General features: G+C 44.0%; 2 protein-coding genes across 2 annotated transcripts; both read left to right on the forward strand.

The window, feature by feature from the left end:
* The first annotated feature begins 16,435 nt into the window (after positions 1 to 16,435).
* On the forward strand, positions 16,436 to 22,775 carry LOC106581292 (uncharacterized). Its single transcript, XM_014163253.3, has 5 exons — positions 16,436 to 17,557; positions 17,787 to 17,844; positions 18,138 to 18,203; positions 18,357 to 18,620; positions 21,378 to 22,775. The coding sequence occupies exons 1-5, from the start codon at positions 17,036 to 17,038 to the stop codon at positions 21,932 to 21,934; spliced, it is 1,467 nt and encodes a 488-aa protein (XP_014018728.1). The 5' UTR covers positions 16,436 to 17,035; the 3' UTR covers positions 21,935 to 22,775.
* Positions 22,776 to 28,196: 5,421 nt separating this feature from the next.
* LOC106581290 (chordin) lies at positions 28,197 to 56,379 on the forward strand. Its single transcript, XM_014163252.3, has 21 exons — positions 28,197 to 28,625; positions 30,029 to 30,132; positions 30,994 to 31,120; positions 32,994 to 33,140; positions 33,952 to 34,069; positions 34,317 to 34,404; positions 37,297 to 37,438; positions 37,920 to 38,057; positions 42,561 to 42,643; positions 45,086 to 45,233; positions 46,790 to 46,896; positions 47,043 to 47,322; positions 49,081 to 49,322; positions 49,478 to 49,591; positions 52,139 to 52,330; positions 52,608 to 52,701; positions 53,029 to 53,085; positions 53,889 to 53,992; positions 54,152 to 54,409; positions 54,865 to 54,958; positions 55,151 to 56,379. The coding sequence occupies exons 1-21, from the start codon at positions 28,484 to 28,486 to the stop codon at positions 55,213 to 55,215; spliced, it is 2,844 nt and encodes a 947-aa protein (XP_014018727.3). The 5' UTR covers positions 28,197 to 28,483; the 3' UTR covers positions 55,216 to 56,379.
* The last annotated feature ends 8,671 nt before the right edge of the window (positions 56,380 to 65,050 follow it).

A 65,050-nucleotide genomic window follows, 5' to 3' on the forward strand; every position in this document is an offset into this window, starting at 1 on the left:
CTAAGGGTTGGTAACAGACTGATTGATCAGCCATTTGAGCCAGTAAAGGGGGCTTTACTATTCTTGGGTAGCAGAATGACTTTAGCTTCCCTCCAGGCCTGAGGGCACACACTTTCTAGTAGGCTTATATTGAAGATATGGCAAATAGGAGGAGCAATATCATCCGCTATTATCCTCAGTCATTTTCCATCCAAGTTGTCAGACTCCGGTGAGTTGTCATTGTTGATAAACAACAATAATTTTTTCACCTCTTCCACACTCATTTTACGGAATTCAAAATTGCAATTCTTGTCTTAGATAATTTGGTCAGATATACTTGGATGTGTCATGTCAGCATTTTGTTGCTGGCATGTCATGCCTAAATTCGCTAGTCTTGCCATTGAAAAAAATCATTAAAGTAGTTGGCAATATCAGTCAGTTTTGTGATAAATGAGCCATCTGATTCAATGAATGATGAGTATGCCTTTTTCAAAAATGTCATTGAAGGTGATCCAAAGCTTTTTACTGTCATTATTTTTTATGTAATTTATCATTGTTTCATAGTGTAGTTGTAACGGCTGTCGGGAGAGAGAGTAGACCAAGGCGCAGCGGAGTTAGTGTTCATCATTGACGTAATTTAATGGACGAAAGAACACTATACAAAACAAGAAAACCGACAGCCAAACAGTACTGCCAGGTGCAATACAAAACAGAAACAATTACCCACAAAACCCCAACGGAAAAACAGGCACTTATGTGTGACTCCCAATCAGCAACAACACTCTTCAGCTGTGCCTGATTGGAAGCCACACGGCCAAAATCAATGAAACAAACCAACATAGAAAAATGCACATAGAACGCTCACCCAGTGTAACACCCTGGCCTAACCAAAATAAAGAACAAAAACCCCTCTCTATGGCCAGGGCGTTACAGTAGTTTCTTTTTTTCCAGTTTAGTCACATGAGTTCTCTATTTGCAGTACGTTTGCCAATCGGTTGTGCAGTAAGGCTTATTTACCATTCCTTTTCCCTCATCCCTCTCAACCATACACTTTTTCAATTCCTCATCAATTCACAAGGATTTAACAGTGTTTACAGTCATTTTCTTAATGGGTGCACACTTATTAGTTACTGGAATAAGCAATTTCGTAAATGTGTCAAGTGCAATGTCTGTTTGCTCCTTATTACACATCACAGACCGACAAATATTCTTTACATCAACAACATATGAATCACTACAAAACTTATTGTATGACCTCTTATACACTATATTAGGTCCAGCCTTTGGAACTTTGGTTTTCCTAGATATGGCTACTATATTGTGATCACAACATCCGATGAATCTGGATAGTGCTTTGAAGCACATTTCTGCAGCATTAGTAAAGATGTGATCAATACATGTTGATTTAATTCCTGTGCTGTTTGTAACTACCCTGGTAGGTTGACTGATAACCTGAACCAGGTTGCAGGCACTGGTTACAGTTTGAAGCTTTTCCTAAGTGGGCAAATTGATGAAAGCCAGTCAATATTTAAATCACCCAGAAAATATACCTCTCTGTCGATATCACATACATTATCAAGCATTTCACACATGTTATCCAGATACTGACTGTTAGCACTTGGTCTATAGCAGCTTCCCACAAGAATGGGCTTTAGGTGAGGCAGATGAACATGTAGCCATATTACAACAGTATTTAACATTAGATCCTCTCTAATCTTTACAGGAATGTGGTTCTGAATATAACCAGCAACACCTACACCACTGGCATTTGTCTTTTCTGTAAATGTTATAAAGTTGTTTTGCTACCACTGTAACATCAAAGGTATTGTCTAAGTAAGTTTCAGAGGTAGTCAAAATATGATTGTCATCCTCAAAAAGTTATACAGCTGCACCATTGAGAGAATCCTGACCGGTTTCATCGCCGCCTGGTATGGCAACTGCTCGGCATCTACAGGCGCTACAGAGGGTAGTGCGTAAGATCCAGTACATCACTGGGGCCAAGCAATTTTTTATATTTAGTAAATAGTTTCTTAACTCTATTTCTTTAACTGCATTGTTGGTTAAGGGATTGTAAATTAGCATTTCACGGAAAGGTCTACACGTGTTGTATTCGGCGCATGTGACAAATACAATTTGATTCTATTTTATATTACTAGTAAGTTATTAATTTCATGAACCTTGTTTCTTAAAACTTCTTCGGGATCGGTGTCCCTTCCACTTCCACTGTACGTGTTCTTGAGTATGGTGATATTATTTATCAAAGTGCAGCTGCTACTACTCTTATTTAAACCTTTGGGTGCCATCTACCATAGTACCCCTCTTTTTGTTACAGGTGACAGTTTTGATTCACACCACTGCATCCTGTATCAAAAGGTTGGCCGGACTTCGCTAAAGACCCGTCGATCTCTACATTCAAATCAAATCAACGTTTATTTGTCACGTGCTCCGAATACAACAGGTGTAGACCTTACAGTGAAATGCTTACTTACCGGCTCTAACCAATAGTGCAAAAAAGGTATTAGGTGAACAATAGGTAAGTAATGAAATAAAACCTACAGTAAAAAGACAGTTGAAAATAACAGTAGCAAGGCTATATACAGACACCAGTTAGTCAGGCTGATTGAGGTAGTATGTGCATGTAGATATGGTTAAAAAAGGTGACTATGCATATATGAGAGTAGCAGTAGCGTAAAAGAGGGGTTGGCGGGTGGTGGGTGGCGGGGCACAATGCAGATAGCCCGGTTAGCCAATGTGCGGGAGCACTGGTTGGTCGGGCCAATTGAGGTAGTATGTACATGAATGTATAGTTAAAGTGGGGGGGACACACACACAATGCAATAGTCCAGGTAGCCATTTGATTACCTGTTCAGGAGTCTTATGGCTTGGGGGTAAAAACTATTGAGAAGCGTTTTTGTGCTAGACTTGCCACTCCGGTACCGCTGGCCATGTGGTAGTAGAGAGAAAAGTCTATGACTGGGGTGGCTGGGGTCTTTGACAATTTTTAGGGCCTTCCTCTGACACCGACTGGTGTAGAGGTCCTGGATGGCAGGAAGCTTAGCCCCAGTGATATACTGGGCCGTACGCACTACCTTCTGTAGTGCCTTGCAGTCGGAGGCCGAACAATTGCCGTACCAGGCAGTGATGCAACCGGTCAGGATGCTCTCAATGTTGCAGCTGTAGAACCTTTGGAGGATCTCAGGACCCATGCCAAATATTTTTATTTTCCTGAGGGGGAATAGGCTTTGTCGTGCCCTCTTCACGACTGTCTTGGTGTGTTTGGACCATTCTAGTTTCTTGTTGATGTGGACACCAAGGAACTTGAAGCTCTCAACCTGCTCCACTACAGCCCCGTCGATGAGAATGGGGGCGTGCTCGGTCCTCCTTTTCCTGTAGTCCACAATCATCTCCTTAGTGTTGGTTACGTTGAGGGATATATTGTTATTCTGGCACCTCCCGGCCAGGTCTTTGACCTCCTCCCTATAGGCTGTCTCGTTGTTGTCGGTGATCAGGCCTACCACTGTTGTGTCATCTGCAAACGTAATGATGGTGTTGGAGTCGTGCCTGGCCATGCAGTCGTGGGTGAACAGGGAGTACAGGAGGGGACTGAGCACGCACCCCTGGGGAGCTCCAGCATTGAGGATCAGCGTGGCAGATGTGTTGCTACCTACTATCCTCACCTCCTGGGGGCGGCCCGTCAGGAAGTCCAGGATCCAGTTGCAGAGGGAGGTGTTTAGTCCTAGGATCCTTAGCTTTGTGATGAGCTTTGAGGGTACGATGGTATTGAACGCTGAGCTGTAGTCAATGAATTTCATTCTCACATAAATGTTCCTTATGTCCAGGTGGGAAAGGGCAGTGTGGAGTGCAATAGAGATTGCATCATCTGTGGATCTGTTTGGGCGGTATGCAAATTGGAGTGGGTCTAGGGTTTCTGGGATAATGGTGATGATGTGAGCCATTACCAGCCTTTCAAAGCACTTCATGGCTACGGACGTGAGTGCTACGGGTCTGTAGTCATTTAGGCAGGTTGCCTTTGTTCTTGGGCACAGGGACTATGGTGGTCTGCTTGAAACATGTTGTTATTACAGACTCAATCAGGGACAAGTTGAAAATGTCATTGAAGACACCTGCCAGTTGGTCAGCAAATGAGCACACGTCCTGGTAATCCATCTGGCCCCGCAGCCTTGTGTATGTTGACCTGTTTAACCTTTTATGGATAGGGGGCAGTATTTTCACGGCCGGATAAAAAACGTACCCGATTTAATCTGTTTATTACTCCTGCCCAGAAACTAGAATATGCATATAATTGTTTGATTTGGATAGAAAACACCCTAAAGTTTCTAAAACTGTTTGAATGGTGTCTGTGAGTATAACAGAAGTCATATGGCAGGCCAAAACCTGAGAAGATTCCAAACAGGAAGTGCCCTCTCTGACCATTTCTTGGCCTTCTTTAGCCTCTTTATTGAAAACAGAGGATCTCTGCTGTAACGTGACACTTTCTAAGGCTCCCATAGGCTCTCAGAAGGCGCCAGAACGTTGAATGATGACTCTGCAGTCCATGGCTGAAAAACAGTAGCGCATTTGGATAGTGGTCGATCTGAGAACAATGAGACGGGTGCGCGTGCACGTGAAGAGTCCATTTTACATTTTCAGTCTTTGAACGAAAACGACGTCTCCCGGTCGGAATATTATCGCTATTTTGCGAGAAAAATCGCATAAAAATTTATTTTAAACAGCGTTTGACATGCTTCGAAGTACGGTAATGGAATATTTTGAATTTTTTTGTCACGATACGCGTCGGCGCGTCACCCTTCATTACCCTTCGGATAGTGACTTGAACGCACGAACAAAACGCCGCTATTTGGATATAACTATGGATTATTTGGAACCAAACCAACATTTGTTGTTGAATTAGATGTTCTGGGAGTGCATTCTGATGAAGAACAGCAAAGGTAATCCAATTTTTCTTATAGTAAATCTGAGTTTGGTGAGTACCAAACTTGGTGGGTGTCAAAATAGCTAGCCTGTGATGGCCGGGCTATCTACTCAGAATATTGCAAAATGTGCTTTCACCGAAAAGCTATTTTAAAATCGGACACCGCGATTGCATAAAGGAGGTCTGTATCTATAATTCTTAAAATAATTGTTATGTTTTTTGTGAACGTTTATCGTGAGTAATTTAGTAAATTCACCGGAAGTTTTCGGTGGGAATGCTAGTTCTGAACATCACATGCTAATGCAAAAAGCTGTTTTTTGATATAAATATGAACTTGATTGAACAAAACATGCATGTATTGTATAACATAATGTCCTAGGAGTGTGTCATCTGATGAAGATCATCAAAGGTTAGTGCTGCATTTAGCTGTGGTTTTGGTTTTTGTGACATTATATGCTAGCTTGAAAAATGGGTGTCTGATTATTTCTGGCTGGATACTCTCCTGACATATTCTAATGTTTTGCTTTCGTTGTAAAGCCTTTTTGAATTCGGACAGTGTGGTTAGATAAAGGAGAGTCTTGTCTTTAAAATGGTGTAAAATAGTAATATGTTTGAAAAATGGAAGTTTTCGGATTTTCGAGGAATTTGTAATTCGCGCCACGCCCTATCATTGGATATTGGAGCGGTGTTCCGCTAGCGGAACATCTAGATGTAAGAGGTTAAAGGTCTTACTCACGTCGGCTACGGAGAGTGTGATCACACAGTCGTTCGGAACAGCTGATGCTCTCCTGCATGCCTCAGTGTTTCTTGCCAAGAAGCGCGCATAGAAGTGATTTAGCTCATCTGGTAGGCTCGTGTCACTGGGCAGCTCGCGGCTGTGCTTCCCTTTGTAGTCTGTAATAGTTTGCAAGCCCTGCCACATAAGACGAGCGTCAGAGCCAGTGTAGTATGATTCAATCTTAGCCCTGTATTGATGCTTTGCCTGTTTGATGGTTCGTCGCAGGGCATAGCAGGATTTATTGTAAGCTTCCTGGTTAGAGTCCTGCATCTTGAAAGTGGCAGCTCTACCCTTTAGCTCAGTGCGAATGTTGCCTGTAATCCATGGCTTCTGGTTGGGGTATGTACGTACAGTCACTGTGGGGACGATGTCCTCGATGCACTTATTGATAAAGCCAGTGACTGATGTGATGTACTCCTCAATGTCATCGGAAGAATCCCGGAACATGTTCCAGTCTGTGATAGCAAAAATGTCCTGTAGTTTAGCATCCGCTTCATCTGACCACTTTTTTATAGACCGAGTCACTGGTGCTTCCTGCGTACATTTTTGCTTGTAAGCAGGAATTAGGAGGATAGAGTTGTGGTCGGATTTACCAAATGGAGGGCCAGTGAGAGCTTGGTACGTGTCTCTGTGTGTGGAGTACAGGGGATCTAGAATTTTTTTCCCTCTGTTTGCACATTTAACATGTTGATAGAAATTTGGTAGAACTGATTTAAGTTTCCCTGCATTAAAGTCTCTGGCCACTAGGAGAGCCGCTACTGGGTGAGTGGTTTCCTGTTTGCTTATTTCCTTATACAGCTGACTGAGTGCGGTCTTAGTGCCAGCATCTGTCTGTGGTGGTAAATAAACAGCCACGAAAAGTATAGCTGAAAACTCTCTAGGCAAGTAGTGTGGCCTGCGATTTACCACAGTATACTCTACTTCAGGCGAGCAAAATCTAGAGACTTCCTTAGATTTCGTGCATCAGCTGTGTTTACAAATATGCCCAGACCGCCCCCCTCGTCTTACCGGAGTGTAATGTTCTATCTTGCCAGTGTAGCGTATATCCCACTAGCTGAATATCCATGTTGTCATTCAGCCACGATTTCGTGAAACATAGGATATTACAGTTTTTGATGTACCGTTGGTAGGATATTCGTGATCGTACCTCATCTAATTTATTGTCCAATGATTGCACGTTGGCGAGTAGTATTGACGGTAACGGCAGTTTTCCCACTTGCCTTCTGCGGGTCCTGACGAGGCTTCCGGGTCTTTGTCCTCTGTACCTGCATCGCTATCTCTTGCAAATAACGGGGATGTCAGCCCTGCCGGGTGTTTGGAGAATGTCCAGTGCGTCTTGCTTGTTGTAGAAAAATATTTGTCTAATCTGAGGTGAGCGATCGCTGTCCTGGTATCCAGAAGCTCTTTTTTGACGTACGATACGGTTGCAGAAACATTATGTACAAAATAAATTACAAATAACGCAGGAAAAACACATAATAGCACAATTGGTAGGGCGCCCGTAAAACTGCTGCCATTTCATCTGGCGCCATTTTAACACTACATTACACCAGTCTCAACGTCAACAGAGAAGAGGCGACTCCAGGATGCTAGCCTTCTAGGCAGAGTTCCTCTGTCCAGTGTCTGTATTCTTTAGCCCATCTAAATCTTTTCTTTTTATTGGCCATTCTGAGATATGACTTTTTCTTTGCAACTCTGCCTAGAAGGCCAGCATCCCGGAGTCACTTCTTCACTGTTGACATTGAGACTGGTGTTTTGCGGGTACTATTTAATGAAGCTGCCAGTTTAGGATTTGTGAGGCGTCTGTTTCTCAAACTAGACACTCTAATGTACTTGTCCTCTTGCTCAGTTGTGCACCAGGGCCTCCCACTCCTCTTTCTATTCTAGTTAGATTCTTGGCAATTTCTCACATGGAATAGACTTCATTTCTCAGAAAAATAATAAACTGACGAGTTTCAGAAGAAAGATCTTTGTTTCAGGCCATTTTGAGCCTGTACTTGAACACACAAATGCTGATGCTCCAGATACTCAACTAGTCTAAAGAAGGCTAGTTGTATTGCTTCTTATTGCTTCTTATTGCATCTAGATGTCTGGTTAGACTGTAAACTCTCCTTCCAGACTCACATTAAGCATCTCCAATCCAAAATTAAATCTAGAATTGGCTTCCTACTTCGCAACAAAGCCGCCTTCACTCATGCCGCCAAACATACCCTTGTATAACTGACTATCCTACCAATCCTTGACTTCGGCGATGTCATTTACAAAATAGCCCCCAACACTCTACTCAGAAAACTGGATGTAGTCTATCACAGTGCCATCTGTTTTATCACCAAAGCCCCATATACTTCCCACCACTGCGACTTGTATGCTCTCGTTGGCTGGCCCTCACTACATATCCGTCGCCAAACCCACTGGCTCCAGGTCATCTATAAGTCTTTGCTAGGTAAAGCCCCGCCTTATCTCAGCTCACTGGTCACCATAGCAACACCCACCCATTGCACGCGCTCCAGCAGGTATATTGCACTGGTCATCCCCAAATCCAACACTTCCTTTGGCCACCTTTCCTTCCAGTTCTTTGCTGCCAATGACTGGAACGAATTGCAAAAATCTCTTAAGCTGGAGTCTTATATCTCCCTCTCTAATTTTAAGCATCAGCTGTCAGAGCAGCTTACCGGTCACTATACCTGTACATAGCCAATCTGTAAATAGCACACCTAGCTACCTCATCCCCATATTATTACTTACCCTCTTGCTCTTTTGCACCCCAGTATCTCTACTTGCACATCATCATCTGCACATCTATTACTCAAGTATTAATGCTAAATTGTAAATATTTTCACATCTATGGCCTATTTATTGCCTCCCTCCTTAATCTTCTACATTTGCACACACTGTACATCGATTTTTCTATTGTGTTATTGACTGTACGTTTGTGTATGTGTATTTTTTTATTTTATTTTATTTCACCTTTATTTAACCAGGTAGTCTAGTTGAGAACAAGTTCTCATTTGTAACTGCGACCTGGCCAAGATAAAGCGTAGCAATTCGACACATACAACAACACAGAGTTACACATGGAATAAACAAAACATACAGTCAATAAAACAGTAGAACAAAAGAAAACAAAAAGTCTATATACAGTGAGTAATGAGGTAAGTTAAGGCAATAAATAGGCCATGGTGGCGAAGTAATTACAATATAGCAATTCAACACTGGAATGGTAGATGTGCAGAAGATGAATGTGCAAGTAGAGATACTGGGGTGCAAAGGAGCAAGATAAATAAATACAGTATGGGGATGAGGTAGGTAGATAGATGGGCTGTTTACAGATGGGCTATGTACAGGTGCAGTGATCTGTGAGCTGCTCTGACAGCTGGTGCTTAAAGCTAGTGAGGGAGATATGAGTCTCCAGCTTCAGAGATTTTTGCAGTTCGTTCCAACTCTGTGTTGTTGTTTTTGTCGCACTGCTTTGCTTTATCTTGGTCAGGTCGCAGTTGTAAATGAGAGAACTTGTTCTCAACTGGCCTACCTGGTTAAATTAAGGTGAAATTAAAAAAATATTTAATAATAATAATCAGAACAACAGTTTTCATCTGTGCTAACATAATTGCAAAATTGTTTTCTAATGATCAATTAGCCTTTTAAAATTATAAACTTGGATTAGCGAACACAACGTGTCATTGGAACACAGGCGTGATGGTTGCTGATAATGGGCCTCTGTACACCTATGTAGATATTCCATAAAAAATTTGCCGTTTCCAGCTACAATAGTCGTTTACAAAATGAACAATGTCGACACTGTATTTCTGATCAATTTGATGTTATTTTAATGGACCAAAAAATGTGCTTTTCTTTCAAAAACAAGGACATTTCTAAGTGACCCCAAACTTTTGAACGGTACTGTATATATTATATATATATACATATATATATAAACTCAGCAAAAAAAGAAATGTCCTCTCACTGTCAACTGCTTTTATTTTCATGTGTAAATATTTGTATGACCAAGATTCAACAACTGAGACATAAACTGAACAAGTTTCACAGACATGCGACTAACAGAAATTGAATAATGTGTCCCTGAACAAAGGGGGGGTCAAAATCAAAAGATATTTCCATATCTGTCCATGAAACCACTCACGTGTGATGCACATTTTAGAATGGTGTTTTCCCACAAATTGGAACATTTGCGCATAGGCCTACCGCCATGTGCACAATGCTGCAGTGAAAATGTGAAGAAATAATAGTTTAAGCTAAACATTCTTATCTGTTCCATCAGCCTTAGTTGATACAGTGTATACCTCCAATACACTACTTTGATACGCATCGTGATGATTAAGAAGTGAATATATGCAATTCCCACAAAAAAGTGAGTATATACCCTCCACTACACCACTGATTACTGCCACCTACTGTACTGTAGTGCCCCCACCTCCTGACTGTGTAGTGGAGTCCTAGCTTAAAAATGTACCAATAGAAGTATAAAGAGGGGTTCCTGCAGATGCAAGAATGCCCACATGCAGGAACACCCCGAATTGCTGGCCGCAATTGCACCCTTCTCCAACCTACTGATTAGAAGGTACTGTGTGGATTGCATTTTCAACCAGCAACTATCAGGAAATAATACTGATCACGTTTTTTTTACACTTTTACAGTGTTAGTTTCATCATCTGAATGATTACTGCACTGGGCCTTTAATGGAATGCACTTTATCAATGATTTCATTTTGTAATAAAACTTCATAATATAGACCATATCGTGCACATTTCAAATTTTAAGCAAATACAGAAATATGAGCAAATATTGTTCCAATATAAAATATCAATGTTTTGTTGACATGGGCCATTTAATATCAATCATATACCCAGAGAGAGATAGGCTACATATAGAATACAACATGCACACACTTTCTCCCTCTTGACATTTTCATTGTTTTTTGGCTCAACTTTTTCCAAACCAGTCATTCTTCAAAAGTATGGCTTTGATGAATATTCCTCTTCCAACCAGTGCAGTAATCGATTTTAACCAACCATATTTCCACCATGGATAACCAACCATATTTCCACCATGGTTTCTTTCCCTCCTATCATGGCTGTGAAAAACCATGCATATTAGGCTGCCTTTACTCTGTTGATATTCCCATTTGAGAAAATTATGTAGCACAGAGGCACTTTAAAGTTGGGCCAACAGTCTTAAGAATTGTCATATCTAATAAGAGCATAGGTCCAGTCTCTTTGGTCTGGGTATTGACAGTGCCTGCTTCTGATAGCAGCCAGTTGTAGCCTACTCAGATCCCACCTTCTCCTCAACAGGTACCACACCATGTCATGCTGTATGTATATCACCAGAAGACGGCTCTGTAACTCCAGCAATAAATCCAGGTGGCAGCAAAACACTGCAATGTAATACAGACAGCTTCCACCAGGGAGTGCTAGTGCAGTCTTCTGGTCACCCTAGATTCCTCATTCAGTTCAGCATTGATAAAAGATAGAAGAAATTCCAGGTTATTCTCTCTGGTCCACATAGGTGTCTCTGAGGTCCAGGGAGAGCCACTCCAGCTTCCCCCGGAGCACCCTGCCATACAGCTGCAGCACCTGGGTCAGACTCTGGCTCTGCTGGCTGGGACAGCCTGGGTCTGGATCTGGGTCTGTCAAGTCATCCTGTGGACCAACAGACACACAGTCAAGTATTTGTGAGGGGAGAATAGGAGAGAGGACAAGAGAGAGAGGGCTGGCAAGAATGAATGTGGGTGTGCGTGCGAGCTCCATCTCACCGTGATGTCCAGGTTGGTGACTATGTGCAGGTAGTTTGTGATTCCATGCTCCAGTCTCTCCAGCAAAGATAACTGACAGCTGAGTTTGGTCTGTGTCCTCATTCTCCCCACACTGTCCAACAATACCCCCAGAGCCCCTCTCACCTCAGCGCGCTTCTGCTGTAGCTAGAGACGCCACACGCACACACACACACACACACACAAAGACTGAGACAAATGCGCAATCAATTTAAAACTTTGAATTTATCAATTGGATTTTGGGATTTCTGATCCCAGGATGCCTTTAGAATCCTGACACAGGGTAGCTGAAGGTAGGAGTGGAGTTGGTCTGAACCACTACAGGCAGTCTGGATGGATCAAAGAAATGGTAAAGATACACTGAACCAAAATATAAATGCAACATGTTTCATAAGCTGAAATAAAAGATCCCAGAAAAGTTTCATACTCACAAAAAGCTTATTTCTCTCAAATTTTGTGCACAAATTTGAGTGAGCATTTCTCCTTTGCCAAAATAATCCATCCACCTGACAGGTGTGGCATATCAAGAAGCTGATTAAAGCATGATCATTACACATGTGCACCTTATGCTGGGGACAATAAAAGGCCACTCTAAAATGTGCAGTTTTGTCACAAAACACAATGCCATGTGTATGGCGTTGTGTGGGCGAGCAGTTTGCTGATGTCAACGTTGTGAACAGAGTGCCCCATGGTGGTGGTGGGGTTATGGTAAGGGCAGGCATAAGCTACTACAACGAACACAATTGTATTTTATTGATGGCAATTTGAATGCACAAAAATACTGTGACGAGATCCTGAGGCCAATTGTGAGGCCTATATTTTTAAGGTACAGTATCTGTGACCAACAGATGCATATCTGTATTCCCAGTCAAGTGAAATCCATAGATTAGGACCTAATGAATTTAATTCAATTGACTGATTTTCCCATATGAACTATATCTCTGTAAAATCTTTGAAATTGTTGCATGTTGCATTTATATTTGTGTTCAGTATATATAAAACAGATAAGATACACACAATGTGTAAGTCTGTCTCTCACCATGGCAACTTCCAGGTCCTTCATGTTGTTCATGTTTCTCCTGGCGTGTGTGTCTCACACAAAGTCGATTGATCTCGTCTGGACGTTGGGTACCTTAGAAGAAACCACGAGCAACAGCAGGAGTAGAAGTCCTAAAGGAGTGAAGAGCAGAGATTATTTAGGTTTAGGATTACAATGGTGAATGTGTCCCAGACTAAAACCAAGATGGCCTCTGTTTCGCCACCAGTTTAGTGGCTCTAAAAGAGGTAGATTTGACCACATTTACACAGTCTGTTTCTGTCTAATGTCTCTTACACAGGGTGTTTCTTGGAAACTTTTTTGCAACTCTTTTAACACAGGAGCCAAGCCAAGTGTTATCTCACACTGTATCTTGAGAAAAGGCATAGTTTTATTACTGTCCATAGATTACCCAACACTCTTCTGGTGAACTGAGCTGGTCTTCCTTGCTTCAACAAGTTATGCTCAATAACAAAAAGAATGCCAAGTTCCATTCTCTGATATCCCTGTGGTCCAACAAAAGACCATAACAGATATCTTATCTTCCATATATAAAATCAAAGTTCAAAATTCTATTGGGCAAGTCTAAACATGATATTTCTATGTATGATCTTAAAAGGATAGGCCCATAAGACAAATTGGACAAAAACAATTATACCAAATAGAATATTTACTATTAAACTGATGTGTATATTTCTCCTTAAAAATGTTTATTGTTTTTCACAAACGATAGATCATCAGTCAGATGCCTAAAATATGTATTTTGGTACATTTTAAAAGACACAAAATATATATACAAAAGTATGTAGACGCCCCTTCAAATTAGTAGCTATTTCATCCACACCCGTTGCTGACAGGTGTATAAAATCAAGCACGCAGCCATGCAATCTCCATAGACAAACACTGTCAGTAGATAGGCCTTACTGAACAGCTCAGTGACTTTCTACATGGCACAGTCATAAGATGCCACCTTTCCCACAAATACGTTTGTCAAATTTCTGCCTCGCTAGAGCTGCCCTGGTCAACTGTAAGTGCTGTTATTGTTAAGTGGAAATGTCCAGGAGCAACCTGTTCAGCTGTTAAGTGATAGGCCATCCAAGCCCACAGAACTGAACCACTGAGTGCTGAAACGCATAGCGCGTAAAAATCGTCTGTCTTTGGTTGCAACACTCACTACCGAGTTCCAAACTGCCTCTGGAAGCAACATCAACACAAGAACTGTTCACCTGGAGCTTTATTAAATGGATTTCCATGGCCGAGCAGCCACACACAAGCCTAAGATCACCATACGCAATGCCAAGCGTCAGCTGGAGTGGTGTAAAGCTCTCCACCATTGGACTCTGGAGCAGTGGAAACGTGTTCTCTGGAGTGATGAATCACGCTTCACCATCTGACAGTCCGAAGGACGAATCTGAGTTTGGCGGATGCCAGGAGAATGCTACCTGCCCGAATGCATAGTGCCAACTGTAAAGATTGGTGGAGGAAGAATAATGGTCTGGGGCTGTTTTTCATGGTTCAGGCTAGACCCCTTAGATCCAGTGAATGGAAATCTTAACGCTACAGCATACAATGACATTCAAGATGATTCTGTGGCAACAGTTGGGGGAAGGCCCTTTCCTGTTTCAGCATGACAATACCCCCGTGCACAAAGCAAGGTCCATACAGAAATGGTTTGTCGAGCTCGTTGTGGAAGGACTTGACTGGCCTGCACAGAGCCCTGACCTCAACCCCATTGAACAGCTTTGGGATGAATTGGAACACCGACTGCGATCCAGGCCTAATCGCCCAACATCAGTGCCTGACCTCACTAATGCTCTTGTGGCTGAATGGAAACAAGTCCCTGCAGCAATGTTCCAACATCTATTGGAAATCCTTCCCAGAAGAGTGGAGGCTGTTATAGCAGCAAAGGGGGGACCAACTCCATATTAATGCCCATGATCTTGGAATGAGACGTTCGACCAGCAAGTGTCCACATACTTTTGGTAATGTTGTGTATTCCAATAACATCTTAAAGAAATGCATGTCAATGAATAATGCACACAATTCGCCTTTGTATGTCACATGTTATGTTAGTGTGTCACATTTTCAGTAAAGGTCAAATTTTCACCATGCATTTACTTATTCTACTAATATATCATCACTTTAGGGGTCTGATAAACCACGCTGATAACAAAAACATAAATAATTCACATTGCATGTGTATTAGTATCTTATGACAATAGGCCTATTGCAAAGCGCAGTTGGATACCCACTGCTTAAAGCCATAACTCGCTCCTGTGCGCATGACGCCCCTCAATAGCAGCCTTTTATTCCATGGTGCTCGTTCCCATGTTCCATTTAATCCAGGAGGGAAATCATAGGAGTTTGTGACACCGTTATAAAGGATTAAAGTCTGTTATATTCCACGGCTGGCCGTCCCCTGTCTACGGTGCGCACATAACAACAACAATTGAACATGTCCCCCTGACAACTCTCCCAAAAGCGGTATGAAACGGGATGCAGGAAAACAAATCTGAACAGAACAAGACAAACCGGTTGTCTTTTAGCTCAAAGAAGATAAAATAATATGATTATCGTTTGATAATCTCTTATTTCCTACATTGTCATTATGCCTGTGAGTAGGCCTAGGCCAACTCAATTTCCTTTCATGGGTTAATAGATAATCTAATCCCTAGGATATTGATAATGTATCTGGATGTATAGAGGCTATAGCCTAATCTACCACACTGGATTTTGCTTGCTAAGAAATGGCCTTTGGACATGCATACTGCTGTCACGCCCTGACCATAGAGAGCCCTTGGTTCTCTATGGTGTTGTAGGTCAGGGCGTGACTAGGGGGTGTTCTAGTCTTTTCATTTCTATGTTGGTGCTCTTGGTATGGTTCCCAATTAGAGGCAGCTGATGTTCGTTGTCTCTAATTGGGGATCATACTTAAATTCTACATTGTTCCCACCTGGGTTGTTGGATATTGTTTGTGTTAGTGTGTTTAGCACTACGGCTTTCACGTTCGTTTTATGTTTGTTTATGGTTTTGGTAGTTTCACTATATAATAAAGTATGTGGAACTCAACTCACGCTGCGCCTTGGTCCGCTCTGTACGACGAACGTGACAACTGCGTGCAGGTTTGGTCAGCACTGAGCACTCTCATGCCGCCTACATTATCCACTACAACTCCTGCCACACACACTGTGAATTACGCTGATATCAAGATTGGATTAAAAGCAGTGCTTGGTGTTTAGAGTGAAAGACACTAGAAATAGTTCAGTGGAGAGATAAACCCTCTACCTCTCTGCCCAGCTGCAGTAGTCCTCCTATAATATACAGTATATATAATAATATATACCATTTTGCAAACACTTTTATCCAAATAGGGGCATATATTTTTACTTACAGGTGGTCCCAGAAATCAAATCCACTATACTGGTGTTGCAAGCGCCAATCTCTACCAACTGAGCTCCCTCTTTATCCTCCTGCTTCCCCTCTTTCCTCCTCCTACTTCCTACCCCTCCTCCATCCTGCACCCTTTCACCCCAGACGCCCACTTTTAGCTGACCCCAACCTGGCCCTGGTGTTGTGGAGTGGCCCGGGGAACAATGGCCCCACCAGCCCATATGGAGACATATCTTTAAATTCCCATCATGTAGCTAAACCCCTTTCAGATAATCCACATAGTACAGGAGGAGACACGGAGAGAGGGAAACAGAAAGGAAAATGTTTGCATGACAAATTAGTGTCTATGAGTGTCTGCGTGTGACCATTACATGAATCACTAGTGTGTGTGTGTGTGTGTGTGTGTGTGTGTGTGTGTGTGTGTGTGTGTGTGTGTGTGTGTGTGTGTCTTCATTCAGTGGGCCGGCTTTACTGACGTCTTTATGGAAGGCCATCCCCATGGCAACGGCAAGCAATGAGTGTCTAATAAAATGCTGCTCGCTTCTCTGGCTGTTGCTCTCTCTCTCTTTCTCCTATTTGCCTTTCTCTTTCTCTGTTTTATTTCTTTTCCTCTGTCTGTCTTGCCAACCTACGTAGCACAGCATGCTCAACATCAGCATAGGGAGATAGATAGAACAGCAAAAGTGAGGCAGAAGAAAAGGACAGAAATATGTCTAGCTCTAACATCTCACTCCGTGTGAATGCAGCCTGCTGTGTCATCCGTCATCCATCTGTGTGGGGGACATCTTTGATCTGTCAAAGAAGAGGATCTTTGATTTACCAGAGTTGGATATCTTTGTGACCTGTTGAGGAAACATCTCTTTTCAAATCTACTAGAAAAGGATATCATTGTACAGTGGGGGATCTCTCCTCATTGTGTATTTCTAAGGAGGATAGGAGAGCGTGTGTCCTTTGTGTTGGCCAAGGCAAGGCTCTCGGAATACTGTAATGGTTAAAGACTTCATTCAGGGATGGCCCCCTTACTACTGAATTGTCGACTTTTGCTTTGGTGAAGGCAAAAAAATGATGACAAATGTGATATGATATTGAGCTATAAATGCATTCAACTCAACTTTTCATCTGCCAATAATGCGTAGGACACCACCCCGTCTTGACGGAACACAACAAAAGAACGACAAGCAGCAGGGTGAGGAAGAAGAGGAGGGAAAAGAGGCGGAACAAGAAGAGGAAGAGAAGGGAGAAGAGGAGGGACATCATGATTTGGCTAAATCTTCTCTATGCCCGTCCTGTAGGCGTGGTTTTGATGTTGCCCTTCTCCTACCATGCTCCCATACCCTGTGCGGGCGCTGTGTAGGAGGTGGAGAGGGGGCAGGGCGATGTGGAGAGGGGGCAAGGCAATGTGTACTGGATGAGGAAGGGGACGGTGTGTGCCATGCTTCCCGTGGTGGCACCTGTTCTGCCCACCACCGCTCTACCAGTACACCTGTGTGTGCCGTGCTGTGCCCTTGCTGTCGCCACCCTGTGGAGCTGCCATGCTGGGAGTGGGCTTCTGCCACCTGTTGCCTGCCCCCTGACCCCACCCTGACCCCTGGGTGGACAGCCAGTAGTGCTGGGGACCAGGCGGAAGGAGGGATGAAGGCCTTCTCACAGGTAACTAAGCTTGTTCCTTTTTTTTTCATGTTGGATAGGTAGGCTTATTTCATCTTTGTTTTAGACAAGTGAGAGGCACACAAGCCTTATGGATGCACAATCTTCTCCCATTGCCCTATTAAATCTTTGGATGGATACAGGTCACACCTTCCAAGTGACCCAGTGACTAAGCCTCCCTAACACACCTTCCCATTCCTTCCCACCCCACCTCCACTAATCCCACATGCAGAGGAATCCATTCGGCAGAGACAAAGAGGACATCACGGACCAGATCACTGCTGCATATGGTGAGTGAAATGGCACCTTGGCAGTTAGTCTAGGTTAGACACATTTTGTGAGCTCATGGTTTAAACTGGGAGACATGCCAGGCAGTTGTTATTGTTGTTGCTGTTACTCTTCACGGTGTTGGGCTTCGAGTTCCTCTGAATACTGGCAGGCCTCATGGGAAAGGGAGAATGAAGTGGGTTAAGGAGAATCTGGCAGGCTTACTTCCCTACATGCTTTACTGAGTAAGGCTTTAAATGGCGCCAACTGTGTTGTGTCTGTTTTAACGGTCTCTTTTCTCTCTGCGTATCCATAGATGCAGGCTCACCACTGGAGGGTACTATAGACCTGCGAGAGGAGGAGATGGAACAGTCTGTCTCAGGTCAGTGAGTCCAATGCAAGACTCTTTATCCAAGGATGTCTTGATATACTGTGTAGAAGAAGAGTAAAAATACAAATGTTATTAATTGCAATGCCCCTGATTAGAGGAAATCAGGTTTCACCTGCTCTTTCGTCTTCATCTCTCCCTTCCCAGGTCTGACATTCACCCTGGACCCCTCTGCTGCTGCACCCTCCCTCCATCTCTCCACCTCTTCTCTCACTGTGACCTTCCACGGACCAAGCCCTCCACCACTCCCCTCTCGCCATCATGGAAACAGGGTGACAGGGTCAGTAACGAGCACTGAATCCCAGGAGTCTGCCCCTCAGCCCCTCCCTCAGGTGTGTGGGGATGTGGTCATCGTCAGGGGTCAGTTCTACTGGGAGGTGGACGTCTGCAACAGCACCCTCTACAGGATAGGTGAGGAAGTGCACCCTAATCCACCTGGCCATGATTTACTGGTAGTGGCAGAACAGGTACAAATCCCTGCTTTGATAATAATACTCTTAGCCTCTGGCATGCTGATAAATTCCTACTGATGGAGATAAATATGAATTTCCATGGGCTACATTTCTTACACAATCATGTTGCGGTTGTAGCCTACAAATACATACAGGCAGTCTTGTGCAAATGCTCCCGCACACAGGACGCAGGCTCTATCCTACATATAGTTTATTTACATCCTTCAACTCTGCTCTGTGGTGCCACCGAGTGGTGAACAGGATGTCAGCAGGGATATCCCAGCGCTTGGCTGAACCACTAAACAATTGCATTTTTTATTGAACAATTTAATTTTGGCTTAAAAGGCATATTGACATCTGCTCTCTGTAAACAACAGAAAACTCTAATAATTTAGCCCAGCAACAAACCATAAACAATCTGTTGATTTGCATTAAATATGACAGAAATGTGCAGCTTCATCATTAACTGTAGGGAGTCAGGCCAAATACCTATTAGTGGTCGTTGACCATGATGACTGGTACTGTCGACAGAGCTGTACTTAGGGAATAGGGATACTTAGCGAGGTAATATGGGATGTGAACCGCATTGGTATTTCACATATTATTGCTCACTCGTGCCTATCTCACATGAAAAAATACTACAGTTTACTATAGAATACTACAGTACTTTCTATAGAATTCAGTAGTAAACTGTACTATACTGTAGAATACTATATTACACACTGTAGTACACACTGTAGTATATCTCTATTATGTGTAGTACTTACTATAGAATGGTGTAGTATACTGTAAAATACTATAGTAAATACTACTGTATACTACAGACCACAAAAACTACAGTAAATACTACAGTAATTTTCGCAAAAACACTACTGTCTGCAAAAACACTACAGTAATTACTATAGTGTATATACTACCGTATTTAATTTGCATATACCCTTTTCATTCCCCTCCCCCATATCCTAATATGTTCCACCCATAAGTGAGAAACCTACATGCCAATTATAGACCATGTATTGTGTTCCTTACAGGATCCCTGAACTGTCTGTTCAGACCGTAGTCCTACCTACAGGTTATGGAAAATGTGCTCTTTGAGTATTTTGTCCTTCTCCATTCCTCAAGGACAAAGCCCCCACTGCTATGTCAAAGATAATAAACCAAAAACAGAGTTTTATTACAATACTGTCTGCAAAAACACTACAATATTTTTTACATTTTTTTATTTTTATTTAACCTTTATTTAAACAGAGAGTAACACTGAGATGAAAAATCTATTTTACCAGAGAGCCCTGTATACATTACAATAAAAATTGAATAATAAAACATACACATTCACTACCGTTCAAAAGTTTGGGGTCACTTAGAAATGTCCTTGTTTTTGAAATAAAAGCAAATGTTTTGTCCATAAGAATAACATCAAATTGATCAGAAATACAGTGTAGACATTGTTAATGTTGTAAATGACTATTGTAACTGGAAACGGCTGATTTGTTATGGAATATCTACATAGGCGTACTGGCAGCTTCATTAAATAGTACCCGCAAAACACCAGTCTCAACGTCAACAGTGAAGCGGTGACTCCAGGATGCTGGCCTTCTAGGCTGAGTTCCTCTGTCCAGTGTCTGTGTTCTTTTGCCCATCTTAATATTTTATTTTTATTGACCAGTCTGAGATATGGCTTTTTCTTTGCAACTCTACCTAGAAGGCCAGCATCCCGGAGTCGCCTCTTCACTGTTGACGTTGAGACTGGTGTTTTGCGGGTACTATTTAATGAAGCTGCCAGTTGAGGACTTGTGAGGCGTAAGTTTCTCAAACTAGACACTCTAATGTACTTGGCCTCCCACTCCTCTTTCTATTCTGGTTAGGGCCAGTTTGCGCTGTTCTGTGAAGGGAGTAGTACACAGCGTTGTACGAAATCTTCCATTTCTTGGCAATTTCTAGCCTTCATTTCTCAGGACAAGAATAGACTGACGAGTTTCAGAAGAAAGGTCTTTGTTTCTATCCATTTTGAGCCTGTAATTGAGCCCACAAATGCTCATGCTCCAGATACTCAACTAGTCTAAAGAAGGCCAGTTTTATTGCTTCTTTAATCACAACAACAGTTTTCAGCTGTGCTAACATAATTTCAAAAGGGTTTTCTAATGATCAATTAGCCTTTTAAAATGATAAACTTGGATTAGCTAACACAACGTGCCATTGGAACACAGGAGTGATGGTTGCTGATAATGGGCCTCTGTACGTCTATGTAGATATTCCATTAAAAATCAGCCGTTTCCAGCTACAATAGTCATTTACAACATTAACAATGTCTACACTGTATTTCTGATCAATGTTATGTTATTTTAATGGACAAAAAATGTGCTTTTCTTTCAAAAACAAGGACATTTCTAAGAACCCCAAACTTTTGAATGGTAGCGTATATATAACTATATGAAAAATAAAATAAATAGTGCCGGCCACGCACCGCTGCTGATAAATACATATAGGGGAAACACTGTGGGTGTGTGGGTGCCAGTCTGTTTCTACTCCAATCAACATGTTTTTATTCAGGCCAAATGAGGCAACAAATAAGTAGCGTTGTTGAGTGCAGAAACAGTCAGGCATACAGACTATCCTATTTCATGGTGACATTGCAAAGTTTACTTGAAGACATAATTTCGCATGATGTCTTTTTTGTGACACAGAAAGCAACCACCTTTCCTATTTTCACCTACAGGAGTGAGCTCATTGGACGATGCTTGCGGCTGGTGGCTGGAAAGGCGGGGCTTGTCCTTCTCCACTGTGTACGATAGCCGTCGGGAGCCCTTACATGCCGTGCCACCCCAGATCAAGACACTAGGGCTGTTCCTCAACATGGGTGGAGGGGCGCTGAGCTTCCACAACCCTCTGACCCAGGAGCACCTGGCCACCCTACCCACTCGCTTCAGCCATGCTGGGGTACGTCCCGCTCTGGGGCTGGGCCAGGGCAGGCTGAGGCTCCACTGTGGCCTACCCCCTCCACCTCACGTCTTTCTCAGCCGAGCATCCGACTATAGAGGGCCTACTGGAGCTGGTGGGGGTCGCTGGCGCAGAGACATGCCCTTCCGATCTGTACGGATGGTCATCCAGAAGTTTGAGGAGCTGGCGGTGTCAGATTCTGACTCAGGGCTGGTGTCCAGTTTTGGGTCATCCTGCTCCACTCTGGCCGAACCAGGCCCAGGCCTCAGCTTCAGCCTCAGCCCAGGAGCAGCTCTCCATTCTGGGAAAGAGGGGAAGGAGGCTGGGGCAGAGTGACATATGGAGGACAGAGTATAGTACCTTGTACAATGAAGGGCCTCTACCCTGCTGGTGATAGGAGCAAACTGCTACCACATCACACTGTCACATCATCACATTGCAAATAGGTTGTCACAAGGTTGGTCATGACAATGTGTGACAAATTTGGGATAAACGTGTGAGATGGAAGGACCATTCTTCTGCTGTATGATGGGAGAAAAGTGAATAACACACCAACTCTTTGGGATGAGTTTGATCTTTGGACGACCATTTCCATGTCTAATTTCCCATCTCTGAAGAACTCTCTGTGACTTCTCCCCAGGATGCTGGGCTTCCTCTCAGCTACATAACCCCTGGAGGTTTGGGGCTGGGCCAGCGCTGTTTGTGGGGGTGTTAGGAGGATGTCTCACTGGGGGTCCCACACTCTGGTGTGGGGGTTGATTGTAGGACAGTAGGGTTGATATGGATGGTGGAGGGGTGTGTGTGTGTGTGTGTGTGTGTGTGTGAGGATGTGAGGCGTGGGAGTCAGTGGCGGTAACACTACCCGTGTTGACTCAGGGTCACAAAGACAGGTGGTTACGTACGTTTATCCCGCAGGATGTGTGTGTGTGTGTGTGTGTGTGTGTGTGTGTGTGTGTGTGTGTGTGTGTGTGTGTGTGTGTGTGTGTGTGTGTGTGTGTGTGTGTGTGTGTGTGTGTGTGTGTGTGTGTGTGTATGTGTGAGATGGTTGGAGCATGAATAAGTCAGAAATGTTAGATTGTTTGTCCACTTGATTGTGATATTCCATCCTACTGCAACATTATTTGTCTGGTCATCTGAACCAGGAAGTAGTATTAAAGAGAGATTTCCCTCTGTCCCATCCTGTCTCTCCATGATCTCTCTTTTCTCTTGTTCTGATTTAGATTAGATTTTAGATTTTAGTCATTTAGCAGACGCTCTTATCCAGAGCGACTTACAGTAGTGAATGCATACATTTCATTTCATACATTTTTTTTTCTGTGCTGCTGTTTGCATGTTCTGGAACGGACACTGGTATCATTTGGTCAGACCACCCAGATTGTAAATCAGCTGTAAATCACATTGTAAAAAAAAAACTTTTTTACCGCAGGAATAAAAATGTGCAACCAACAAAATGTGTATATACTGTGGACAGTTATCACTGTGTCCTCGACTCTTGAGAAATATCAACTTTCTAAAGCCGGTTAAAATAAAGTGCGGAAGTAATTTCACTCTTTTAAACAAAATTAGATGCGGATGATGCAGAATTCAAAGGCGCTCAGTAATGGTGTTTCTGCCGGATTGGGGGGGGGGGGGTGATTCAAGCCTGGTGTTTGCTTATCGAGGGGGGAACAGATCTGTAAGCAACACGGGAACAGCTGTAGAAAAGAACAACCACAGACTTTTATGCTACCCTTTTGGCGCCAAAGTGTAGGCCGAGTTATAGTAGTATAACGGACACACCGGTCTGGTAACATGAAATAATGAAGCCTAGGCTTAAGCTACTGTACCACCTATAGCCTATACAGTAGGCTGCTACAGTGGCGACTTGGAGTGAGGCAATTCTACAAGCATGCAGTGAGAGAAATCACAGGTGGATCCGAGGGGTCATAGACAAGCTTTGTTTCCAGGCCTACTGTTTGGAGATGGCTTCTGGTCGCTAATTGCATGGAGGGCGATAATTAGACTCACACAATCTCTATCTAAGGAACCCTCGGAAATGGATTGTGAGAAAAATACAACAAGAGCAAGAATTCAATTCGCACATCCCCTGTCCGCTTTCATTTCGCCGTTTCGGCAGTGTCTGCAAATTGATTCCGAGCGATCATCACATGAATAAACATGAATTCTAACCAGACCGGCATTTACATTTTGAGTGGGTATTCTCTACTTTCCATTGCTAGAAGTAACACAAGAATTAGCCTGACAACACCAAGTCATGTGGGCCTGGTTAGTCGTATTACCATCATTATCTACATCAGCATAACAGTAGCTATAAAGACATCATCCCTTATCGTTTTGTTGTTCTGTCAGTTGCCATTAAGAACCAAATTGGAGGCAGTAAAAGGTTCTTCCTCGAGACACATCCTGGTTTTAATTGACCTCATAATGAATCAATGTAGATGATTAGTTCTGACCGATTAGTTCTGACATGCTTTATATGTTATAATTTATACAACGTTTAATTTATAAACACTGGCATGGTTATTCAATCACTAGAATGTTATGCTTTTCCATCATTAGGCTAACTAATATCCACCACCTCCAAGAGTCATATTAACGGTTTTATCAAGGGTAAAATAAAATGACTCATCGTATTTCTGACGACGCTCCATAAAAGCGAACTGACTAATCAGTGAGCAACTTTACTTTTTTCTGATCTATTCTTGAGAAACAAAATTCCGTCTCTATGTCTGGACTTGATAACGCGAGCAGTGGTCCAATGAGAGCGCGAGGGAGACAGGATTTCCATACTACATTCAGCGCATTTGTTGAGGTTTGTTTCACGACATTTACACTTGAGTCAGAAATGTAGGTTGAAATGTGATACATCACGAAAAAGCTCAATCTCTCAGGTGCCACAGGGGGTTAAATGTGCGTGCATAAAAGTGGGACAGAATTTGTACAGTGACCTCGTTGTCAACCTCTGCCATGTGATCAGTGTACATAAAACGGTGATGGGGAACAGGTGGTGTCGGCGGGCGCCCTGTAACCGGTTGGTACACATCTGCTAGGCTATCATGAGTCCCCTGCTCCCCCTCCTCGCTGTATATTCACACCTCCAGTATAATCCAGGCAGCAAACAGGATGCGGTCCCGAATGTGTGCCAGTCAGACGGAAAGAGGAGGGAGGGACGAGGTTTCTGGGTAGTACGCAAATGAAACAACATGCGCTGCTGCGTTTATGCACTTTCGGATGTCTGTATTCGACATCAACAGCAAATACACAGACAAGAGCCATGATTCCGTAATCAAAAGCACCAACATGTTCTCACATAGGCCTATGATTCTTCGATCTGGTCATATTTTAGTCCTCGAGTGTGTCCTATCTTCACGGAGAACATATTGACAACACTTTAACTATATAAAAAAGACATGGTGTCTGGTTTATATTAGGTTTTGTCTGATCAGAATTGTAACTTTACTCGCTCATAAAACGCTGGTCACGGTTAATCGATTTTATTAGAGCGCAATCAATGTTTTTTGACATATTAGAAATGATTTTCACGCATAGCAAGCCATGCGTGTAGGGCAATACACAAAAGCTCCCCTCATTACTCTGTGAGACTCGTATAATATAAATAAATGTGTTGTGTTAGCTCCAATAGACAATTTGATACCCAATGTAATGAATCGGTCGGTCCAACATTAAATAAAAGCGGCGGTTATCACTCAGTGATGAAGTGCAAATAGACCATCATCGATTCCATTCACGGGTGCGCGCCGTGCACGGAGTAGCGGGGAACCCGGGTGTGAATTAATTAACCTCAGTGGAAGTCTCTCACAGCCACATAATCTGACATACACCTTGTCCTCACATATACAATACACTAAGTCAAATCAAATGTTATTTGTTCTGTAAACATATTTTGCAGATGTTATCGCAGGTGCAGCGAAATGCTTGTGTTTCTAGCTCCAACAGTGCAGTAATATCTAACAATACAAAACTATACACACAAATCCCCAAATAAATAAAAATAAAGAAATTAAGAGATATCAGAACATGCAATGTCAGGGTCCGGAATAATAAAAACATTTTTTTTAATAATAATACAAATATGTGTGTATGTATATATATATATAGATATATATAATGTGTAAGTATGTGTGTGTGTGTGTATATATATAGATATATATAATGTGTAAGTATGTGTGTGTGTATATATATAGATATATATAATGTGTAAGTATGTGTGTGTATATATATATAGATATATATAATGTGTAAGTATGTGTGTGTGTGTATATATATATAGATATATATAATGTGTAAGTATGTGTGTGTGTATATATATATATAGATATATAGATATATATAATGTGTAAGTATGTGTGTGTGTATATATATATATAGATATATATAATGTGTAAGTATGTGTGTGTGTGTGTATATATATAGAGATATATATATAATGTGTAAGTATGTGTGTGAACGTTTTATGTACTTTCAACAGAAACTGGCGTGTCATTTGAAGAACAGATGTGTACTTTTTCAACAATGTTTATTTACTCTTCAATTCCGGCTACAATGTCTCTCTATAGCCTATACACAAGGGGACAATCTATATTATTTTCTATTCTAATACAGTGACAGATATTTAGGGGTTCCCACATTCACTTCTATCTCCACCTACACTGGCTATGGGGAACTAGCCTTTAAATACAAACTGATGCAGAAAAAAGGATGCAATTTTATTCAAGTAGCCTAAGACTAGTGCTGGCACAATTATCATATAATCATGTAACCGACAATTATGGACAATAACCGTGAACAAAAAAATATATATCGACACCATTGTCTTAATATATTCATTTTAGGAGAAGGGGATTGAACTTCATATGCAAGTAGATATAGTATACCCAATAGCACTTTTTGATTTTTACATGATGGTACGGTTGGGAGGAAAAGCTTTATTTCCAAAAGTTGCAAGCAGTCAAAACCATTTGTTTTTGAGACAGGGGTGTCACCAAAGCTGTGTTGTATGCATTAGGTATGATGTCACATTTTCAAAGATGCATTATGATGCATTAGGTCTTTTTTGGCAAAAACCGTTACCCAAAATGCCATAATGTCACAGCACTACCTAAGACATTAAAAAACGTAATTTTGGATATAGGCCTATATGCTTCGAGACATCGTTTTGTTGTTCCTTCCTTTTCATAGTCCTTGTTTATAGCCCTTGTTAGAGCTAGGGTCACTCGGGCAGAATAGGAGACATGCTGGTTTCTTATTGAATGGGTTAGGTTATCGCCATTGAGCATATCGTCATGTTTAGCATGTGGATGGATTGGGGAGGGGTTGGCGGCGAGAGCCTTGCGCAGTTTCCGGAGCGCGACAGACAAAGCTACAATCAGTGATAGATATATGGTTCTTCTCTAAACAGCTCGCCTGATTCACAGCCTGGCCCCCAAGCCCCCTTAAATTAGGGATACTTTATTTTATTTGTTTTATTATTCGTTGGGGTAGTTTGGGACTTTGGGAAAGAAACGCACACAGTGTTCAGTCGGTGACCCTTTAGGCTACTATAAGCAAATTAATAAGCAAAGATTTAAATGAGCTATTATATTACATTATTGTTATAATTATTATTATTTTAATTACTGTATTATCATCCAAATCTGTCTAATGCTGGTGGTTGCCCTTTATTTGCACTCACTGAGGGAAGATTACTGTTCCACAGACTGACTGATTGGCGAGACCCTTGCTGTGAACTTCCTCAAATAAATCTCCTTGCGCACTTCACTACAGCAATATAAATTTGACCAGCAGAGCGCTAGTGATGCCTCCCTATGGACCAAGACTGAAGCCTCTTGAAAGCATTCTCCAACACATTCTCGCGCCTATGGAACATGGAGGAGTGTGAAGCATATTGCTCAATTTACAACAAACCTAAATAAAATGTTGTATATCATTTTCGCTTTGACAACAACAAGATAACGTTTGTATAAACAAAATAGTAAATAATGAGTCAATATTGTCGATGACTTCAGACATTCTTATTTAATGTGAATGGGATGAAGGGCAGAAACTTTGCCTACATAGAGGTCTAGAACAGTAGTCCTACACTATCCAAAACAGGATTATATTGAGTTGTAACTTTATAACGACATGGGAGTTCAATCGAACCGTTGGCTTACAAATAGGCTACACAAACGCATGACTGTTCAGGTAGGAATGGTATGTATTTGAAGCTGAAGTTAATATGGCCCCAGATAAATAAATAGCTAAATAAAAAAGTAATTCTGTGATAGAGGACCAACATACATTGAAACACGTCGCATGAACTATTCAAACTATGTTCATTTGTTTCTGTTAAGTCCCTTAGGTCTGAACTCCAGACGCAGTTGTATTAATAGAGAAAATGCTGCACACAGACACACATTCCTCCCTCGCCTACTGTAGGCTAAAGCCTTGAAGATTCCACTTTCTTTCACTAGGTGTTCTGACACATTTTCCATGGCATTAGGATAGCGGTATAGGCTGTAGGTATAGGACGTTCATCTAACCCCACCCCTCCAAGTATCAGGGTGAGTATAAAGTGGGAAGGGACCCGCACGGACGGGACAGACGCTTCTGGGCTGGGTACAGTCATTGCCTCAGAAAACCTACAAACTCTTTCGTCACTTTCTCTGATTTTCTCTCTCGCATAACTTGGGAGACTTTATTTCTGAATAGGAATAACTTCAATACCATCAACGAATAGGCTATCTGGTGACTTGAATGCTAACATATCCATGCTCATTTAGGGAAGGTGTATTACTGGAGTGACAACTTACCTACACGTGAAAGCTTCAAGAACAAAAAAGGAAAAGAGACCGGAGTGAGTTTTGGACGCTGCCCCTCTCCAGTATGCAGACTCGCGGAGCGCTGAGTTCCTTGATGTGCGTGATGAGTTGCGCGTGGCTGCACTCTGGACTGGCCTCACGGCTGAAGTCTCCCATTCTGCCCATCCAGTCGGAGAGGGAGCCTTTAACATCCAAGGGCATGTCAGGTGAGACTTCAGTCAAAGTCACTTATTTTCAGGCTGAATATCTGAATTCAAAGAATGACCTATAATGACCCCTGCTGCGTTTTGAATTCTGGCAGGGGCTTCTCAGCTCTATAGGCTAGCCTAGTGCTCGTTTGCTAATCTGCCAAATATACGTTTGAATGTATAGCCTGATATGCCTATAGCTTTTTAAGACCGTCATTAAACTATCATTTTGTATATCAGTGTCTGACTGCACAGCATCAGACCTCTTCTCCTTATTATCGTCCCAATCTTTTCTCTCTTGCATCTTCCTCAACCTGCCCACTGTTATGGTTACTTCATGAACAAACTTGCAGAAAACATATTAGTCATAACCACTGAGAATGCCATCTGGTTCACGTGCAGGGCTTTAAACGGCTTGTTAGGCCTACTGAGACCATAGGAGTGAGAAGTCAAGGCGTTCGTGCAGTGTATTAACAACTGCCACTAATAACGTTTATCCAATCCTGGAAACTGTAATCAATCGACATTCCATTCCATTACTGCAGTTCTTTAGTGTCCTTCTCTGGCTGTGCCAAGCAGTGATTTATATTGCAGTGAGTTGTGCGGGAAAGCTTGGTGATCTGTCTAACTCTAACGCGACTGGATTGTTTAAAGTGTAGTCACTTAATGAAAGAATAATGCGAACCAGGTTGTTAGCAGCTACGGCAACCGCACAATATCAAATCAACAGTGGTGAACTTGGAACCCGGGAGCTTCACCTCCAGGCTGCGGTGGTGGGCCTGATGAGGTGCTAAGGTGACCGCGGTGTACAGCGACTCTTGAAACGGGGGAGGAATGCACCCATATGGAGCTCGGCAGGGGAGGGTTGTGGCGCAAACACTTGTTCCTGGGGCTATTTTTATGCAGGCTTTTTATAATGCAATACTTTTATTAATACCACTTTTCCAATCATTTGAAATACTCGAAACCAAACACGTCAATTCGTTTCCATTACATAGCCCCTGGTAGGCTACCAAAAGCGCATTCCTTGTATTTCTCTATCCAAATGGCTTGGTGTTTGTTGTGTGAATGGTATTTTTATATTAATTTAAGGGCCCCCTGCACCGTTTAAATGAAACAGGATGCCCTGTGAGCTCTGGAACACAATAGGTATCCAGTCAATCCACCCAACCAGCCGCAGAATGAATTATCTGTCAAACATCCACAGTCTGGCTGCACAGAATACTATTTTTTGTCGTTCTGTCTGACACCATTGTGGGAATATGCAGTCTTTCACTTTGCAGTGAACTGTCCAGTACACATCCCATTGTCAAGTGCATAGGCCTGGCTATCACATTACCCACCAGTTTTACATTTAGATGTGGACTGTAGCACCTGCCAGTGTATTGTTGTCTAAATGGCTTCTTCTGGTCTGATTGCAGGATGTTCATTCGGAGGAAGATTTTATTCGCTGGAGGACACTTGGCACCCTGACCTCGGGGAGCCGTTTGGGGTCATGCACTGTGTCAAATGTTACTGTGAGACAGTAAGTAACACCCTTCATAACAACAAGCCTAGTAGAGTACATGTCAATCTTGGATAGTGGATCCATTGTGTAGGCCTACACAGTGGTGTAAAGTACTTAAGAAAAAATACTTTAAAGTACTACTTAAGTAGTTTTGGGGGTATCTGTATTTTACTATTTATATGTTTTTACTACTTTTACTTTTACTTCATTCCTTAAGAAAATATTGTACTTTTTACTCCTTTCATTTTCATTGACACCCAAAAGTATTCATTACTTTTTGAATGCTCAGCTGGACAGGAAAAGGGTCCAAATCATGCACTTATGAACAGAACATCCTGGTCACCCCTAGTGCCTCTGATCTGGTGGACTCATTAAACACACATGCTTCATTTGTCAATGATGTCTAAATGTTGGAGTGTGTCCCTGGCTATCCGTGAATTAAAAAAACAAGAACATGGTGTTGTCTGGTTTGCTTAATTTAAGGAATTTGAAATGATTTATACTTTTACTTTTAGCAGTTACATTTACTTTTGATAATTAAGTATATTTTAAACCAAATACGTTTAGACTTTTACTTTAATAGAATTTTACTGGGCGAATTTCACTTTTACTTGAGACATTTTCTATTAAGGTATCTTTAATTTAACTCAAGTGTGACAATTGGGTACTTTTCCACAACTGGGCCTAGTACTATCAATGGACAGAAATTGGACATCAAATAATTAACTCATTAATTATAAACAAATCAATTACAAAAATCGTCTCCTTATCTTAGTGCCCCCAAAATGACCCCATTTAACAAATATCATCAGGCCTGTTTGATACAGAGTTGAGGTCAGTGTGGATCAAGAGTTGTTGTTTTCTATCTATTCTTTTCAGCAAAGGGGTCGTAAGGGTAAGGTGTTGGGAAAGGTGAGCTGTAAGAACATCAAGCAGGACTGTCCTGAGCCGAGCTGTGATGACCCAGTGCTGCTACCTGGACAATGCTGCAAGACCTGCCCCAAAGGTAACCCTTACAAGCCTACCTACTGTCGCTCTTTCTCTCTCTCTCTCTCTCTCTCTCTCTCTCTCTCTCTCTCTCTCTCTGTGTCTCTCTCCATCTTTACATACACTATATATACAAAAGTATGTGGATACCCCTTCTAGGTCAGTTAGTTTCATTATGTTGTTCTCTAGAGAGGCTGATTGGTAATCAGTAGCAGGTCTGGGCTAGGTTGCCTTGCCTACTCTCAACATTTTCATGAATGTGTGTGTCATGGTGGTGATTTGGGGAAAAACTTGTGAGTGTGGTTGTGACTTTAGGAAAAGTATGAGTGTGTTTGTCTAAATGTTAAAAAGTACGAGTGTGTTTGTCTAAGTGGTGAAAAATGGTGTGTACATGCATGCTTGTGTGTGTGTGTGTGTGTGTGTGTGTGTGTGTGTGGTGTGTGTGTGTGTGTGTGTGTGTGTGTGTGTGTGTGTGTGTGTGTGTGTGTGTGTGTGGTATAGTGGAATGCAGGGTGGTGAGACTGACACTACACAAAATCCTTAGAGAGAGAGAGGACTGGGGAAATAAGGCCATGAAAGAGAGATGAAAGAGCCAGAAAGAGAGAAAGAAAGAGAGGATATGAGAGGGACAAAGAGAAGTAAAGCAAATAGTCAAGAAATAAAGTGGATGGCCTTGAAGAAATACGTCTGGACTCTTTGATGATGATGTGTGTGTGACTAAGAGCCTGTCTCTGTCTCGTAGTGTGTGTGTGTGTGTTTCTCAGTATGCTTTTCAGTGTGTCTGTACTTCAGTGTGTGTGAGTCGTCTGTCAGATTGTGTGTTAGTGTGGGAGGCGCTGAAATGTGCTCTTGACATCAGGACACATAGTGGTGTGGAAGAGCAGGTCATTGTTGGGATTGAACGCGAGTGTCACTGCCAACCCTCCTCTGCTCCTCGGACTAAGAAACAAACCTTGTCACCCAGACGAGCTCCAACGAGGGATTGGAGTAGACACCTGGAGAAATGATAGAGGGAAAGAATTAGGAATGACTGAAAGAACACTTGTCTGAATTTTGGATCAGCATTTTAGAATTATTCCTCTCCTCTCTTTCACTCTGTAACTCTCACACTCTGACTCTATAACTCTCACTCTTTATATTTTATAGTCATTTAGCAGACACTCTTATCCAGAGCAACTTACAGTAGTGAATGCATACATTTCATACATTTTTTCTCTGTACTGGTCCCCCGTGGGAATCGAACCCACAACCCTGGTGTTGCAAACACCATGCTCTACCAACTGAGCCACACAGGACAATTATCTTTCCCTCTCTCTCTCTCTCTCTCCTCTCCTGTCCTCACTCTTTCACTCTGTAAAACTCACTCGTTCACTCTGTAACTGTCCTCTCATTCACTCTGTAACTCTCACTCTTTCACTCTGTAACTCTCACTCTTTCACTCTGTAACTCTCACTCTTTCACTCTGTAACTCACTCTCACTCTGTAACTCTCACTCTTTCACTCTGTAACTCTCCTCTCTTTCACTCTGTCACTCTCACGCTTTAACTCTGTAACTTTCACGCTTTAACTCTGTAACTCTCACTCTTTCACTCTGTGACTCTCCTCTCTTTCACTCCGTAACTCTCACTCTCACTCTAACTCTCACTCTTTCACTCTGTAACTCTCCTCTCTTTCACTCTGTAACTCTCACTCTTTCACTCTGTAACTCTCACTCTTTCACTCTGTAACTCTCACTCTTTCACTCTGTAACTCTCACTCTTTCTAGCTGTTTCACTCATTCAACATTTTCTGTTATTCTCCTTACTTCATGTTAAAGTAATGCCAACCTGTAAGTGTTGTTTAAATATCCCACCGCCTCACACGTTGTGCCCCTGGGTGTTGTGCTTGTCCAGGCGATGTGGACAGGAAGCAAGTGGAGGCAATGTTTGATGGCTTCGAGTACTTCCAGGAGAAGGAGAAAGAGGATGACCTGCACAAGACCTACAATGACCGCTCATACCTCAGCTCTGAGGACATTTCCCCTGGGGAGAGCCGCACTGGTGAGCATGCACACTCACCCGCACGGCCCAACGCATACAAACTCTCATACTGTACATTCATGCATGGACTTACATCATTGACATTTAGCCATTTAGCAGAGAGACTTACATGAGCAATTAAGTGCCTTGCTCAACGGCACATCGGCAGATTTGGTCACCTTGTCGGCTCAGGAATTCAAAACCGCGACCTTTCAGTTACTGGCCCATTACTCTTAACCGCTAGGCTACCTGCAATGGAAATACACACACACATACTATACATGCAGTACATGGATATACAGCACATGGATATACAGTACATGGATATGCAGTACATGGATATGCAGTACATGGATATACAGCACATGGATATACAGCACATGGATATACAGTACATAGATATACAGCACATGGATATACAGCACATGGATATACAGTACATAGATATACAGCACATGGATATACAGCACATGGATATACAGTACATAGATATACAGCACATGGATATACAGCACATGGATATACAGCACATGGATATACAGTACATAGATATACAGCACATGGATATACAGCACATGGATATACAGCACATGGATATACAGTACATAGATATACAACACATGGATATACAGCACATGGATATACAGTTCCTAGGCCGTCATTGAAAATAAGAATTTGTTCTTAACACTACTTGCCTAGTTAAATAAAGGTAAAATAAAAAGATAACACATTTATAAGGACACATATACTCTCACTGCGCTTGTAACAAGAAAATCATTCCTCCATTCAGTCTTTCTGATTTACATCTTTACTTTACTGTGTGTGTGTCCAGACTTTGTAGCAGTGTTGACGGGAGTGACAGACTCCTGGTTACCCAGCTCCAGTGGTGTGGCCCGGGCACGCTTCTCTTTCACTAGAACCAGCCTGACCTTCTCCATCACCTACCAGAGGTAACACACACACACACACACACACACACACACACACACACACACACACACACACACACACACACACACACACACACACACACACACACACACACACACACACACACACACACCACACACACACACACACACACAGACAAAAAAAACGATACGCGTGTAATAATCATTAGTAATAACTAGTCTCTAAAATGGTATCTTTCCCTCTCTCTCTCTCTCCTGTCCTCACTCTCCCTCTCTCCTCTCCTAGGATCGGGCGACCAAGCAGGGTTGTCTTCCTTGATTCAGATGGAAACACTGCGTTTGAGTACAAGACCCCTAAGGGAGACTCAGACATGGTAAGAGACTGGAACTCTCTCTGTTCCTAGGTAGATATTTCCGCTATTTATGTTTTTGTTGTGTGTCTAGTGTGTGTGTGTGTGTGTGTGTGTGTGTGTGTGTGTGTGTGTGTGTGTGTGTGTGTGTGTGTGTGTGTGTGTGTGTGTGTGTGTGTGTGTGTGTGTGTGTGTGTGTGTGTGTGTGTGTGAATGTGAGAAAGACAGGGAGAGAAAGAGAAAGTGTTTGTCTGTGAATGTGTGTGAGTGTGTGTCCCTGCGTGCAACTGTGTGTATTTGTGTGTGTACCCTAGAGAGAAAGATTAAGTAGCTCCACGATAAACACTCTCTCTGTGACTCTCCGGTCAAACTATCACTGGCCCGACATAATTCACCCTGCAATAATAAACACACACGCACACACTCACAGCATTGTCAAAGCGTTGTCTTATCGTTCTCAGAACATTGCTTGGGTAATCAGGTCTTAATTACTGTAAATAATGCATGGGGCGGTTCTCACAAACAACTTTCACACAGAAAAAAACACACTCATGATTGCGCTCACTTATACACTCACACACACATGCATGGCCAACTTACAAACATTTAGCTCAGTGCAATAACCAGTTGATTTTATTGGGTCAAATGTAATGGTGTAACTGTTGGACTGAGAGGGACAAGGAACTGCCACAGTCACCTAACTTTACACAGAGTAAGCAGAGGAACTGCCACAGTCACCTAACTTTACACAGAGTAAACAGAGGAACTGCCACAGTCACCTAACTTTACACAGAGTAAACAGAGGAACTGCCACGGTCACCTAACTTTACACAGAGTAAACACAGGAACTGCCACAGTCACCTAACTTTACACAGAGTAAACAGAGGAACTGCCACAGTCACCTAACTTTACACAGAGTAAACAGAGGAACTGCCACAGTCACCTAACTTTACACAGAGTAAACAGAGGAACTGCCACAGTCACCTAACTTTACACAGAGTAAACACAGGAACTGCCACAGTCACCTAACTTTACACAGAGTAAACACAGGAACTGCCACAGTCACCTAACTTTACACAGAGTAAACAGCAGGAACTGCCACAGTCACCTAACTTTACACAGAGTAAACAGCAGGAACTGCCACGGTCACCTAACTTTACACAGAGTAAACAGAGGAACTGCCACGGTCACCTAACTTTACACAGAGTAAACACAGAGAAAGACAACGAGAAAGGAGGATACAGTTTACTTAAGAGGGGAGCAGTGTGTGTGCGTGTCTGTGTGTGTGTGACAGAGGCCTACATCATCTGTGCAACATTTCCCGCCTAAAGCAAAATTACACACGTCACATCATCACATTTTGTAACAACTTAATTCAGGACCCCTAAATATAGGCCTAGAAAAATTGACCCATTATTTTTTGGACAAATGCCCCTATCAAGTGTCAAGTGAAACCGCCCTGAGACGGCTGGGGGAGGGGGAGGGTTTGATGGCACCGATCATCTCGGGGGAGGGGGGGTGGGGGGTTAGTGTGTGACATCACCCGTGTGAAGGAGACGGAGCACATTTATAATTATAAGAGGAGATTATCCTGGACTGTGAAGGAGACGGAGCACATTTATAATTATAAGAGGAGATTATCCTGGACATGTAGAAGGAGACGGAGCACATTTATAATGTACTGAGAAGGAGATTATCCTGAGCACATTTATAATTATAAGAGGAGATTATCCTGGACTGTGAAGGAGACGGAGCACATTTATAATTATAAGAGGAGATTATCCTGGACTGTGAAGGAGACGGAGCACATTTATAATTATAAGAGGAGATTATCCTGGACTGTGAGTTATGAGGTGTGTGTCTGTCGACACATTTCTTCCCCCTCTAAGGCAAATCTTTTTTTCCGGAGGGTTTGTTGTTTGTGGCCTGGGGCTGAGATAGAGTCCAGAGTCTCAACGGGCTGATCTTTTCCACAGATGGAACTGTGTGTGTGTGTGTGTGTGTGTGTGTGTGTGTGTGTGTGTGTGTGTGTGTGTGTGTGTGTGTGTGTGTGTGTGTGTGTGTGTGTGTGTGTGTGTGTGTGTGTGTGTTGGAGAGAAATAAAATAGCACATGCAGACTGTTTTGAGTCCGTTTGTAAACTGTAACTATGGCAGAGCACCACACACACACACTCAAACCCCAGCCTTGGATAAGAACACCACACATACTCAAACCCCAGCCTTGGATAAGAACAGCACACACACTCAAACCCCAGTCTTGGATAAGAACACCACACATACTCAAACCCCAGCCTTGGCTAAGAACACCACACACACTCAAACCCCAGCCTTGGATAAGAACACCACACACACTCAAACCCCAGCCTTGGATAAGAACACCACACATACTCAAACCCCAGCCTTGGCTAAGAACACCACACACACTCAAACCCCAGCCTTGGATAAGAACACCACACACACTCAAACCCCAGCCTTGGATAAGAACACCACACATACTCAAACCCCAGCCTTGGATAAGAACACCACACATACTCAAACCCCAGCCTTGGATAAGAACACCACACACACTCAAACCCCAGCCTTGGATAAGAACACCACACATACTCAAACCCCAGCCTTGGATAAGAACACCACACACACTCAAACCCCAGCCTTGGATAAGAACACCACACACACTCAAACCCCAGTCTTGGATAAGAACACCCACACACTCAAACCCCAGCCTTGGCTAAGAACACCACACACACTCAAACCCCAGCCTTGGATAAGAACACCACACACTCAAACCCCAGCCTTGGCTAAGAACACCACACACACTCAAACCCCAGCCTTGGATAAGAACACCACACACTCAAACCCCAGCCTTGGATAAGAACATGTGACTGTGGTCACCTGTGTGTGTATATGTGTTTCAGATCTGCGGAGTGTGGAAGAATCTTCCCCAATCCCACGTGCGACAGCTACAGGCAGAACAACTTCGGGTTACTATGACAACAGCCACCGGTAGACGGGAGGTGATTGAAGGAAAGATCATCAAACACAGAGCACTGTTCGCAGGTGAGTGAGTGTGTGTGTGGGTGTGTATTTGTGTGAGTGTGTGTTTGTGTGTGTGTGTGAGTGTGTGGGTGGTGTGTGTGTGGGTGTGAGTGTGTGTGGTGGGTGTGTGTTTGTGTGAGTGTGTGTGTGGGGTGTGTGTGTGAGTGTGTGTGTATGGGTGTGTGTTGTGTGTGAGTGTGTGTGTGTGGGGGGGGGGGGGGTGTATTTGTGGGTGCATGAAAGTGTGTTTGTGTATCTGTTTAAATGTGGGTAGAAGTAGTCTCAATATTTCCATGAGGTAGGATTTATGTGAATATGTGTACAGGGAACTGCCGAAATAAAGAACCCACTTGAGTAAAGGAGGGATACAAAGTACAATACATTTGTGTACATTTCAACAAGGACAAACGTTCAGTAACCGACTGCAGTGAAAAGAAGTTGGTGTGTGTGTATATATTATGTGTGTTTATAATGTGAGTGTGATATCTGTGTGACCCCGCAGAGACATTCAGCTCCACTCTGACCTCAGAAGAGGAGCATTCTGGGATGGGAGGCATCGCCATGCTGACTCTGAGTGACACAGAAAATAACCTTCACTTCGTTCTCATACTGCAGGGACTGATACAACATAGAGAGAGAGGTGAGAGAGGGAGAGAGAGAAGGAGAGAGAGGGAGGGATGACTGATATAACATAGAGAGAGAGGGGAGAGATAGGAAGAGAGAGGGAGGGAGGACTGATACAACATAGAGAGAGAGGGGAGAGATAGGAAGAGAGAGGGAGGGAGGACTGATACAACATAGAGAGAGAGGGGAGAGAGAGGAAAAGAGAGGGAGGGAGGACTGATACAACATAGAGAGACTGGGGTCTAGGGAGTCTAGGGAGTAACTTAGGGGCTGAGAGAGTAGAGGTTGTTTTGGGACTGGGGACTAGGGAGTAACTTAGGGGCTAAGAGAAGACACTAGAGGTTGTTTTGGGACTGGGGTCTAGGGAGTAACTTAGGGGCTAAGAGAAGAGACTAGAGGTTGTTTTGGGACTGGGGACTAGGGAGTAACTTAGGGGCTAAGAGAAGAGACTAGAGGTTGTTTTAGGACTGGGGACTAGGGGCAGGGCTAAGAGAAGAGGCTAGAGGGTGGGACGGGGCTAGGGAGAGGGGCAAGGAGGCTAGAGGTTGTTTTGGGACGGGGCGGGGTGGGGCTGGGGCTGAGGGGGACGGGGCTAGGGAGTCTTAGGGGCTAAGAGAAGAGACTAGAGGTTGTTTTGGGCTGGGACGGGTGGGGCTGGGGACTGAGGGGGGACGGGGCTAGGGAGTCTTAGGGGCTAAGAGAAGAGACTAGAGGTTGTTTTGGACGGGGACTGGGGTGGGGCTAGGGAGCTGAGGGGGGACGGGGCGGGGTTTAGGGGCTAAGAGAAGAGACTAGAGGTTGTTTTGGGACTGGGGTCTAGGGAGTAACTTAGGGGCTAAGAGAAGAGACTAGAGGTTGTTTTGGGACTGGGGTCTAGGGAGTAACTTAGGGGCTAAGAGAAGAGACTAGAGGTTGTTTTGGGACTGGGGTCTAGGGAGTAACTTAGGGGCTAAGAGAAGAGACTAGAGGTTGTTTTGGGACTGGGGTCTAGGGAGTAATTTAGGGGCTAAGAGAAGAGACTAGAGGTTGTTTTGGGACTGGGGTCTAGGGAGTAACTTAGGGGCTAAGAGAAGAGACTAGAGGTTGTTTTAGGACTGGGGTCTAGGGAGTAACTTAGGGGCTAAGAGAAGAGACTAGAGGTTGTTTTGGGACTGGGGACTAGGGAGTAATTTAGGGGCTAAGAGAAGAGACTAGAGGTTGTTTTGGGACTGGGGACTAGGGAGTAACTTAGGGGCTAAGAGAAGAGACTAGAGGTTGTTTTGGGACTGGGGACTAGGGAGTAATTTAGGGGCTAAGAGAAGAGACTAGAGGTTGTTTTGGGACTGGGGTCTAGGGAGTAATTTAGGGGCTAAGAGAAGAGACTAGAGGTTGTTTTGGGACTGGGGTCTAGGGAGTAACTTAGGGGCTAAGAGAAGAGACTAGAGGTTGTTTTGGGACTGGGGTCTAGGGAGTAACTTAGGGGCTAAGAGAAGAGACTAGAGGTTGTTTTGGGACTGGGGTCTAGGGAGTAACTTAGGGGCTAAGAGAAGAGACTAGAGGTTGTTTTGGGACTGGGGTCTAGGGAGTAATTTAGGGGCTAAGAGAAGAGACTAGAGGTTGTTTTGGGACTGGGGTCTAGGGAGTAACTTAGGGGCTAAGAGAAGAGACTAGAGGTTGTTTTGGGACTGGGGACTAGGGAGTAATTTAGGGGCTAAGAGAAGAGACTAGAGGTTGTTTTGGGACTGGGGTCTAGGGAGTAACTTAGGGGCTAAGAGAAGAGACTAGAGGTTGTTTTGGGACTGGGGTCTAGGGAGTAATTTAGGGGCTAAGAGAAGAGACTAGAGGTTGTTTTGGGACTGGGGTCTAGGGAGTAACTTAGGGGCTAAGAGAAGAGACTATAGGTTGTTTTAGGACTGGGGTCTAGGGAGTAATTTAGGGGCTAAGAGAAGAGACTAGAGGTTGTTTTGGGACTGGGGTCTAGGGAGTAATTTAGGGGCTAAGAGAAGAGACTAGAGGTTGTTTTGGGACTGGGGACTAGGGAGTAATTTAGGGGCTAAGAGAAGAGACTAGAGGTTGTTTTGGGACTGGGGTCTAGGGACTAGGGAGTAATTTAGGGGCTAAGAGAAGAGGCTAGAGGTTGTTTTGGGACTGGGGACTAGGGACTAGGGAGTAATTTAGGGGCTAAGAGAAGAGACTAGAGGTTGTTTTGGGACTGGGGTCTAGGGAGTAACTTAGGGGCTAAGAGAAGAGACTAGAGGTTGTTTTGGGACTGGGGTCTAGGGAGTAACTTAGGGGCTAAGAGAAGAGACTATAGGTTGTTTTAGGACTGGGGTCTAGGGAGTAATTTAGGGGCTAAGAGAAGAGACTAGAGGTTGTTTTGGGACTGGGGTCTAGGGAGTAATTTAGGGGCTAAGAGAAGAGACTAGAGGTTGTTTTGGGACTGGGGACTAGGGAGTAATTTAGGGGCTAAGAGAAGAGACTAGAGGTTGTTTTGGGACTGGGGTCTAGGGACTAGGGAGTAATTTAGGGGCTAAGAGAAGAGGCTAGAGGTTGTTTTGGGACTGGGGACTAGGGAGTAACTTAGGGGCTAAGAGAAGAGACTAGAGGTTGTTTTGGGACTGGGGTCTAGGAAGTAACTTAGGGGCTAAGAGAAGAGACTAGAGGTTGTTTTGGGACTGGGGACTAGGGAGTAACTTAGGGGCTAAGAGAAGAGACTAGAGGTTGTTTTGGGACTGGGGAGTAGGGAGTAATTTAGGGGCTAAGAGAAGAGACTAGAGGTTGTTTTGGGACTGGGGTCTAGGGAGTAATTTAGGGGCTAAGAGAAGATACTAGAGGTTGTTTTGGGACTGGGGTCTAGGGACTAGGGAGTAATTTAGGGGCTAAGAGAAGAGGCTAGAGGTTGTTTTGGGACTGGGGACTAGGGAGTAACTTAGGGGCTAAGAGAAGAGACTAGAGGTTGTTTTGGGACTGGGGTCTAGGGAGTAACTTAGGGGCTAAGAGAAGAGACTAGAGGTTGTTTTGGGACTGGGGACTGGGGACTAGGGAGTAATTTAGGGGCTAAGAGAAGAGACTAGAGGTTGTTTTGGGACTGGGGTCTAGGGAGTAACTTAGGGGCTAAGAGAAGAGACTAGAGGTTGTTTTAGGACTGGGGTCTAGGGAGTAACTTAGGGGCTAAGAGAAGAGACTATAGGTTGTTTTGGGACTGGGGTCTAGGGACTAGGGAGTAACTTAGGGGCTAAGAGAAGAGACTAGAGGTTATTTTGGGACTGGAGACTAGGGAGTAATTTAGGGGCTAAGAGAAGAGACTAGAGGTTGTTTTGGGACTGTGGACTAGGGAGTAATTTAGGGGCTAAGAGAAGAGACTAGAGGTTGTTTTGGGACTGGGGTCTAGGGAGTAATTTAGGGGCTAAGAGAAGAGACTAGAGGTTGTTTTAGGACTGGGGTCTAGGGAGTAACTTAGGGGCTAAGAGAAGAGACTAGAGGTTGTTTTAGGACTGGGGACTAGGGAGTAACGTAGGGGCTAAGAGAAGAGACTTGAGGTTATTTTGGGACTGGGGACTAGGGAGTAATTTAGGGGCTAAGAGAAGAGACTAGAGGTTGTTTTGGGACTGGGGACTAGGGAGTAACGTAGGGGCTAAGAGAAGAGACTAGAGGTTGTTTTAGGACTGGGGTCTAGGGACTAGGGAGTAACTTAGGGGCTAAGAGAAGAGACTAGAGGTTGTTTTGGGACTAGGGACTAGGGAGTAATTTAGGGGCTAAGAGAAGAGACTAGAGGTTGTTTTAGGACTGGGGACTAGGGAGTAATTTAGGGGCTAAGAGAAGAGACTAGAGGTTGTTTTGGGACTGGGGTCTAGGGAGTAATTTAGGGGCTAAGAGAAGAGACTAGAGGTTGTTTTGGGACTGGGGTCTAGGGAGTAATTTAGGGGCTAAGAGAAGAGACTAGAGGTTGTTTTAGGACTGGGGTCTAGGGAGTAACTTAGGGGCTAAGAGAAGAGACTATAGGTTGTTTTGGGACTGGGGACTAGGGAGTAATTTAGGGGCTAAGAGAAGAGACTAGAGGTTGTTTTAGGACTGGGGTCTAGGGAGTAATTTAGGGGCTAAGAGAAGAGACTATAGGTTGTTTTTGGATTGGGGACTAGGGAGTAATTTAGGGGCTAAGAGAAGAGGCTAGAGAAAGTTTTGGGACTGGGGTCTAGGGAGTAATTTAGGGGCTAAGAGAAGATACTAGAGGTTGTTTTGGGACTGGGGTCTAGGGAGTAATTTAGGGGCTAAGAGAAGAGGCTAGAGGTTGTTTTGGGACTGGGGTCTAGGGAGTAACTTAGGGGCTAAGAGAAGAGACTAGAGGTTGTTTTGGGACTGGGGTCTAGGGAGTAATTTAGGGGCTAAGAGAAGAGGCTAGAGATTGTTTTAGGACTGGGGACTAGGGAGTAATTTAGGGGCTAAGAGAAGAGGCTAGAGATTGTTTTGGGACTAGGGAGTGCTGTGAGGCAGTGTGACGTGGTTCTAAGTTTGTTCTGTGCTCTCTCTCTCGGCCCTGCAGACTCCCCCCTGGTGCCCATCCAGGTACGACTGCAGTACCGCCAACACGTCCTGAGAGAGATCCATGCCAACATCACCACCTATGTATGTTATACAAACTACACGCGCACACACACACACACACACACACCACACACACACACACACACACACACACACACACACACACACACACACACACACACACACACACACACACACACACACACATACATACACACACATCTAGGATCAGCTTGTCCTCACCAAACCAGATACTAACCTGAACCATTAGGGGGGAAACACACATCAGGGACAAGCCAAGAGGCGGGAGGAAAGGGGGGGAAACACACATCAGGGACAAGCCAAGAGGCGGGAGGAAAGGGGCGGAAACACACATCAGGGACAAGCCAAGAGGCGGGAGGAAAGGGGGGAAACACACATCAGGGACAAGCCAAGAGGCGGGAGGAAAGGGGGGAAACACATCAGGGACAAGCCAAGAGGCGGGAGGAAAGCGGGCGAAACACACTTTAGGGACAAGCCAAGAGGCGGGAGGAAAGGGGGGAAACACATCAGGGACAAGCCAAGAGGCGGGAGGAAAGGGGGGGAAACACACATCAGGGACAAGCCAAGAGGCGGGAGGAAATCGGGCGAAACACACTTTAGGGACAAGCCAAGAGGCGGGAGGAAAGGGGGGAAACACATCAGGGACAAGCCAAGAAACGGGAGGAAAGGGGGGAAACACATCAGGGACAAGCCAAGAGGCGGGAGGAAAGTGGGCGAAACACACTTTAGGGACAAGCCAAGAGGCGGGAGGAAAGGGGGGAAACAGATGACATCATGACACACTGTCCCGCTGAGATGGATGTGGTTCCTTCCCCACATCCTACTGCTGTTGTCAGTACTGAAGATCACTGTTAAACCTCCATAGAGACACAGGATGGACAGAGAAAAAGAAAGAGAGAGAGTGGAGAGGGGTTGTAAAGACATGTAGTGAGGAAGAGATGGAGGGATGAGAGACAGAAAGGAGAACGTGAGAGATGAAAAGACATGCACACTCCTCACACATGTCAGTGGTTAGTTGTCTGTGGGATCAGAAAGGGGGAGGGAGGGGGGAGGAAGAGAGGAAGGGATAGAGGGAGGAGGAGGGATGAAAGAGGAGTCTGTTTTTAATCTGGTGGGAATTATGTGAATCTGAGAGTTGATGTGCCCCTCTTTCTGTTTTACACACACACACACACACACACACACACACACACACAAAATATTTATTTATACATTCTACTGCCTTTCCTGCTCTTAATATATTACTGTCCTTTATACTTTCCTTTCATTTCCAATCATGCTTTTTACTCTACACATTTCCCAATTACACCTTCCTCTATCCTTTCTTTCCTTCCCTCTCTCCCTTCATCCCTCCATCCCTCTCTCCCTCTCTCTCTTTTGGCTCAACCCTGTCCATCGATTTATAGTACACGGATATGTGTATTGAAATGGGGCCATAAAAGTCACGTTTATTCACCACGGTCATACATCTGTCATATTAATACAAACTCTCTATTTCAAACTCTGTCTATCTCAAACTGTCTATTTCAAACTCTGTCTATCTCAAACTGTCTAGTTCAAACTCTGTCTATTTCAGACTCTGTCTATTTCAGACTCTGTCTATTTCAGACTCTGTCTATTTCAGACTCTGTCTATTTCAGACTCTGTCTATTTCAAACTCTGTCTATTTCAGACTCTGTCTATTTCAGACTCTGTCTATTTCAGACTCTGTCTATTTCAGACTCTGTCTATTTCAGACTCTGTCTATTTCAAACTCTGTCTATTTCAGACTCTGTCTATTTCAGACTCTGTCTATTTCAGACTCTGTCTATTTCAAACTCTGTCTATTTCAAACTCTGTCTATTTCAGACTCTGTCTATTTCAGACTCTGTCTATTTCAAACTCTGTCTATTTCAGACTCTGTCTATTTCAGACTCTGTCTATTTCAGACTCTGTCTATTTCAAACTCTGTCTATTTCAAACTCTGTCTATTTCAGACTCTGTCTATTTCAAACTCTGTCTATTTCAAACTCTGTCTATTTCAGACTCTGTCTATTTCAGACTCTGTCTATTTCAAACTCTGTCTATTTCAAACTCTGTCTATTTCAGACTCTGTCTATTTCAGACTCTGTCTATTTCAGACTCTGTCTATTTCAAACTCTGTCTATCTCAAACTCTGTCTATCTCAAACTCTGTCTATCTCAAACTGAAAGTGGATGCAATGTGTGAGATATTAACCCCAATGCAAGCCATATTGTCGGTGTGTGTTGAGTTTGTGAGCCTGTTTGTGTGTATGTATGTGTGGTGGGGGGGTTGTTGAGAGAGACAGAGAGATTGTGTTGTAGTGACATAATGAGTGTGTTTCAGTGTCTGTTTGTGAGTTTATCTATTATCTGTTATCTATTATCACCTTTCTGTGTTTGTTTGTGATAAGTCTAGTAAGAGATTTGGGTTTGGTTGTTCTGACGTTGTATCACCATTTCTCCAACTCTCTACCTTTAGGACACAGACTTTGCTGAGGTGCTGACAGACCTGAACAGTCGGGAGCTCTTCTGGTTGTCAAGGGGCCAGCTGGTGATCACCGTGGAAACTGAGGGCCAGGACCCCCGACACATCTCCGGCTTCATCACCGGCAGGAAATCATGTGACAGTAAGCGCCACACCCCTTTATGTAGAACAATCAAACACTCAGCGAACAGTCAGCCACTCACACAGGTGATGGGTTGAATCGATTTGTTTGGAAGTTACTCGAGTCGCTCAACATCACACAAACAACCTTCATTCCATCACTCTGTCATCCTGTCACACCTGAACAGAGGACAGTCAGAGACCTACTGTAGGAGGAAAGTGTTTTGTCTTTCAGTTCACTTGTTCTCCTTCTTTTCCTCCATGGTTGTTTTTAGCGATTCTCTCTCTTCTAGAAATACTCCCTCCTTCCTTCCATCTCTTCATTCTTTCAAGTCTTATCACAGGAGTAAAGCCATGTTTATAGCTCCGCTTTTTGACTTGGTGGTCCACCAAGACGGGGAGCGCTGGTGTGTGTCGTAGACAAAGTCTGAGACATTTCAGCATGCACGTGTTCCAATCAAGCGACTCTAACACAAACATACTTATATACTTAGATCACACTCACACACACGTTGTCTTTTTCATACGCTCACACACTTGTGTGTACACACACGAACACACGAACACACAAACACACACACACACCGGGCGCTGCCAAGGTCACATTCTGCTGGACTTCACTCTCCATACTGGTGTTCCAGCTCCATGATTAACAGCTTGACGTTATGTGTGAAGAATTCAACCCAACACACTTGTTTCACTCTCTTCTTACATCTCTCTCTTTCTCTGCATTCTTCTCAACATCTCTTATCTGTCTATCTCTCTCTCTGCCTGTCTCTCCATCTTGTTCTGTTCTTTCTCTGTGTTGAACTGCTTCCCCTGTATCACTCCCATTCTGCCTTTCTTTGTGTAGCTTTCTCCCTTCTTTTATTTTCCTTCTCTATTTGTCTTTCCCTGTCTGTCTTCTAAGCCCCTCCGTGTTCAACAAGGGTTACCTCATCCCAAGGTTATGGGTTAGCAGGTGGGGGTACATCATTTAAGATACAATTTTCTCTTTTGAGATTACAAACACATACACTCACCCTAAAGTTCTGTGTGGATGGGTTGTGCTGTATTCATTCCCCGTGATTGTCCCCACTGGTGGAGGGATGACATGGTGTGTGTGTGTGTGTGTGTGTGTGTGTGTGTGTGTGTGTGTGTGTGTGTGTGTGTGTGTGTGCGTGCGTGCGTCTTTCTACAGGGGAGACGTGAGAGAATGTGTTCTGGCCCTCTCTCGGCTCCCCCCTGTCTGGCTCTCCAGACTAACATGGTGAATTATAACACGACAGAGAGCATTGCCTCATCTCGCATGCAAGAGCTGCCTCATCATCACACTCAGATTAGTCTGTAGTCATCTGGGTGTGAAATGGAAAGGGGACAATGTTTTGAGATCAGAGTCAGGGAGACCCTACTCACTATCTCATCATCCTTTCTCGTTTCACCTTCCATTTACTTTTTGGAAACATGAAAAGGTCCAAGTGTGGCACTGCGTGTTCATCTGTTATGTAATAGCAAGGATTTAAGATATGATTTACTCCATTTTTTTCCCTCTCTCATTTTTCTCTCTCCCTCCTCTACTCCCTGTCTTTCTCTCTCCAGCCATCCAGAGTGTCATGTCCAGTGGTGATGCATTGACAGCAGGGAAGACAGGCGGTGTGGGATCAGCATTCTTTCATCTCCATGATAATGGCACCCTGGACTACCAGGTATGGATCTGAACTGAACTGAATTGATTTGAACTTTAAAGAACTGAATCAAATGGAATTGTACTGTCACTATTTACATAACTGAACCGAACCAAACCACACTGAACTGAACCACCAAACCAACCCATATCCTGCTCCATCCACAGGTCCAGCTAGTGGGGGTATCCAGTGAGGTGGTGGGTTTGACCATCGAGCTAAAGCCTCGGCGGCGCAGTAAGCGCTCCGTGCTGTACGACCTAACTCCAGAGTTCGACAGGCCCAGCGGGCGGGCGGCGGGAAGCTGGAGTCGTGTAGAGGCACGTCACATCCACATGCTGCTGCAGAATGAACTGTTCATCAACGTGGCTACCGCACACAGCCAGGAGGGGGAGCTACGCGGACAGATCAAAGCCCTGCTCTACAGCGGCCTGGAGGCGCCCAGACACGGTGAGACACTGACCTCAGACCAGAGCACTAGGGCTGAATCCTAAAGCACCCCCTTCCCCTAGCCCCTCCAGTTGTGGATTCACACGCGCCTCCACCATATGCACAAAGCTGATGGAGTCAAAATTATGGAAGGTGTAGGTACTAATTAGCCCTCCGAAAGCCAGCTACGCTGACGCCACATTATTTTTGAGTTTGCGGAATTCCACACAACTGAATGGATAGGCGGGCATAAATATTAGCCACCTGTCTTAAATTGGGAGGTATTTCATACGTTACATGTGTCAAGCCTCGAAATCAATGTTTAACAGTTACTGAGGTTTATATCTTGTAAAACGAAAGGGACATTTTTATCATTTGAATTTATGAAGTTTTATTATTTAAATGTATAACATGAATCGCATCATTCAAGTCATGTGTGTCCCAAAGTTGATGGTTTTATTGATCCCCTCGCCACTCTGAAAGTCACCCTCTGAGTTTCCTCAGTAACATGTGACAATGGAGGGCCCTCTGAGAGTGATGGTAAGGGTGAGGGACTGGTTTGGGATTCACTGTAGCGTAACTCAAATACGCTTAGGTTGAGTAAATGCAAAGGTCAGGGGTGGCGAACTCCAGTCCTCTAGACTAGAGTCACAGTGTCCACAGAATCTTCTTCATAAAGTATCTGAAAGACAACTCCAGTCCTCTAGACTAGAGTCACAGTGTCCACAGAATCTTCTTCATAAAGTATCTGAAAGACAACTCCAGTCCTCTAGACTAGAGTCACAGTGTCCACAGAATCTTCTTCATAAAGTATCTGAAAGACAACTCCAGTCCTCTAGACTAGAGTCAGTGTCCACAGAATCTTCTTCATAAAGTATCTGAAAGACAACTCCAGTCCTCTAGACTAGAGTCACAGTGTCCACAGAATCTTCTTCATAAAGTATCTGAAAGACAACTCCAGTCCTCTAGACTAGAGTCACAGTGTCCACAGAATCTTCTTCATAAAGTATCTGAAAGACAACTCCAGTCCTCTAGACTAGAGTCAGTGTCCACAGAATCTTCTTCATAAAGTATCTGAAAGACAACTCCAGTCCTCTAGACTAGAGTCACAGTGTCCACAGAATCTTCTTCATAAAGTATCTGAAAGACAACTCCAGTCCTCTAGACTAGAGTCACAGTGTCCACAGAATCTTCTTCATAAAGTATCTGAAAGACAACTCCAGTCCTCTAGACTAGAGTCAGTGTCCACAGAATCTTCTTCATAAAGTATCTGAAAGACAACTCCAGTCCTCTAGACTAGAGTCACAGTGTCCACAGAATCTTCTTCATAAAGTATCTGAAAGACAACTCCAGTCCTCTAGACTAGAGTCACAGTGTCCACAGAATCTTCTTCATAAAGTATCTGAAAGACAACTCCAGTCCTCTAGACTAGAGTCAGTGTCCACAGAATCTTCTTCATAAAGTATCTGAAAGACAACTCCAGTCCTCTAGACTAGAGTCACAGTGTCCACAGAATCTTCTTCATAAAGTATCTGAAAGACAACTCCAGTCCTCTAGACTAGAGTCACAGTGTCCACAGAATCTTCTTCATAAAGTATCTGAAAGACAACTCCAGTCCTCTAGACTAGAGTCAGTGTCCACAGAATCTTCATAAAGTATCTGAAAGACAACTCCAGTCCATGTTTGGGTGAAAAACATCGATCCCAATTTGACATTATTCTCTTTAACTCTAGTCTTTTGCTTTTCATATTTAACCCTCTCTACCCTCTCCTTCGCCAGAGATCCCTGTCCCTCTGGCAGGCCAGTTTGTGGCTCCTCCAGTCCTGACCAGTGCTGGGGGCCATGCCTGGGTGTCTGTGGACGAGCGCTGTCACCTCCATTATGAGATCGTGGTGGCAGGCCTCAGTAAAGCTGATGACCTCACAGTCAACGCCCACCTCCACGGATTGGCTGAAATCGGAGAACTAGACGAACGCAGCACCAATCACAAGAGACTGCTGACAGGGTTCTACGGTTCTCAGGTAGGCAGAGGAAGACACATGAATAATCACAAACACACATGAACAACTTTGTCATGACAGTATGATATAGAGAATGTCTACAACAGACTCTTATTCCATTCTCTCTCTCTCTGTCTGTCTTTCTGTCTCTCTCTCTCTCGGTGTCTCTCTCTCAGGCCCAGGGTGTGTTGAAGGACATCAGTGTAGAGTTGTTGCGTCACCTGGACAGAGGGACAGCCTTCATCCAGGTCAGCACCAAGGTCAACACCAGAGGAGAGATACGCGGACGGGTGAGTAGGACCACAGCCGTAACACAATCCCTCCACAACCATAACTCAACCACTCTAAACCATACCTCACTCTTAATGTCAACCCACACCCTTCAGTTTGATCATGCATTATTGGAATATATTGAGGATTATAGAGATGGAGCGATGACAGGTGGCAGAGAGGAGGGAGGTGAGGCTCCTCAGGGCCCTAGTCAGCTGAGAGTTAATGTGTGTGTATTTGTGTGTGTTGATTGCTCACTTAGCCAGTGTGAGGCCACACAGACACGCACTCTCACTGGCAGGTGGTCTTGTGTTTTCTGAGACGTTTTGGTGAAAAATAAAGGTTTGTGAGGACACACACACCCTCACACACCCTCAAACAAACACATCGTTACACGCTAACATATTTGCAGGTGGCCTGGTTGATGATTTTGTCTTAGCTGCCAGTGGTTAGAATGAGAGAAAGAAATGTGTAAGAACACACAAACACAGTAATGTCCGGCAGTTTTAATAGCAAACAGATCTGACACAAACAGCCATCTGCCGTGGAGCCGTGGGCAGAATGCCAGCTGAACGCACCATTTAGGACTAATTAACAAGTACTCTTTACAACGAGCCACAAGGCAGGTGTGTCCAACCAATCATTAGCATCCTAACCTCTGTCTTCCCCCTCTCTCCCTCCTTCCTTCCTCCTCATTGCTCTCCTTCTCTCTGTCCCTCCTCTTATTCTCCCTTTCTCATGCTCACCCTTTTCTGCCCCTCTCTCTCTCTCAAGTCAATTTCAATTTAAGGGGCTTTATTGGCATGGGAAACATATGCTTGCATTGCCAAAGCAAGTGAAATAGATAATAAACAAAAGTGAAATAAACAATAAAAAAAATAACAGTAAACATTACACTCACAAAAGTTCCAAAAGAATAAAGACTTTTCAAATGTCATTTTATGTATTTAAAAAAATATATATATTTCACCTTTATTTAACCAGGTAGGCTAGTTGAGAACAAGTTCTCATTTGCAACTGCGACCTGGCCAAGATAAAGCAAAGCAATTCGACACATACAACAACACAGAGTTACACATGAAATAAACAAAACATACAGTCAATAATACAGTAGGAAAAAAATTAAAATATTAATAATAAGTAAACTAAAAGTCTGTATACAGTGAGTGCAAATGAGGTGAGATAAGGGAGTTAAGGCAATAAATAGGCCATGGTGGCGAAGTAATTACAATATAGCAATTAATCACTGGAATGGTAGATGTGCAGAAGATGAATGTGCAAGTAGATACTGGGGTGCAAAGGAGCAAGATAAATAAATAAATACATTATGGGGATGAGGTAGATAGATGGGCTGTTTACAGATGAGCTATGTACAGGTGCAGTGATCTGTGAGCTGCTCTGACAGCTGGTGCTTAAAGTTAGTGAGGGAGATATGAGTCTCCAGCTTCAGTGATTTTTGCAGTTCGTTCCAGTCATTGGCAGCAGACAACTGGAAGGAAAGGCGACCAAAGGATGAATTGGCTTTGGGGGTGACCAGTGAGATATACCTGCTGGAGCGCGTGCTATGTGCAAATAGTTAAAGTACAAAAGGGAAAATAAATAAACATAAATATGGGTTGTATTTACAATGGTGCTTTTTCTTCACTGGTTGCCCTTTTCTTGTGGCAACAGGTCACAAATCTTGCTGCTGTGATGGCACACTGTGGTATTTCACCCAATAGATATGGGAGTTTATCAAAATTGGGTTTGTTTTCTAATTCTTTGTGGATCTGTGTAATCTGAGGAAAATATGTGTCTTTAATATGGTCATACATTTGGCAGGAGGTTAGGAAGTGCAGCTCAGTTTCCACCTCATTTTGTGGGCAGTGTGCACATCTTCTCTTGGGAGCCAGGTCTGCCTACGGCGGCCTTTCTCAATAGCAAGGCTATGCTCACTGAGTCTGTACATAGTCAAAGCTTTCCTTAAGTTTGGGTCAGTCACAGTGGTCAGCTATTCTGCCACTGTGTACTCTCTGCTTAGGGACAAATAGCATTCTAGTTTGCTCTGTTTTTTTGTTTATTTATATTTTTGTTTTCTCATGATTTGGTTGGGCCTAATTGTGATGCTGTCCTGGGGCTCTGTGGGGTCTGTTTGTGTTTGTGAACAGAGTCCCAGGACCAGCTTGGCTGAGTGGATTCTTCTCCAGGTTCATCTCTGTAGGTGATGGATTTGTTATGGAAGGTTTGGGAATCGCTTCCTTTTAGGTGGTTGTAGAATTTAACAGCTCTTTTCTGGATTTTGATCATTAGCTGGTATCGGCCTAATTCTGCTCTGCATGCATTATTCGTTTTTTTACCTTGTACACTGAGGATATTTTTGCAGAATTCTGCATGCAGAGACTCAATTTGGTGTTTGTCCCATTTTGTGAATTCTTGGTTGGTGAGCGGACCCCAGACCTCACAACCATAAAGGGCAATGGGTTCTATAACTGATTCAAGTATTTTTAGCCAGACCCTAATTGGTACGTCGAATCACTCTCTCATGCTCGCCCGGTCTTTCTTTCTCCTCCCTGCTTCTCTCCCTACAGGTCCATGTGCCTAATAACTGTGAGTTTGGGACAAAGGGTGAGGTGGAGTTGGCGGAGTTTGATGACCTGTTTGTGCGTGATCCTGAGGAACTAAAGAAAGACCCCCACACCTGTTTCTTCGAGAGTCAACACCACGCCCACGGCTCACTCTGGACCCCCAACTACAACCACTGTTTCACCTGCAGCTGTCAGGTAGGACTGTTCCAACTACAACCACTGTTTCACCTGCAGCTGTCAGGTAGGACTGTTCCAACTACAACCACGAGGAGGCGCTCAAGTTACACATTAAATTAGTGCTCGTTTCCCAGACACAAATTATGTCTAGTCCGATGGAGAATCTAGAAGTCTTGAGAATCTAGAAGTAAAGTTTCTACTTCTATATTGAATGACATTGTGTCTAACCACCCTCTCTCTTCTTCTGTCCATTTTTCTCCTCCCTCATCCCTCCATCTCTCTGTCCTCCCTGTAGAAGCGCACAGTGATCTGTGACCCGGTCATCTGTCCAGTCCTCACCTGCTCCCGCACCATCCAGCCTGATGACAAGTGCTGCCCCATGTGTGTTGGTGAGTGTGTGTGTGTGTTGGTGAGGTGTGTGTGTGTGTGTGTGTGTGTGTGTGTGTGTGTGTGTGTGTGTGTGTGTGTGTGTGTGTGTGTGTGTGTTGGTGAGTGTGTGTTGGTGAGTGTGTGTGTGTGTGTGTGTGTGTGTGTGTGTGTGTGTGTGTGTGTGTGTGTGTGTGTGTGTGTGTGTGTTACTATGTTCGAATAGGATTATGTGCTTGACTGTGTTTTTCTTATTCTTGAAAGGAATATTCTTGACAGGGCACCCCATTACGGTCGCAAAGCTGTGAAATAATACTTTCCTGTGTCTGTTTCCCCTGTCTGTCCTTTAGAGAGGAAAAACTCCAAGGATATGAAGACTCCAGAGAGGCTAGACGAGCATCCAGAAGGTTCTGAACCATCTCTCTGTCTGACTGTCACTCCTCCTCTTCCTCGCTCTCTCCATCTGTCTGGTCCTCTATCTCTCCCTCCCAGGAGGCACTCATTCTGTCTCTCTGTCACCCTCCCTCCTCTCCTTCTGTCTGGTCCTCTATCTCTCCCTCCCAGGAGGCACTCATTCTGTCTCTGTGTCACCCTCCCTCCTCTCCTTCTGTCTGGTCCTCTATCTCTCCCTCCCAGGAGGCACTCATTCTGTCTCTCTGTCACCCTCCCTCCTCTCCTTCTGTCTGGTCCTCTATCTCTCCCTCCCAGGAGGCACTCATTCTGTCTCTCTGTCACCCTCCCTCCTCTCCTTCTGTCTGGTCCTCTATCTCTCCCTCCCAGGAGGCACTCATTCTGTCTCTCTGTCACCCTCCCTCCTCTCCTTCTGTCTGGTCCTCTATCTCTCCCTCCCAGGAGGCACTCATTCTGTCTCTCTGTCACCCTCCCTCCTCTCCTTCTGTCTGGTCCTCTATCTCTCCCTCCCAGGAGGCACTCATTCTGTCTCTCTGTCACCCTCCCTCCTCTCCTTCTGTCTGGTCCTCTATCTCTCCCTCCCAGGAGGCACTCATTCTGTCTCTCTGTCACCCTCCCTCCTCTCCTTCTGTCTGGTCCTCTATCTCTCCCTCACCCTCCATCCTGTAAATCTGTCTGGTTCCCTCTGTGTCTTTGTGCCAACAGACATGTTTTACCTCTGAGATTGATATGCATTTCCAATGCTAAGTGTCCTCTATTTCTCTCATCCCCCCCCCCCCTCTCTCTCGCTCTCTCTCAGGTTGTTACTTTGAGGGGGACCAGAAGATGCATGCTCCTGGGTCTACCTGGCATCCATTCGTCCCTCCATTTGGCTACATTAAGTGTGCCCTCTGCACCTGCAAGGTAGGCCTCTAGGTTATTCCGTCACAGCTAGCATGATGTAAGTCCATAAGTGATGCTAACATAATTATAAACATGACTATTAATCTTTCTTCAGCTTCCTAGAATGTAATGTAAATTCCGCAAATTTCCCATTGTGTCCTTCCTCCTCCACTCCTGTAGGGGGCGACAGGCGAGGTGCACTGTGAGAAGGTGACGTGTCCAGCCCTGACCTGCAGTCGTCCGGTACGCCGTAGCCCATCAGACTGCTGTAAGGAATGTCTGGAGGAAGACAAACCCCCCCTGGAGCACGCTGACATGATGCAGGCAGACGGGACGAGTCACTGCAAGTTTGGGAAGAACTTCTACCAGAACAGTGACAACTGGCACCCCCGTGTGCCCCTGATGGGAGAGATGAAGTGCATCACCTGCTGGTGTGACGTGAGTATTACAGAGAGTCAGGGACCAGTCAGGAACAAGTCTCTTACATAATACAGCCACTTAGAGTGGGTTTGGACCTGTTGCCAAGCAACACATTTCAAGACAAAAAAGCTTCAGACTGTTGGGCCTAAACCCCAAAGAGCAAAAGAGAAAAAGCCCTAGAGAACTCCCTATGTTTCAGTAAACCTTTACAAAAACCCAGACTCAAGGTTTCTTCAGACTTTTTCCATGCCACTGTGATACGTTTTTGCGGATAGAAGAGGGATGTTTCAGACTTGGTTGAGCTTCATAGCTGTAGGGATGGGGGGACTTGGGGAACTCTGGGATTTGGAGTTGAGAAGCATGGAGCATTTTCTGGTTTCTCAGCATTGTGAGGTGTTTTCCTAATGTACCTCCCTCTGTCTCTCTCTCCCTCCTTCCTCTCTCTCTCTTTCTTTCTCCCCCTCTTTCTCCAGCATGGTGTGACTAAGTGTCAGAGGAAACAGTGTCCGGTACTGACCTGTAGTAACATCACCCGCCGGGAGGACATGTGCTGTCCTGAGTGCCAAGGTAAGACAAACACACACACACACACACACACATACATACATACATACACACCATGCTCCCTAACCAGAACATCTGAGTACACATGCTTGACATAGCGAGACATGCTCTCAATCCTGATGACATGCTTTCAAACAGTGATGATTCATGTAGTAATCATAGATTCATTCATATTGGATTGTCTCTTTTGTTTAGATTCCAAAGAGGAAGAGGAGGAGCTGATGAAAGTTCCGGAAAAGAAGAACAGCTGGAGACACTGAGCTGAGACCGCCTCTCCACCCGCATCCCCCCTTTTACCTTCTCCTCACCCCCACCATGACCCCCCTCCCCTCGCTCTCTACCTACCCCCTCATGGGGAGACCTAGACCTGCACACTGGGTCAGCTAACACCCCCTAAAGCCAAGATGATCCTCCTGCCCCGACCCACAACCCCCCTGTCCACTCCCACCCCTTAGTCAACCTCTGGATTGTAACGAAGGAAGGAAAGACAAGCAGAGAAAAAGAAGGAGAAAGAGGAGCACCAAGGTGTCATGGAAGGGACTGAGGACGTACAGTCCACAGAGACTAACTGAAAGAATGGAAAGAAAGGACCAAAGAGAGATGAAATGGACCAACATAACTGCTGCAGCTGTGTTTTTGACTGGTATCTCCTTTGAAATTTGACTTTTTTGCTTGTTTTCTATTTCTAGTTTTTTTGCTTCCTCTTGGTGAATATTACCCTTTCAAAAATCACACACAATTACCCTTCATATTGGAATACCGGGACACAAGGTGACACTGTTTGTTGTTTAGTTGTTAAAATGGATGTATTGGTAGTCTTGATTAGGACTTCTTTCTGAAGTTTCAGCCCTAAGTTGTGTTTGTGCATACTCACTTTTGAGTGTGTGTGTGTGTGTGTGTGTGTGTGTGTGTGTGTGTGTGTGTGTGTGTGTGTGTGTGTGTGTGCGTGGGTGGGTGCGTGTGTGTGTTTACCAGTGGTAAAAAGGCTTGCTAAACAGTGCCACCAACATACGAGGCAGTAAACTTACTGGGTGGCTAGATGGAAACACACACACACAGAACAGACTGAGCATCACTGACTGTCTCATAAACCAGCACCACACATATGTTCTCTTATCCCATCCAGTCAGCACCAATAGAACACTTCCCTTGGAAAAGCATAACACACCCAAGAATCTATTCGAACTGCTTACTGAAGAGATTAGAATATACAGTAAGTTTACATGAACATCTGTTTTAGATTTATTTACAACTCTGACCTGTATTGCACCTCTTCATGTGCTCGTCCATCATATTATCTTTTTCTCATTTCAGTAATATGTGTAATTATTTTATAATACTTTGTATTAGTGTTGTTATTTTTATGAATCTTGCTTGTATTTATTGAACGTGTGAAGGAAAAAATAAAAGTTGTTCGTAATAAATTGTCTTTTGACAATTTTGTTGAAATCCATAACTTTTTCCGCTATCCTCCTCTCTTCTCTCTTTATCTTAATCTCTATCTCTCTTTCATTTCTTCTCTTCACTCTTCCATTTCCTGTATCAACTGGTTCCACTTTCTTTCTCCTAACTTTATTTGGTCTCTCTCTCTCTCTCTCTCTCTCTCTCTCTCTCTCTCTCCACATACATGTATGACCACATACCTATGGAGATGACAGGCCATTTTGACCTGACTTGCTCTCTCTGTCCTCTCTCTCTTTTCTTGCTCTCTTCCCCTCTGATCTGTCTGTTTTCCTTCCTTCTCCCTCTCTCCTCCTCCCTTGTTGTGTCCAGCTGGATTTGAGGAATGGGGAAATGTGACAAACAGACGTAGCTCCCCTACTCTCTCTCTCTCCTCTCTCTCTCTCTCTCTCCCTCTCCATCAGATGGCACTCTCTCTTTCTTTTCCTCTGCTTTGTTCCATAGACACACACCACATGTGTTCTATAGCACCCACAATGCACTCTGTCCCTGAAGGAATACTCTCTCTCACACATACAGAGACACACACACGCACACACAATCACAATGACACAGCCAAAGGACAGACAGACTGGAACATAAACACACATGCACAGATGTGCACAGATGTACACAGGTACACACTCTGCCCCTGAAGAATGAACACACACACACACAGGTTAGTGTTTTTCCATCATGAATTTTGTTCTGGAGGCAGCTCTGCATTGTTGTCCCTAGCTGGCACAGCCACAAAGTCTTAAAATCTGTTTTTAAACGTAACCTTAACCATACTGCAAATCCATCTGCCTCACCCTAACCTTAAATTAAGACAAAAAAGCTCATTTTTGTTTTCAGTACTTTTTACAATATAGCCAATTTTTACTTTGCAGCTGGTCTATTTAAGGGGAAATTGCTCAGTTCTGCCTCCAGGACAAGACTCATGACAACAAACGTCAACCTGCCACATGCACACTGATTCAGCCAAAGGACACAGACTGAACATCTACCGCTCCCCCTATGGGCAGGTAAATAGTACTGACATAAATCACTTCCTATGGTAGAGCCAGCTGGTTGTGAGCATGCCCAGCTGCACCTGCTGACCTTTCCCTTAGCAGAGAGACGCCATGTTGTAAAGCCGCCAGCCATCTAACCAGCCAGCAGCCACACAGCTGGAGGCTAGGGTCAAAGGTCAACAATGCTGAGCTATGGCTCTGTTCCGACAGCCTGGATCAGAGGCATGTCTACTGACTGGCTGGGGGAGGGAGGGAGGGACGGAAGTATGTGGGTCTGCATCTGCATGCCATGGTGTGGGTGCATTTTCATGGCACATTCCTGTCTCTCTGTGGGTAAGTGTTCACTCCTTCTCTCTTACCCCCTCTCTCCTTTCTCTCCCTCCATCTCTCCTCCTGTCTCTCCCTCTCCCTCTCGCTACGTGGCTTTGTGGGCCACAGGGCCTTTGAAAAGCCTCTTAAATCTCTGACAGCACAGGGCTCAGCTCCACAATAACCCCCTATAGCAGACAGCACACCCAGGGACACAGCCCCACCCAGACTGGGCTAGGAGAAAGTTACAGGGGAACTCTGTCTGAAAAGACGAGACGCAGTGCTTTAGAAGTCTATACCTCTTCATTGTAGGTTGAAGGTCGAAGGTTACAGTGCCCTTTGAGGCAGCAAATGATAAAGGACAGGAGTTGAATGAGGAGAGAAGAAAACAGTAGTCGAAGAAAGTGTGGGGTTATAAAAAGGGGAGCGAATGGGAGATAAAAGAAGATAGGAGCAGAGAGCAGATAGAGAGTGTGGAGCGAGAGATAGAGGAGAGAACAGGAGGAGGAGGAGAGACTTGCTATTGTCCTAGTGTGACCCAGGGCTGTTTAACTTTCTCCAGGAGTAGTTACAAAGGGAGAGATGGGTAAACAAGGCTCCTGCATCATCAAACCCAGAGAGAAAGAGAGAGAGGGGAGGTAGAGTTCAAGAATCAAAGAGGAAGAGAGACACAGACAGTAAGGGTTTTCCCTTACTGTCCAGGAATTAGCGACTCTGCAAACAAACAAGCTACTAACACTCATTGTTCACACATGCATGCACGCACACACACACTACGTTAATCCATTCAGTCCTTTCTGTTGTTCCCCTACAGAGGTCTACTTTGACCTCTAGTGGTCACTGGCGGAAACTGCAGTGAATTCTTGAACGAGTTAGATTAAGGACTGGAAACTTGACATCCAGGCATCAGTTTGTCTATGGGTACCACACTTCCTGGGACATGAGAAAGCCAAGGGCCATTCCTGCAGAGTAACAAGGAAAAGGAGACCATTTCTGAGCAGTCACTCAGATTATAGATTTAATATAATATTGATATTGTTTTAATATTATTGTTTTATTATTGTTATAAAATTATTGTTATAATATTATTGTTTTATTATTGTTATAATATTATTGTTATAATATTATTGTTTTATTATTGTTATAATATTATTGTTAATTTTTTTTTATATATTATTGTTTTATTGCCATCTGCTGGATTCAGTGAGTATTACAGGAGACTGGAGAGAAAACAAGAGAGCAGACTGGCTGATATTTGATTAAACATGACCAGGGTATGACTTACATAAAATGTCTGATCTGTCATTGTTGAATAGATCCTCTATATGCTGGGGCTCACATAGTGATTCGCTTGCCTTGTACATGACACTTCATGCAGGGCTGGGGCAAGGAGTGGGGTTTATTAAGAGCTGCATAGAGGGAGGGAGGGAAGGAGAGAAGAGGATTGGGAAGAGAAGAGGATGGGGAGAGGAGAGGAGAAGATTTAGAGGACTGGATAGAGAGACAGGGGAGGAAGGAGGGAGGGAGATGAGAGCGTTTTGGGGGCTGTATAGAGGAAAATGCGAGGAAGAAAGGAATTAAGGGAGAGGAGAGCAGAGCAGAGAAGAGGCGACTTTAAGTGAGACTTTGTGTCTCCAGTGCTCTTTACAAGTAGCGTAATAACTCTAAACTAAGGAATATTTCTAACAGAGTAATCAACCAAAATAAATCCCAAGAGCACTTCAAGCCCACGGCTTCCATGTGTATTGGATTCTTCTGCATTCCATTACCGTGATAAATCTTCCATTCCTAAACTTGTCCCAGTAGCCTAGTTCCACTCTAGGATGAATCCAGGCTTTGAGCCTGTCCGGTCACGCACTAGTTGAAAGACAGCGTGAGAGGGCAACAATAGGTTTGCAGAATCAAATTACATTATTGAATTTGGCGTCCCCACGCGCTCCCATCTTCACACTGCGTTGGCTAACGAAATACAGGGCCACGGAGTGTAATTGAACAATGCAGTAGGGCAAAACGACGTCCCAAAACAATTAACGTCGAGATGAATGTGCCAGGTATGGCACATTTGAGTCTAATTTGGTTATTTTCTCTCAGTTTTAAACCCAATTGATTTTTTTAATCTGCTTTATTGACGACAAGGGGGTTCTGTATGTCCCTGTCAAGTGACTTATGGCCATAATTAATGGACCTATATTTTGTCTCGTTCATTAATTAACTATCAGTCTATGAGGGAAACACCTGGAGGATTCCTTCCCGGTCCGAAATCAGTAATGGCTCCGGAGCTGAGACACAAATTACAGCCATAGCCACTTTACCTCCAGAATCCAGATCCATCTTCAGACCCGGCGTTTTCCAAACTGAGATGGACGTGGCAGCGTCGGCACGTTACTGCTTACTGTGCTGTGTAGACTACTGTGTCGGACTGGGCTGGGCTGGAAAAGACGATAGCCTAGACATATGGCTGAAGGCATGAATGATGAACCGAACCTACCGCTTTCCCGTCAGACGCCATGGGCTCGCGCATTACCACAGCTCCCCATGGCTCGAGAAACAGACGAGCCCAGTCAACCCAGCATAGACGCAGCATGAATAAGCATGCATCTCACGCAGTACTTTTCACACTCAAAGCCTCTGTGTTTTAATTGCCGTTTGTCGGGCAGAGCTCATCTAAAAAAAATACCCAAGTTAACTGCACTCGTGTGCGTCAGGGTAGCACAGAGGGAACGAATCAACGACACACTCAAAGCAAAGGGGAGGGGGTATTCATTATTTGACTCATATTTTAATTAAACCCTATGGTGTCATTTTGAATTAGCCTATCGGCATGAACTTATTATAGGCTTCTCCTTACGAAACTGATACCCGAAGCCTATCAATCCCTATCCTACTCTGATCAACACCACATGTGGAGGCGCAAGTGGAGCAGAAAGAGCTGGGCAGTAACAGTTGCTGCGGCAGCACCCGCATTGCAACACAGAATCGATGTACCGCTGTACCAGCATGGGCAAGACTAGCTGTTGCATGCATGGGTTTCGTTTCTATCCCCCCTCCAAAATAACGAGACAGATCCCGTTGACGTCACGTCCTCTGATACCTATAGCTATCTGTATGTGTATTCCCTCGCAACTTGATAGGTTGAACAGGGAATGCGGCTTGAGAAATTCCGGTTGGAAGTTGGGCTGAACAGCACGATTTCTCATCATCAGCGAAGCACAAGGCTGGCAGTTTCGAAGGAGGCTGTGAAGCAACAGGAATATGGATTAGAATTCCTGGACATCGGTTGTAGCCTGTAGTCCACTATAGCAGCAAACCGACCATCTCCAGTGCAAGACAGTGATGAAAAAACTCATCTTAACTTTCCTTAAGAAGACCACCTTCTCTTGTGGTCGAATTTTGCCATCTTGCCTCCACTCTTTCCCCACTCCTCCAACCCAATGCTCAGGGGAGATATGGAGTATCACAGGTGACTGGAGACCAACAGGGACATTTTAGGATTGTGAACTGGAGATATCGCATTGAGGAAAGGATGGTGAGTATGGGGAAATGTACATTCTGCTCTCATCTCCCATTCACCAGCTATTGCCCCCATTCCCTCGCCTCACCCTCACCCTGTCAATCAGACCCACCTTTCCATTCAGACGGAAGTCCCGCGGTCCCGACATGGTCACATTCCACCGTGAACATCACCCTCATCATCACAAGTGATGCCCGCTCACCCAGAGGCAACAGACTGACACACACACATACACACACACACACACACACACACACAGTGCAGCAAACAGATGACAGATGAAAATGATGTTTGCTGGTGTATTCTCTACTCTCATGACTACCATTAAGCCTGTTGACTGATGAAAGTTGTTACTTTATCCTAACAGCCCATAATATTGAGTGCTGGTTCAGCTATTCTGGTTGGCCTATAAATGTTGACTTTTTATGGTTGCTTGCAATACAACTTTATAAAGTGATGGAGGTGACACATGTGACACTGACGCATCAAGAGTGAGTGAGTGACGCACCAGATGACTTTCATTTCAGATATTGATCTTCAGTATTGCAGTCTTCTTTCCCTCTTGTGGTTTAAGAATGAGCCTGGCTAAGTAAGTGTGATAAAATGGATTAAGGGTGAATTAAAAAATATACAAAATAAATAAGGAATGGAGGACAATAAATGGAGAAGATGCTCTAGCTCAGTGGTTCCCAGACTATTTATAGTCCCGTACCCCTTGAAACATTCAACCTCCAGCTGCGTACCCCCTCTAGCACCAGGGTCAGCACACTCTCAAATGTTGTTATTTGCCATCATTGTAAGCCTGCCACACGCACACTATACGATACATTTATTAAACATAAGAATGAGTGTGAGTTTTTGTCACAACCCGGCTTGTGGGAAGTGACAAAGAGAGCTTATAGGACCAGGCCACAAATAATAATATAATAAAAATCAATAATTTTGCTCTTTATTTAACCATCTTAAATATTAAACCTTAATTGTTCATCAAAGATAGTGAATAACTCACCACAGGTTAATGAGAAGGGTGTGCTTGAAAGGATGCACATAACTCTGTAATGTTGGGTTGTATTGGAGAGAGTCTCAGTCTTAAATCATTTTCCACACACAGTCTGTGCCTGTATTTAGTTTTCATGCTAGTGAGGGCCGAGAATCCACTCTCACATAGGTATGTGGTTGCAAAGGGTATCAGTGTCTTTTATTGCGATTTGCCAAGGCAGGGAACTCTGAGCGCAGCCCAATCCAGAAATCTGGCAGTGGCTTCTGATTCAATTCAATTTTCACAGAACCGCTTGTTGCAATTTCGATGAGGCTCTCTTGTTCAGATATCGGTAAGTGGACTGGAGGCAGGGCATGAAAGGGATAACGAATCCAGTTGTTTGTGTCATCCGTTTCAGGAAAGTACCTGTGTAATTGCACACCCAACTCACTCAGGTGCTTCGCTATATCACATTTGACATTGGCTGTAAGCTTGAGTTCATTTGCACACAAAAAAATCATTAAATAATGGAAAGACCCGTGTGTTGTCCTTGTTAATGCAGACAGAGAAAAGCTCCAACTTCTTAATCATAGCCTCAATTTTGTCCCGCACATTGAATATAGTTGCGGAAAGTCCCTGTAATCCTAGATTCAGATCATTCAGGCGAGAAAAAACATCACCCAGATAGGCCAGTCATATGAGAAACTCGTCATCATGCAAGCGGTCAGACAAGGGAAAATTATGGTCAGTAAAGAAAACTTTAAGCTCGTCTCTCAATTCAAAAACACGTGTCAATACATTGCCCCTTGATAACCAGCACACTTCTTTCTATATGTTGTAAAAGCGTTACATGGTCGCTGCCCATATCATTGCATTGTGCAGAAAATACACAAAAGTTCAGGGGCCTTGCTTTAACAAAGTTAACTAGTTAACTGTAGTGTCCAAAATGTCTTTCAAGCTGTCAGGCATTCCCTTGGCAGCAAGAGCCTCTCAGTGGATGCTGCAGTGTACCCAAGTGGCTTCGGGTGCAACTGCTTGCATGCACGTTACCACTCCACTATGTCTCCTTGTCATGGCTTTTGCGCCAACAGTACAGATACCAATGCATCTTGACCACCAAAGTCCATTTGATGTCACAAAGCTGTCCAGTACTTTAAAAATATCCTCTCCTGTTGTCCTGGTTTCCAGTGGTTTGCAGAAGACGATGTCTTCCTTAATTGACCCCCCATAAACGTAATGGACATATACCAGGAGCTGTGCCAGGCCCGCCACATCTGTTGACTCATCCAGCTGTAACGCATAGAATTCACTGGCTAGTATGCGAAGTAGTCATTGTTTCAAAACATCTCCTGCCATGTCACTGATGCGTCGTGAAACAGTGTTGTTTTATGAAGTCATTGCCTCTATAGTTTTTTTGGCCTTTTCCCCCAGCATTGTCCCAGCCATATCCGCGGCAGCAGGAAGAATGAAGTCCTCCACAATAGTATGGGGCTTGCCTGTCCTAGACACTCGATAGCTCACCATATAAGACACTTCTAGCCCCTTCTTATTAATGGTATCTGTTGCTTTTATACATGTCTTACCACTCGAAAGTCGTCTTAATTCTCGCTCCAAAAACTCCCGTGGCTTATTTTTCAAATAGGCATGTTTTGTTTCTAAATGTCTGCGAAAGAGTGAAAGTTTCATCGAGTTGTGAGATAGTACTTTCACACACTGTGGCTGAGGAAAGGCACTACTCCCAATGTAAGTGAAACGAGGCAGTCAGTTGAGAAAAAAAACCTCACCCAAATGTATAGCCCTGTTGGAAAATATAAATGGACTGTTTGAAGATGTGAAGGAAAAAAAAGGTGGAAAAATATATATATACAGTATCTCACAAAAGTGAGTACACCCCTCACATTTTTGTAAATATTTGAGTATATCTTTTCATGTGAAAACACTGAAGAAATGACACTTTGCTACAATGTAAAGTAGTGAGTGTACAGCTTGTATAACAGTGTAAATTTGCTGTCCCCTCAAAATAACACAACACACAGCCATTAATGTCTAAACCGCTGGCAACAAAACTGAGTACACCCCTAAGTGAAAATATCCAGATTGGGCCCAAAGTGTCAATATTTTGTGTGGCCACCATCATTTTCCAGCACTGCCTTAACCCTCTTGGGCATGGAGTTCACCAGAGCTTCACAGGTTGCCACTGGAGTCCTCTTCCACTCCTCCATGACGACATCACAGAGCTGGTGGATGTTAGAGACCTTGCACTCCTCCACCTTCCGTTTGAGGATGCCCCACAGATGCTCAATAGGGTTTAGTTCTGGAGACATGCTTGGTCAGTTCATCACCTTTACTCTCAGCTTTTTTAGCAAGGCAGTGGTCGTCTTGGAGGTGTGTTTGGGGTCGTTATCATGTTGGAATACTGCCCCGTGGCCCAGTCTCCGAAGGGAGGGGGATCATGCTCTGCTTCAGTATGTCACAGTACATGTTGGCATTCATGGTTCCCTCAATGAACTGTAGCTCCCCAGTGCTGGCAGCACTCACGCAGCCACAGACCATGACACTCCCACCACCATGCTGGACTGTAGGCAAGACACACTTGTCTTTGTACTCCTCACCTGGTTGCCGCCACACACGCTTGACACCATCTGAACCAAATACGTTTATCTTGGTGTCATCAGACCACAGGACATGGTTCCAGTAATCCATGTCCTTAGTCTGCTTGTCTTCAGCAAACTGTTTGTGGGCTTTCTTGTGCATCATCTTTAGAAGAGGCTTCCTTCTGGGATGACAGCCATGCAGACCAATTTGATGCAGTGTGCGGCGTATGTTCTGAGCACTGACAGGCT

This window comes from Salmo salar, chromosome 20, assembly GCF_965601325.2.
Source record: "Salmo salar chromosome 20, fSalSal1, whole genome shotgun sequence".
NCBI classification, from domain to species: Eukaryota; Metazoa; Chordata; class Actinopteri; order Salmoniformes; family Salmonidae; genus Salmo; species Salmo salar.

Excerpts from the sequence above, each read along its gene's own strand:
- LOC106581290 (XM_014163252.3), top strand. The coding sequence starts at position 28,484 with ATGCAGACTCGCGGAGCGCTGAGTTCCTTGATGTGCGTGATGAGTTGC. Across the intron at positions 34,405-37,296 it reads CTAAGGGAGACTCAGACATG|ATCTGCGGAGTGTGGAAGAA; the intron begins GTAAGAGACTGG and ends TATGTGTTTCAG. Across the intron at positions 54,410-54,864 it reads GCATCACCTGCTGGTGTGAC|CATGGTGTGACTAAGTGTCA; the intron begins GTGAGTATTACA and ends CTCTTTCTCCAG.
- LOC106581292 (XM_014163253.3), top strand. The coding sequence starts at position 17,036 with ATGCGTAGGACACCACCCCGTCTTGACGGAACACAACAAAAGAACGAC. Across the intron at positions 17,558-17,786 it reads GGATGAAGGCCTTCTCACAG|AGGAATCCATTCGGCAGAGA; the intron begins GTAACTAAGCTT and ends TCCCACATGCAG. Across the intron at positions 18,621-21,377 it reads CAGCACCCTCTACAGGATAG|GAGTGAGCTCATTGGACGAT; the intron begins GTGAGGAAGTGC and ends TTTCACCTACAG.